At 41.7% G+C, this 71089-nt stretch overlaps 3 protein-coding genes across 10 annotated transcripts; 2 read left to right on the top strand and 1 right to left on the bottom strand.

The window, feature by feature from the left end:
* The first annotated feature begins 28608 nt into the window (after positions 1-28608).
* PRDX4 (peroxiredoxin 4) lies at positions 28609-36974 on the top strand. 3 transcript variants are annotated; one of them, XM_039714466.1, is made up of 8 exons: positions 29022-29337; positions 31059-31176; positions 32131-32247; positions 32793-32915; positions 33525-33655; positions 35176-35210; positions 36488-36534; positions 36851-36974. In XM_039714466.1, the coding sequence occupies exons 1-8, from the start codon at positions 29037-29039 to the stop codon at positions 36852-36854; spliced, it is 876 nt and encodes a 291-aa protein (XP_039570400.1). In that variant the 5' UTR covers positions 29022-29036; the 3' UTR covers positions 36855-36974. The 3 variants fall into 3 exon arrangements, with proteins under 3 accessions (XP_039570401.1, XP_039570400.1, XP_039570399.1); XM_039714467.1 differs by lacking the exons at positions 29022-29337; positions 36488-36534 and adding an exon at positions 28609-28743; XM_039714465.1 differs by lacking the exon at positions 36488-36534.
* Positions 36975-40559: 3585 nt separating this feature from the next.
* On the bottom strand, positions 40560-62503 carry ACOT9 (acyl-CoA thioesterase 9). 5 transcript variants are annotated; one of them, XM_039714226.1, is made up of 16 exons: positions 62114-62503; positions 60722-60813; positions 59135-59161; positions 56214-56259; positions 52339-52509; positions 52210-52247; positions 50135-50218; positions 49457-49560; positions 48608-48681; positions 47805-47872; positions 46718-46829; positions 45583-45673; positions 44732-44817; positions 43873-43960; positions 43541-43691; positions 40560-43286 (listed from the first exon to the last, which is right to left on the bottom strand). In XM_039714226.1, the coding sequence occupies exons 1-16, from the start codon at positions 62125-62127 to the stop codon at positions 43228-43230; spliced, it is 1305 nt and encodes a 434-aa protein (XP_039570160.1). In that variant the 5' UTR covers positions 62128-62503; the 3' UTR covers positions 40560-43227. The 5 variants fall into 5 exon arrangements, with proteins under 5 accessions (XP_039570160.1, XP_039570162.1, XP_039570161.1 ...); XM_039714228.1 differs by having other exon boundaries at positions 59135-59156; XM_039714227.1 differs by lacking the exon at positions 59135-59161.
* Positions 62504-67655: 5152 nt separating this feature from the next.
* On the top strand, positions 67656-70368 carry SAT1 (spermidine/spermine N1-acetyltransferase 1). Of its 2 annotated transcripts, XM_039714314.1 has the most exons (6): positions 67657-67927; positions 68035-68086; positions 68171-68254; positions 69422-69523; positions 69612-69652; positions 69857-70368. In XM_039714314.1, the coding sequence occupies exons 1-6, from the start codon at positions 67862-67864 to the stop codon at positions 70025-70027; spliced, it is 516 nt and encodes a 171-aa protein (XP_039570248.1). In that variant the 5' UTR covers positions 67657-67861; the 3' UTR covers positions 70028-70368. The 2 variants fall into 2 exon arrangements, with proteins under 2 accessions (XP_039570247.1, XP_039570248.1); XM_039714313.1 differs by having other exon boundaries at positions 67656-67927; positions 68035-68254.
* The last annotated feature ends 721 nt before the right edge of the window (positions 70369-71089 follow it).

Below are 71089 nucleotides of genomic sequence, written 5' to 3'. Positions count from 1 at the left end.
GGAGACCATGAACCAGCCCCAGCCTGAGCAACACTTGGCATTAACAAATGGACCAACCATAAAAAAATCTCAATAGATCATTTTCGTCCTAATAAATTTTGTTACTAATGATTTCACATCAGTCCAAAAGAGCCCTCCATAGCTCTTACCCTGTCAGGGCCTGAAGCAAGGCCAGCTCTGAGCAGACAGTGAATATATTCCCCTAATTTCCAAGACTAACTGTGTAATATGACTTTGTCATCACCAGCAACAGGGAGTCTCCCAAGAGGCAACCTTGGAGAGCCTGGAGTGGGGGGACTTTTAGAATCAGATTAAAATATGCCTGGTCTTTAGCACTGGCCAGAATTTCACTGTTTTTCCTGTGGTAAAGTAAACTGAAGACAGAGGGAAATCCACCATCTCTGAGTCACTTGAAATAAGCACCAGTTTAAACTGTAATGTCAGATGTACCAATTCTTACCTGGAGTGGAGATTCAGAAAATTAATATTTAAGAGGAATCTTAGGACTTTAGAAGTATGCTGCCCACTGCAGGCTTTTTTATAGTAAAGAGAAGAAACTAAATACCTGCTAAGGTTTCATTATGTGTTTGTACACCTACTTATAATGGGATATTTTTGGAGTGGTCTCTCATACCAAGGTCCTGCAGTGGTTTAGGCCAGGTAGGAGCAGGGATCCCAACACAGATGTGCTGCCTCCATCACACTAAATCTGCATCTCAGTTGTGGGAACACCACCTGGATCTGGATCCTGCAAGGCTCAGTGAGCTGAACCAGCTCATTTGGCCTGGGTACTGGGATGGTGTTTTGCAGCAGAAATTGCAGACAAATCCAGAAGGATTAGTGGCTGGAGAGCAGGAGTTGAACTGAGAAACCTGCTCCTCCTGCCAAATAAATGTAGCAAATGAGTCTTGGGTAATGGAAGTAGGGGTGTTATGTGAAGGAAATGCATATTGCTGTCTCCTGTAGTGAGGCCCACAAAGGACTGGTTGCACCAATTAAATTAAATCAATTTCATGGCCAGTATTGCACCATTGCACAACCATCCGTAGAAAGTGATATTTCAATTAAGAGCATTTCCTCTCATTTTAGATTAAGACAATTCATAGTAAATTTGTAAAAAAATCATATAAACCATTTCTGAAGTGAAATCTGAGCCTTGACAGAACACCATTAGCTGACTTCATGCAAGCCTAGAAAAAATAACTTCTCAGCAAGATACATAAAGTTATGAGAAAGATTTTTGGGTTTTGTGAGAACATTTATTATTGTCACTTCTTTTCTAAAATTAATTTCTAAAGCATTGTGAGATTTTACTTTATTGTGGCTGGCTTTGTGCTTGAATGCTGCAAAGCAGCTTGCACTGAAAAGGGTTTTTTTGCTGATAAAAATACTGAGAATCCTCTTGAGCTTAGATTATGAAAGGGCCAGTGAAGATCTATCAACTTCTAAACTATTTTTTTTAATTAATTTATGATTAATATGACAAATCATTACACAGCACTTCAAAAACTTTGGGAGTTTTTTGTTTGTTTTTATAGAAGAAATAAACTCTTGAATGGCAAAACAGGTGAATAGTGTTGGTAGGTAAGCCTGCCCATCAGAAGAAAGAACATTCAGAATTTAAGTGTTCAGTCAGACTGACACAGGTTTACTGCAAAAAGTGAAAGCATACAGACATTTGAGTTAAGCTGCCTTGTGGGAATACCTGTTGGAGTTGTCTAACCTGTTGGTGTTGTCTTCCCCTGCAGTGAGGTTTTACTGTCACCTCATCTCAGGCAAGGTCTGCTCTTGGAATATTTGCCAGTATAATAACCTTCTATGTATATATGGGAAGAAGGGAGCAAGGAAGGGAGAGAGGGAGAAAACAAGCGAGAGGAGAAATGAGACCATAGGACGTTTTTAGACTTGCCAGTATCTATATATTTCTGTTGGAAAATCACTTTAGCTAACCTCATTTGTTTTATTCCTTGTTTTATGATACAACTGGTATAAATAACAATGCCAAGTGTAATTTTTTGCTGTTAGAAGCTTACAAAGACTCCAACTGTATTAGACAAGTGTGAGAAATGAACATACTATGCATCTAGAGGTTATCTGAGATACAGTGAATGGCTTTTCATGCCTCCTCAGTTCAGTTTAATATAAAGGGCAGTGGCTTGGACTATTTCACCTCAGCTGGTCTGAGATAGCACAAAGTAGAAAACACCACACGATTCTGCAACAAACAACCTTCTGTCTGAGAGCAAAGCAAGCAGCCACAGCTCCTGCACTGAAAACCTTTTGAACCACTTCAAGGTCTTGCATGTTCCTGCTGATACCATGAGAGGGCTGGGCTGTACAGCTATTCCACCACACTAGACATGTTCTAGAGTAGCCTATGGCCACGACGCAAGAAGACACATCCCATGGCTACACTTGCATTGTTCTGTCACAATTCCTGGTCATTTCTCCATCCCTCTTATGAATAGGCAGAAATGTCAGCCCCCAAACCACAGATGAGCAAAGGTTTGATCCTGCCCCTCTGGCCCTTCCAGCCCTCAGCTCCCTGGCCATACATAAGGCTTCTCTAAAGCTACACTGGTACAACTTGTGTAAGGAGTTCCAGCCTATTAAACTATTCCCTGGGGAGTTTTTCTCACCTAAAAAAGTCGATAATGTCCTTATTTCAGTTAAGCATTCATTAGCTTTCTGTATGCAAGCCATTGAGTGGGCAGGGAAGAGCAGAAGGATGTGTATTGAGAAGACACAATGTTCTCCTCTGGCAATGTGGGAAGACTGGCACATCATAATGTTCAGGAATAATAATTGCACCTCTAGCACTTCCACTACCTACTTGATCAATGTTTAATAAAGATTTAACACGCTGATGTTTTTGAAAAGTAACCACCAGTCCAGATACACAGCTTGTGAGGGTCAGGATAAGGGCAATGGAGGAGAACTCTTTAAAATGGCTGAGTAAGAAATTTGATTGAAAACAAAAAGAGTTGAAAAGCAAGTTACTATTTCTGACTTCTGCTATGGAAAAGCAAACCTCAAATTTTAAAAAAAGAATATATTTTCACCAAAAATACTGGGAAAGCAGGAATAATAATTGTCATTTGAGTGACTTAGGTTGCCCTTCATGCAGGCCAAGCTTTGTAGCCCAGTTGTACATTCTGTCATGCCTGAAGAAATCATTCCCATTCACTCATGCAAACCATTGCTTCTGGGGAACCTGGCTTGCAGGGCAAAATGGGGACATGAGGAAAACAAATGGAAGCTTTACCAAGGATTTGGCATAGCACTCCCAAACCAAAGGCACAGGGCTTGGCTGTACTACCTCTGTTTTCAATGAAAAGCACCTATTTCTGCCAAAATGCTATTGAAGTTGAAGTGATTATTTTATTATATCTTAATTGATTGAAAATGTTACATCTCAATTTTTGTGAATTACCTTCCTTGGACCATTGGAGGCAATGATGGACTAATCTTTTTTCTTACATTAAAAAGGAGAAAATGTGGTGCTATAGTACTTGACTGATTTTGCTAGACTTTCAAATCTAATAATAGCATTCTTCATAATTGATTTAGTCTTTCTCAATTCCACTTAAATTGGCTTTCTGCTTTAATTAAATCACAACATATTTTATGCCAAGAGAGAATTGGTCATTTTTACCTGCTGGTATAATTACAAAATATCACCACAATGCACAAGAGAATCCTGAAGTCTATAGTTACAAATAAGCTTTAGAGTTAATTGTATGCTTCTGTTTTCCCTCCAATATTTACAGCATATTTGCATTTCTGATATATTTTTTGCTGCTATGTTTTACAGTGTTTTGCAGATGGTCTTGCAATTCTCAGCATGCAATAATCGGAATTAAATATTTAAGGTTGTGCATAACTTCAGTTCTCTCTGCAGCCTTCAGAGTTCCCTGTAGAAGTCAGCATTTGTCAGCTCGGAGCCTGCACTGGCACCAGCAATGACTGTGCTGGCACTGCCTCATACTACAGCAAAGACTCTCTCTAACCCCAGCTCATCCATAATTTCAGTGCATTTCATCCCATCCTCTTCACAGAAAAAACTTATCAAAGTCAAAAATGCTGCCCTACTTTTCCAGCCTGAGGAAGACACTGTCTGAGAGCTGAGATTTTGCTTTGGTTTCCATGCATCTCATGCACACCTTGGAGTGGCAGGTTTGACTCTGTGTGGGACATTTGTATCTCGTGCCTCCAATCAGACCAAGACCTCAGACTTCCCTCCACATAACAACAGGTCACACAAAACACACAAGGAAGAGTTGCACAACCTGTCTCCAGGGCTCTTGAGCCTTGCAGGGAGGCACTGAAGGAGCAGGTTTCCAGGGGCAGCTGCTCTTCTTCCCTCTAGAGCCACAACAGGACAGGAGCAGGAGAGCATCCAAGCTGTCAGCAGAACCAAACCTGCAGCTGACACACACAACAGCTGAGACAAGCCTCTGCCTGCTGCTGTCCTGGGTCCTACTCCCTCCTGGATCTGGGTCTCCTCCTTAAAACCAGTTCTGGTGCTGGTGCTGAAGTTTGTTCATAAACTTCAGGATCCTTTTCTAACTAGTAGACAGAAAAGCCCTGTGAATGGCAGGCCATCCCATGCATTTATTCTAGAAATTTCAAAATTAAGTAAGGATCAAAAATTAAAAGCACTGCTAGTGTCTGTTAGAAATGTCTAGACTTTTCATTTCTCTCTCTGTTCCCTTATCTGACCATCTGTGCTGCTTTGAGATCAGAACTCTAGTTGTTATCTCCACTGTACACAATGAAATGGACCCTGGTAAATCTGCACGTCCCTCCCCCAACTATTGCCCTCTGCTATGTAAATGAAATTCCTTTATAAAGTTATTTTAATTATTATATGGTACTCTTACATTAGGCCTAATTTCCTTTCAACAGAGCCTCAAAAGAGGGAGCTCATTTACAGTCTTCTAAAGCACTTGTACTTCCTTATTGCCTGAACTCTTCTAATATGAGCACAACATTAATTATGTGTATCTGTATTCACTCATAAGCCTATAAAAATTTGCATCTACTCCCTTCCTGTTTTTTCTCCTTGTTGGATTTGTTGTTTTCTTCTCAACACAATCTGTTAGGGAACTGGTAAATGGTTTTACATCAGTACATGTTGCTATTTTCAACCTCGAATGTAACCACCTAAAGGAAAAAAAAAGTCCAGAAAGTAAAATATTCCTTTGCTTTTTTTTTTTTTTGCCTTTTTTTTTTTTTGCTATACTTTTTTTTTCCTAAACATAATTTAAATTTTTATCTAGCAGAAGGTAGGAAGAGAGAGTAATAATTTCTCTTAAAATATGAGAAAAACTTAAAAACTTCTTAGACGGGATTTATGCCTCCAAAGGGTACTCACTCAAAATGCCCTATGTCTCAGTGTGAGCAGAGTTACTTGCCTTCCCATTTGAACATCATCTCTGATTTGCCCTGTCTGAAAGAACAGTCTGTAACTTGGACATTCATTAAATAGAAGTGAGGAAATGCTTTTTATAATGCTGTGCATAGACACAGAAAATTATCCCTTGTGCATAATTGCATATGAGAATTCAATTTTTTTACATGTCTTTGCGTACATATGTGTGTATATTGATATATAAATAATATAAATGTTATTCATGACTCCCAATAATAATACTACTACATATTCTGTATTCAGAAATCTCCAAGGGACGTTGTCATTGCAACAACATTGCTCCAATATGGTTGGAATAAGACAAGTGGAGTGGACAATTGCTAATGTCAATTCACTCTTCATGTGGAGATTTACTGACAATATAGCCTCTGGTAACTTTCCATGACACATCTCATGCACCTACAGCTGCACCAGGTCTCTACACAAAAATGTAACTAAAGTCTTCAAATCGTGTGAAGGCTCACAGCATGAAAGCTAAGATCTGAAAATATTTTATGGAAATATTAAGTACTTTAACGAAATATGGCTGTGCAGTAACTGGACTGGTTCAGTAACTGCTTGATGTAATCACATACATGTGGCAGTGTCTGTCTGGAGATCTCTGTCAGTCTAAAATTAACTTGAGTTTTAATGAAAGATTGCAAAATTAAAACAGATAATCAAAGTCAAATGCAAAAAAGTAGTAACTTCTTAACTTCTAGTTTCTATCACTATGACAAACTAGTGGCAGAATGCAATCACTGATCCTACATTTGAAGTCACTTAGATGTTACCCACAATCTGCTGATGTAGTAGCTGAAGGCAGAAGAAATGAGGTGAAGAATAATTAAGCAATTCACAATACATTGCTGCTATACATATACACAACATGGAACAAAAAGAAATCACATTAGCAAGAAGAACACATGGAGGAGACCTAGAGCTTTTCCAGAAAAATTGTCCAAACCTCTTCCTTTAAGTAATACTTGGGAGCACATTGGGTTTTAAGGCCTATTGTTCTCGCATATTGAAATTGTGGGAACATTGACTTTCTTCATTAAGTCAGAGCTATAATCCATAAGACTGACAATAAAAATATTCATGGTACTTTGTCCAATTTTCAGCTGATTATCATCCTCTGAGAGCAAAGCTGCAGGAAGCAAAAAATTGAGTAACTCATTGAAAAACAGACCAAGCTGCTTTTCTCTCACAAAATAAAATGTCCATCTTTGGGAACACACTGGCAAATTTAACTAAAAGAAAAGTATCTGTCCATTATCTGCTCTGCATATGACCTACTTCATTTATTATCATTTACTTGAAGTAAATTAACTTAAGCATTGCTAATTATCTATTTATGCCAATTTTATTTCCAATTATGTGTTTATTGAGCAGCACTCAATAAACTTGGGCTTGTACTCAAAAAATCCTAATTTAGTTTGAGAGTCACAACTCTTTTTAAAACTTTTGCAAGTCTGTCCTGTACTTCTTATGGAAGAACAAAGTTGTTCTTCTACAACTTTGCTATAACCATGTAGCATTATTAACTTGATAGGACTATTGGTGACCAGACCAAGCACTCATCTGCAGGGTGGCTCATGACATTTAACCTCTGGGCTCCTCTGCCCTGCAGCTCCAACTGGTCTATGACCAGCATTTCTCACAAAACTGGAGGGACCTTCCGTCCTGTGGGCCACAGAGGTCTCCAGGATCACCTGCAACACACTGGAGTGTTCCTCTCAGATTCCTTGGATTCATAGAATCAGCTAGATTGGAAAACACCTCTAAGGTCATTAAGTTCAACCATTAGGGTTCTTTCTGCAACAAGTCCAGACTTTTGGCCTGGGGGTACAAAACTTGCTTACAGATTTTGGTAGATTTGCAGTGAGGGAGACCCTAAGCCACAGATCCCAAGTATTTGGGAGAATGTTAAGGAAGTATCACTGTGTACTTTCTCTTATCTTCCTCTCTCACTCGAGTACCTGCAGCTCAACAAAAGGCAGGATAACTGGTCTGAAATGTATTTCTTTGCTTATGTTCATTAGGAATTACTGGCCAAAATCCGACATCTAGAATTCAGAAAAAGAATGAGGTGACATAAGTTTGCCTCACTCCCTTTTTCCGTTTTCTTTTTGATATTCCAAGGAATGTAAATAATTCACTGGTTTTAAGAAATCAATGAAGACTTTCACATCCCTGCAAGTAAATAAATGACATTTAGACTTTCCACTGTACAAGTTTGAATATCTGATTGATTTTATGCTGGACAATTTAGTTTAGGCAAGCAGTACTGCTAAAGTCTCATGCATCAAAACAAGAGAGACTTTCATTTGACATCTCCTGAAAAACAGAGTGAAACTGTCCAAACTCTTCAAGTGCACTTGGACTGCTTGACCTTGTAGGGGAGCTACTTGTATCACCCAGGGAAGTGCAGCATGAAGTGAGAGTGTGGCCTCCACTTTGCTATACCCTTCTACATGAATGATAAAAATTATCTCAGGAATGAAAGCACAGATTAAAAAACAAGTCCAAGATGTACCCAGAACAAGGGTGTTGGTAGTACATCAGCAGTTAAAGTTTACAAATTGTGCCAGCAGAAAAAAAGTAGTGCAGAGACACTAGTTTTCAGCTAAAAAACTTCCTGGGGAAATAAGGTTGGCAGTGGCTAAAAAATTTGTTCAGACCTTGTGCACATTAGAGCAAAACTGTCCCCAGCCATGTCAGTGACTCCAGGTCACTAAGAACTACAGCTCAATACCAAACTGATTGAATTCAGAGTTTTAAGATTAATTCTTTTTTTTCTGTCATTTGACTGGATTTTTTCACCTTCCTTTTTAAGGAGAAAGTTGGACATGAGTTTTATATTATGACAGCACCCTTCCTATGTGCTGATAAACAAGGTTTTGCAACTTCCATAACCATTTTTTCTTTTAGATACTAACCAAAGCAATAACAATTTTATCTGAAGAACATAAATACATTTGAGGTGACCAACAAAGAGAAAACAGCTTTTTATTACCTGAAATATTCTGCAAAGTTGTCAACAAAAGAAGAGTGGGTCGACTGAAATGCACATCAGTCAATAAAGCAACAATTATCATTTCAAATCACTCAGGGAAAAATACATTTATCAGTGTCTGCTTTTATGAGTGGAAATTAATTCAGCTAAATTTCAGAGAGGAATAAATGGCCTTTTGTCAGGGCCACCATAGCCAAATCATTATTAGTTTCTGACTTCTAGCACGATGTCAAAACCCAGAACCTCACATGACATGTGAGTGCAGAGTCCCCTCAAACAGAGACCAAGGAGAGGACACAACCACAGCCAGCCCCTTCCAGAGCTGCATGGGGGCTACCCTGGTTTGGGTGAAAAAAGAAAACAGTTCAGGGTGAATGTGCCAGCTGAAGTCCATGGCAAGGTGTGCTGCTGCCTTTCAAAGGAATGGCAAGTGGCAGATCAGTTTTACCAAACAAGAAGGGAGCCACAGGCATTATATCTCAGGAAAGCACGGGTTATGATCACCAGATCAATACAAGATAAATAGCAGCATACCCCACACAGCCTATCTTAAATCAGTGCTGCCAAACTATGCCTTCTGAAGGATAGCTAAAAATGACAGTGAAGGTTTTCATGTGGCTGTTGCTTCAGAGTGAATCCATTCAGCACAGGGTAGACACAAAGATCCTCTCAGAGAATCTGCTCTTATCTAGCAGCAGCACTCCTGCTTCTCCAGGGCTGAGGACACTTTGAATGCATCTGAACAGCAGGGTCATTCAGGCATCCCTTCCCACAGAACACAGCCCTAATTTGAGGAGTATGCAGAGCATAACACAAAAGAAAATCACGACAGATTTAGACCCTGTGCCCTGCTCATCTCCCCAGACAACTCCACTTCTTCGCTTTCAGTGACTGCTTCCCAAACTTTTCTGACAAATGAGTCATTACCTATCCACCCATAATTCTTTTGGCAGGGAAAAAAAAGCCTTGTACAATATCCATCACTCTAAGGGATAGCAGCAACAACTGAAAACAGCTGCTACCAACAGGGTGATGCTCACGGAGAGCAAGGGACCAGTGTACAAAGCCATGTGCCAGGCTCTCCCAGGCCACAGCATCTGCAGAACACCACCTAGAAACCCCCTCCTCTAACAGAGGGACAGGGCTGGCTCCCCAGGACCCCCCATGCCAGGTTTTTCCATGCTGGGAAAAGCTTGGCCACTGCAACTGAGTGCCAGCCAGAGCCAGATCTGCAGGAGAGCTGGTCCCAGCACTGCACCTGCACTGCTGCACACAAAACACTCACAGTTACCCTAATACCATTACTAACAACTACTTCAGACAGCAAAAAAGATTACTTTTATGCATTTTTCCTGAACATTTGAAGGAACCATCTCCTAAATACCACTTTTCCTTTGAAACTCTGAGTTTACCCAGGTAGCATCTCACTCCATGCCAACCTCACCCTGCCTGACCTCACTTTTCCCATCTCCATTCCCTCCCCCTTTTGTTTTCTCTTTCATCAATGTGCTTCTGCTTAGAATAATTTTAAAGTTAAGTTTTCATGTTAGTTCTTTATTAAGTATCTTGATCTAAGTTTGTTCTGTTGAAAAATAAGTAAATGGCATTTAGCAGGTCCGTTCCAACCCAGGCCATTCTATATTCCACTAAAATTCCCCTATATTTGCAATTTCTTGTGCAGAGTATAATCTGTGCTGCATCTTCCTGTCATACCATATTGATAGAGGCCCTAACAGCTAATTAAAGATTTTTATACTTTTTCTTTTCTCTGTTTTCTCAGACACAAAGTTCTGATGTTTTTAGTAGCACCTGATTTTTATGGAAGACATCTCTTCCAGAGAGACATTCTGGAAGCAGCAGCAATAATTTCTGACCTATTATGGGCAAATCAGCAGTATTAAGTGATCTTCAAAGCACTTCTGTAGATAGTACAAAATGTATATAAGCTGCTCCATTGGCAAAATTATCTACCTTCTGGTGCCATTACACAGAACAGCCTAATATGCATAATTACAGTAATTATGCAGAGTACAGCACAAACAAAAACAAAATTATATGCTGCTTCACACTGGCACTCTTTCAGACAGAAATTCATTTTCACATTTACAGTATTACAAATACGGACAACATTATTACAGCAGAATTTGAACATAATTATGCATACCAACTCCACAGTAAATTGGTGTTTTCCATCTCCAGTAAGTTGTAGGTAGCTGTTGTGATGTCTTTTTGATAGTACACTAAACCACCTAAACTTTAACAACACGTAAGTCCATCTCTGCTTTTCTTTCAACAGTATCACTGAAAGTATCACAGCATCTGTAACCACCTGCTGCCTTCAGGCTGACTCTGCTTTGCATAGCATACAGAACCAGTAGGAATTGCCAGCCGTGAAGTCTTGACTTTGGGACAAAATAGACCTAAAATCACATCTTCAGGTAATCTTAAAAAGAAACATCCTTCCTTGTTTAGAATTTAAAACATACTTTTTTAAGTTTCTCCACACACCAAAAAAAAAAAAAAAAAAAAAAAAAAAAAAAAAAGCAGTGTAATATTTTAAGCAGAATGGACTGTTTCATTTCAGTTCAATTATTTTTAAGTAAAATCAAAAGTTGGAGCCCAAGGTCTGAGACTTCCTACACTGCAGTAACAACCTGGATGAACACAGGTCTTTCCAAAACACACATCCCCTACAGCCTATGAAAAAATTTCAAGCTACTGTTATTTTATGCCTATGGTTACATAAAAGGAGAATCCCTGTTGGGACACAAGACTGCTCTGACTTTAATCCTGCTACTTTGGCTGGGAAATGTCCCAGACCTGCTCCTCTGGTCAGCCCCAGCAGTTGGGCAAGGCCCTGGGACAAGAACAGGAGAGAGATGAGTGAGTATGTAAGGGTTGAGGGTACCTGGAAAGGACTCATCAGGCACCAGAGATAAGACACTGCTGTGACTGAAAGAGCATCCAGAACCCATCTAGACAAGCAGAAAGTGCTTGTAGTGCTGGGGTGTGACTGCAGGCAGCAAGCTGCTGCTGGCACAGAAAACCTGCACTTGGAAACTCAGTAGCTGGCAGAGGAAGAATAATGAGTGGCCCAGTTTAAAGCCTCCAGGAGAAGAAGGTTGATGCCAGTGGCAGTTTTGGAAGTCTTTCCCACCTGTTTGGACACCAGCTCTTTCAAAATGGTTTCATCCATCCAGGCTTTTGATACTTAGGAGAGGGAAGATGGAGGAAGAAGGATCATGGCAAGCAAGCTGCTGAGGAAAGCAAAACTGAATAGTTTGTTAAAGGTCTGAATTAGAAGAACAGTTTTCCACATTGTCACATTATGATGACCACCTTCAGCTCAGAGTGGATTCACTGGCAGACACTAAAACCAAGACCAAGATCAGGAAAGGCAAAGATTGCTCAGGTGAGAGGAAAGCCATGAAGCCCTGCTGTGGGTCAGCAGGGGTGGGGATGCTCAGATTTGTCCAGACTGATCAAACAAGGGAGAGGCAACCAGGCAGGCTCCTTCAGCCCTGTCCTGAAAGTCCCTGAAGAACCATCTGAGCAGAAAAGCACTGTTTCTTTCCACATGTTCCTCTAGTCACTCTGAGTAAAAGCTAAAATGCTAACATTTCTGAAGGAAACAAGGCTCTTTGTGTCTGCATCCAGGACTGTTTGTCTTCTGTTGTGTCTCTTCCCTAACCTTTTGTGAGCCCTTTGGACAACTTACATCTAATAAGACAAGCCAGAAGTCTCACAGTCATTAAGTTCCTACACATTTCCTGAAAATAGGATGTGAGTGGAAGAGAAAGAGCTCATTAATGCTGCCTGTGGGGGACAGGCTGGTGAACAAACTCCCACCTCTTTAGAAACCAGATTGCACACAAGAGACAGAAAGCAAGTGGTTACGAAAATCCAAAGTGTGGGGAAAGCTTGAGGTCTGCAGAGTACCCAAACAAAAAGATCAAAACCACAGAAACAAACACAAACTTTCCTTCTCCATTTGTTTTGACATTCAGTCTTATCACTGAGGGTGATCCAATCTATTTTAGTTTCAGGACCTGAAAAGATAAGGGGACCAGATGTATTTGTGCTTGGACTCTAAGTGTGCACATCTGTGAGCCCACGTAAGCTTCATGGAGGAAGGAAACACTTCTCAAATAACATGAAGTTCTCATGTATTTTTAACTGCCCCGAGACTGGGGAATTGCCTTTTGTCATTTCTGGCAGTAGGTGACCATTGATAAAATTGATGGAGCCCTGGCTGTCAACTGGACTGCCCTGCACAGGCAGGGCAACAGCTGACAAGAAAGGAAAAGAAGGATTTGCTTACCACAAAACAACTAAAAACTAGGTGAAAGCTTTATAACCAAAGCTGTGGCTCATGTATTAGCTGAATATTCTGCTTCCATGTGAAGATGTATCCAGCTGAACAAATCAGTTTTGACTCTTTGACAAAGTTATCTATTTAACACATTTACAATCAAATAGCAGCCAACTTCTTCACTGTTAGTATGGTGGTGGGGCTTGCTTTTGTATGGCATGTTACATTCTGTATGGTCTCTGGATCTCCACCAAGTGCAAAGACTCAGGCCATCACTTTTCTTGGCAGAAAATATCCTAATTTTCCTAAAGTTCAAGGCTTAATTCCCATCCCTACAGTACTCTGGCTATATAATAATCTCAAAGTTGTCACTAAGGAGCTATGGCAATTACTTGAAGACAATGACCTAAAGCAGCTTCTCAAACATCTACTTTTTTATCTTATATTCTTTTAATCTTAATAATCACAGAAACAATATATAAAAATATTAAAAGAGTGTAATATGTTAAATAAGGCAAAGGATAATTTCATTTAATTTCTTTAATGAAAAGATTTTCCAAATGTGTCCATTTAAAAGAAACATTTCCACTGCAAAATAAAAATACTTGAAAAATAAAATGCATTACATAGAATGATTTCAGCCTCTGACATTTTATTTCCTTATCTGATTTATTTTATGGGAGTGTTCTCTTCATTTTGCTTTATTCTATGATGTTTTTAGAATGAATTAACTTTATTTCCAGATCAAACCACCTCCCTAATAAGTTCATTTATCCTTTTGGATGCAGCACTGAAGTAAGCACACCCAAGCCAGACACTGATGAAGATTGCTCTGAGTGGGACTCCCTTATGTCCATGAGGCAAACTTCTCACAGTTGATAAATCTGGAATCACAGACACTTCCCAGGAGGTAAGCTGTCTGAAAGTTGCATGGGATTTTGGTTTTTCAAAAGGACAAAAAGCAAAGCAACACAAGGAGCCTAGTTTGATTCATGAGAAAGAAACCCTTTCAGGAGCCTTCTTCCCCTGCAGGGGACCTGGGCTCTGTTCTCTGCACCAGTTGCCATGAGAAGATCCCAGCCACTCATTGAAAATGTATTCTAGGTCCACAAAGTCATAGATTGGCTGAGTTTGGAAGGCAGATCATCCAGTGCTCAGAGCAGAGTCAAAAAAGACAGATGCTCAGGGCTGTGTCCAGTCAGGCTTTGCACATCTCCAAGGGGTTTTGCCTCAGGGCACTTTTTCCTTTATATTCAACAACAGAAGAATTGGTGCACTCTACAACCTGTATCAACAAATTTGATAAAAGCAACCATCTCTCCCTAAAACATCACATCTCTTATTACATCAGAATGGTCTTTTCTACTACTGCTGCTATTGCTACCATAAAATTTCAATTTTCTTTTTTTGGACTTTAAGAGTAGGTTTTACAGATTCTTCACAAGTAATTAAAATCCCCTGACTCTTACATCTACATATTTGAACAGATTGCCTCATATATTCTCTAAAACTACTATTAATCACATCTATTACCTGAAGATTTAAGCCTTCATTTGAGAGATCTATGTAGAGAGTAAGGAGGTACTTTTGGAGAGGAACATTTCTGAGCTGTGTACTTCTTCCATTAATCAAGGCACCAAAGGAAGAATCTCCACCAATACAGCTACACCAGTTCTCAGCAGGCAACAATCTCTCTTTAACGTCTATAAAGCATTTCTTATTTAATAATACCAGCTAATAAAATAATCAGAGCAGCATATGTCTATGGAGAATCAGAGAAGTACATGCCTATAAAGACTGTTCAGTCCCAGGCACAAGTGTGAGAATGTTTTTTTTATTCTGATAAGTATTGAAGCTAAATTCTTCCTTAGCTCTTCATCTTACTGCTCATTTGAATTTCTCAGAAGTATTCATTTTGACTCTAAGAAAAGCTGTGATTCAAATCCTTGCAGCTTTGCTGATGCTCAGATTAGATCTCCTCATGGAGCAAAGTGTTCCCCAGGACAGCTCTGCTTAGCAGGGTTCGGTATTTGTGTGAATCAATCCAGACCATTTCAGGGTCACTTTTAGCAAAGGAAAGCCTGCCTGTTAAGACCAGATAAGAGTGAGGTCATTGATTTATTTTTCCCTCATTATCTGGCAAGGTTTCAGTTGAAGCCTAAACTCATTATCTCTGTGGAAATACAAACACAACTTGGTCCCTTGAAGCAAGTTAATTTAGTTTGAAAACAGTTAGGGAGTTACCTTCTGAATTCAATTAGCTAATAACTCCTGATGGGTAAAGGTCACAGAAGAGCAAGGCACTGTGCTGGTTCAAGTTAAATGCAATTCTAGGTAATATCAGAGCAGCACTTTTCCCCTTCTTACTGAGTCATGGCTGCAGCTTCTGGCCACCATCTCCAAATTCTCTGTCAATAAGGGAGACAAATTTATGCCAGAATGGATCACCTTCAGGGATGAGAACAGCAGCAGTACCTTGGAGCCACAGCTCCTTCAGTCTCTTCTCTTTATATTGGAAATAAATCAGCAGGGGAAGACATTCCGCCTTTCAACCACACTGAATAAAGCCCCTCTACTCACCCATGTTAATCAAAATAATCTGTACATTAAAATCCAAATTCCTCTCTGCAGCAAGATGCAGGATTCACCTTCTATTCCCAGCTGTAGAGATGGTTCCTGTAAGGACTGATGCTGCAGGTGAGCCTGTGTTCCTGCTAAAGACATGACACTTGAGGATCACTCATAGACCACCAGCTGCAAGAGGCTGCTTCAGGCTGGGCTGGGAAAACATTTCCAGCTTAACATCCAAGTTAGAAAATAATGCTAGGATAGAAACCCTGACAGGCTTGATCACAGTATAATAACTGTTGGTATTACTACTATAATGGAGGGGAAGTGAATGGTGGAAGGGCGGCACATTTTAATTGTTCTCGCAAGGAAACACCGGGCTCTGAACTACCGCAGGCAATCACCAGCTACAAGCAGTTCCCTCTTAGAGAAACAATTTTTCATTTTATAATGTGAAAGCAAATTTCTTGCCAGTATTACCTCAGGTCATTAGCTATATTGTAATTCTTGTGTTTTTCCAAACTGATTTCCCCCTTAATTTGATTTTGAGCAGCTGATTAAATTTACCCTCCTTGAAGAAACAGACATTCAATTTAACTCTAGTTCAACATTCTCCTGGTATCAAAATGCAGTTCTCATGGTCACACTTCTAGCTACAGAGTAATTTTGTCACTGCTTTAAAGGGGCATTCTGTAACCAATGACAATATGTTGGCTTCCTCCTGCACATCCGTGTTATACACAAGCTCAGAAAGCAGAACAATAAACTGTACAATGCAAAAGGTACTCTTCAGGCAACTAGAAATTATTGAATTGCAGAATGAAGGAAAATGCAGCACTGGTATTCATTTTACTTACTTATCCCACAAGGAACCAAATTCCATACCCAGAGGCACGGGTGCCTCTGGTTCACTACTGTAGTCCCCAGGGCTCTCACCTTCTCAGGTGGCTGGGTTAATGAGACCTTCCACACACATTCTCTTTCAAGATTCCAAGTGGACATCCAGGCTGGGTCAAAATTATTTAAGCAGGGATCAAACCGTGGGATCCTGTGGGTCTCTGTGCTATTTTATGTGCAAAACACAAAAAAACATTAAACAGAAACATTATGCAGAAGAATTCTACTGGATCAGATGAAAGGTCCACTTAGTCCAGTATTCCATCACTAATAGGAACCAGCAACAGATACCAAGGCAAAGAATTTTAAAAGGGGTAACCATGCAGTCCTTTTCTCTGCTCTCTCCTCCCCACATCCAGAGCCTGCCACACAGGCACCTCCTCAGGCACAAATGTCATCTTCTCGCCTATTAGTCCCTGATAGATTTTCTATTTCTGTTAATTTGCCTCATTGGTTTTGAGCCCATCTAACCTCTTGACACCCAGCAGATACTGTAAGACTGGGTCCACTTTAATAACACACCACAAGGACCAAGTTTGCTGTTGTTTGCTTAAGCCACTACCCAGTAATTCCACCTGATGTCCCTTGTTCTTGTTCTGAGAGAAACACAAACAATCATTTGCTACTTATTTTCTCTGTGCCACTCATGATTTTAAACACCGCTATCGCATGCCTTTCCACCTTCCCTTTCCCCATCTAAAGAGTCTATCTAATCAATCTCAATTCAGAAGCTGTTCTTTCTTTGTGAAAACACTTGTCAGCTTTCTCTGTCCCCTTTGAACACTGGCATGCCTTTTCTTAGACGTGGAGACCAGAACAGCACACAGTAATCAAGAGGTGAATAGACAGCAAAATAATTATTTTGTTTGCTGTGTCTTCCCTAGCAATTTCTGACAATCTATTTGCTTTTGAGCATTGCTCTGCCCTCAGCCAACATTTCTTAGAATTACTGACAGCTAATTTGAGCTCTGTTCCCTGAGTCACAATAGGTAGTTTAAAGCCCATTTCAGCATGGTACAGTCAGGTTTATTTTTTCCCCATGTGCGTTATCTTGTGGTTATTGGCACCAAATGCAGGCTGCCATTTTACTGCAATGCCACTCACCACGTTTTTAAAAGTAGATTTTTATTTCTCCTACCCTGAATAACTCCATCAAAGAAGCATCCAGCACTATTTAGGGCATTTTCCAGACCATTTATGAATATGCCAGACATCACAGAACTCAGTGCAGATCCCTGTGGGATTCCACTTGTTATCTCCCACTAAAATACCTGGCTGTTTATTCCTACTCCTCACATCATTTCCAGCAGGGAACTTTCCTTTCATCCTGCTACTGTTTTGCTTCTTTAGGATCTTCCGACTGAGGAGCTTATCAAAAGCTTTAGGAAAATCTGAGCACACTGTACCAACCAAATCACCCTAATCCACACTCATGTCAGTGCTTCAGACAAAGAGCAGTGGATTTCTCAGACACGATTTCTCTTGACAAAAGCCACACTGACATGTTTCCAAAGTCCTTTTTAAACAGAGGTGACAAATTGCTATTTTCCCTTTCTGTGGTGCAGTAGATGTGTGGGGCAGAGCTGCAGGAGTTCCTGCTCCACTACTGAAAGCTGGCTGAATCTGAGTGTGCAGTGGCTGCAATGACCCAAAGTCCCTAAGCATGCAAACAAGGCCCTGCTTGCCCTTCTGAACCATGCCCAGCGCTGCTTCTTCCCCAGGGATTCCCCTCCAGTGCCTTCAGCACGCACTCACTCGTGCTGCTCCGCAGCCGCAGGATCCCTCTCATTGTGACTCTTTTCCACTGACACTCCTGGCTTTTTCTGCAGCTGCTCGGTTCTAGGAATTACTTCCACACCTTTAGTGCCCAAAACACCCCCACAGAACCACCTTTCCCTCAGCAGCCAGGCCTCTCCTGCAGCCAGGCTGCACCTTCCCTGTGAGCTCACAGGGGGCTGGGATCTGCTCTCACAGGGGAGAGGCCCCTGCCTTCCTCCCCCACCTTCAGCCACCCTGAAGAACATGACATGATAGGAACTATCTTTTAAGAAGGTTTAACTAAACTCTGAATTAAAATTCATGTGGGTTGCCCAGTGAGGAAAATTCTGAAGCCACAGAACTATACTGGCACTTCCTTTTACAATCAGAGATTAATCATCTTAGTGTTATGGCTACTCATGTAAAGCCTGAGGCATTAATTAAATAAATGTAAGTGAGTTTCCCTAATAACATTCAGCTATTTGACAACATATCTGGTAGTTATTTCAAATTGTTGTGGTTATTCCAAATAAAATTTAACTATGCAAACACACTTGGTTTCTAATTTTACCTGATTTTATGTTAATAGGTTTATTCTAGCCTATTCTTATCCCTTTTCAGATTTTTAATTTAATACCTTGGAAAACATAAGTGTGCACATTTCAGTGGCAGCTTAGCTTTTCAGAATATATCACAAGTTCTTAGAGATGTATACATAAAATCAGTAAAAAATCCACCAGGATCTTAGGCACTGATTTGCATGTATGAGGTGCTATCCGTAAAAGAATTCAATCAGAAAATTCATTACAAAATGTGAGAAATGGCCCAGAACCTTCAGTCTAGTCTATGCTGAAATTTATGAAGTGGTGTTAAGGGAAAATTGTTTCCAGAAGGCATCAGATAAGATAGCAAAGATAAAAACTTCCAAATAAGGAATTGGAAAACAGACACACAGAGTGATGCCCAAAATATGCCATTTTAATTCCAGGTACCAATGCTCTAGTTAACAGGTAGATCTGTATTCACTCATGTGAAGCGAAACCAGGCATTAAAAATGTTCCTGTCCCTGAAAACAGGTATTATGAAGTATATTAATAGTAATGGAGTATTCTCAGCTGAGTAGGGGAAACTTTTCAGTGGAAGAAAAAGACTTAATTTGAGTTTTTTCACTGACACACTTAGCTGTCTGTGTGCATACTGCACATACAGAGGCCACGTGAGCTCATGAGCACCGTGAAAACACAAGCCCTAAGTTTCTCAGTCCTTTTAATATTGAAAGATGAAATAGCTAAGGTGATACTACTTTCCTGCTGTGAAACACCCTCAAATGTTTCCTTTCACATGAAATGTCTTTTGAGCTGGACCATTTAAGTCTCTGGGGCTACAACAAGTACCACTAGGCAGTAAATGGTATCATTTACTGCAAAATTTGTGTACAAAAAATCTCCCTCCACAGCACCCCAGAAGCCAAAAGGACACATGCACAAGGAATATTTCAGGACTTAGAACTCATAAAGAAAGGAAAATTCAGAAACTATAGATCCCAAACCCAACCACATTAGGACAATCACTGCACAGAAATCAAGCTTGAATGAACAGTTTCCAACTAATTAAAACGTAATAACCATAGCAATGTTTCCAGCTCTGCATGCTTCACTAAACATTTCATTTTTTCTAGTAACTTTCATTTCATATATTTTAGCAATATTTGTGTCTCTTGATGCATTGCTGATGCTCAGATTCATTTCAGTTTTCCCAAGCCGTTTTTCCACACTAATTTCCTCTGGTGCCTGAGTCAACCTTTCAGAGGTGATGTTCCTCAAAACCCAAGCCTGGTCCAGCAGTTTTGAGATATTTAAGCAGGGCAGCAGCTTCTCTGGGCTGAGTGGGAGTAGGGTAATGCCAGACTCCTCCTGGTGATGCCTGTAACCTCTTCTCCAACCAGGCTCTGAAAGCAGCCCTGCCCCTGCTGCATCTCTCAGCAGCAGTGCTCTGCCAGGGAAGGGAGGATGGAAGGAGCTGCCGGTCTCTCCCTCAGCCAGGAGAAGTCTGCAGGCATGGCAGGGCAGCTCTTCAGACTCCACACACTCTGTCCTTGCACAAACCTCATGTAAGAACCACAACCAAATCTGACCCATGGCAAAAGGCTCCTCCTCGCTCTTCTTCTTTCAGCCAACCAAAGGCTGGGCACAGTTGTTCAGGAGCATCACAGCATTTGCTTGTTTCCCCAAAATCTTGTCTTCAAATGTCTCACACTTACACAGAAGCTCATCTTTCATTTAAAACAAGGCCTCCATGGAAACCCAGACACGTGAATCCTACATGCACACCAGGAACCAGACAGGTCCAAAGATCTCCAAGCCTTTTACTGCTACTGCTTTCCAACCCCTCAGCATCTGGATTTAGCAACACTGCACAAAGCTCAAGGCACAGGACTCACCATTTCTTCCTTCCAGGCTCGGGGCTGTTATCTGGCTCACTGTGGGGAGTGAGGAAAGAGGGAGCATTTTGGCTGGTGTGCTGGGAAGCAATCACTGCTGCCCAGCAGAGCTCACACTCTTCCATTGTGGAAGCACTGCCGCCACCAACAGCAGGCTTCACACCACAAATGTTCAGGAAAAAAGCAAAACCTTTACAGCTTCTGAAAAACAGACAGCCCTTGTAGCTCCAGGCAGGACAGACTTTTGTTTTCTTTGAGTGGGTGCAGAAGGATTTAGTACATTTAGTGACCAGGCTATACCTTCTGTCATCTGGAGCCTTCTGCCTGCTCTTTATTTGCAATTTTTCAAAGAAAGCCCTCTGTGAGGCAGGACATACTGGTGACAGTCTGTCCCTCCCTCCACAGTAACAACCCTGCAGCAGCTCTTCTGCCTTTATCAGAAGCACCCAGGAGGAGCAAGACGGGAGCGGGAATCCCGCTTGGGATTATAATGAACTACTGACCCTTAACAAACAATTTGGTAAATATAAACAGTGGATGCTGTGTGACCTACTCAAGTACATACAGGCACAGCAAGCAGGTGACTCTCAAGGAGTACTGCTGCTGCCTGGGGAGGAGCAGAGCACAAAGCTCATGGCCCAGCCAAGCCTTTCAGTACCAATGCCAACTTGCCACAACAGTTTCTAGATGGCTTTTTAGTAAGAAAATCGAACAAATGGGTAACAAAAATGAAATTTCCAAAGAGATTATGTCAGGTATTTTTAATGAGGTATTTTTTAAATGAATTATGTCTTTCTAAACACTAAGAGGCTCCAGTCTGTTGGCAATGTGGCTGCAGACTCACTAGGACAAAAAGCATCATGTCAGGCTCTGAGAAATGGCAGCAAATGTTGCAAACAACCTTGAAGACTGCTTTCCTATAGGATACAGATACAGAAATCTGACTTCTTTGGTTGGTTTTGTTTTTTGGTTTTTTTTTTTAATGCTGCTTGTTTCATTTCCATTAAAAATACCATCTGGCAGAAAACTTATCTCAGAAATCAACACCCAGGTCTAAGAGAGGAACTCTGCTCCATGAACTATTCTGTGTTATCAGCTTTCTTAACTGGCAACTTCAGTTCACTCAATAGTTGCTCACAGCAACTATTTTAAAGCGTAGGCTTGAGGAATAATCCCTTGCAACAGCTCTTTGTACAGAAGGTCAACACATCATTTTATATATCTCAGCAACATTTACCATCTTCAAAATCTTAGAAAGTTTTAAAATGTTTTTTAAAATAGGGGGAATCGTTCGGCAGCACCTCCCACACAGTGAATGACACAGATGACACAAATTTTGACAAGACAGCTGCAGTTGTAGAGTGGTTCAGATATAGCCATCCCTGTGTCCAGGGACAGGCTTTGGGTCATGCCTGGAGTGGCACAGGGAGCATTAACTGTGCTCATGCAGAAGTGTTATTTTATTTTCTGATTACACGATGGTGTGAACCAACCCATTCCCCTTTTCATCACTTTAGACCCCATACTGAGGGAAACAATCAGAGTATACTGGTCCTCATTCTTGTCTTATGATTTAAGTGTGCAAGCTGCACACTGTGCTTTATTTTAGGCTTCAAGGGCAGCAGAAAACAGAAAAGCAGCTGCACCCAACTGTAGCAAGTATCAGTATTTTCTAAACATTTTTGTCCATATTTTGATTATGTAATGGTGAATATGATTGTAGGGTATAATGCTCTTCACACAGAGCATTACTTCAAGTGTATTACCTATAGTATCTTGAAATCCCTATGCTTTCACTTAAGAATTTGTAAACTTCCAAACTTCTAAAAATAATGCCTTTCTTAAAAATAAGTAAACATATTTATATTTAAACATAAATAAACTAATATCTATATACCACGGGCTTTTTTTTTTCTTTAATCATGGGGAAAAACAGCACTAGATTTCAAGTTTAGTTGTGGTTGATCAAATATTTACTCTTGCACAGAGGCATGGCTTCCCAAGGCTACTTGGAAAGTTGACAAACCAAAGCAGAGAAAGAGCTTTGACTCTAACAGAGTTATTTTAGTATTAACTCAAAGTAATTTACAGTTTACTACACAGCTTATATGCTAAATTAGACTACTGGATTTATCTGAAGGAGGCTTAAGTCATATACCTATGGTCCAAGGAACACAAATATTGGGTTCATTTCACTTCCAATTACTAAGAAATTTTGATTTGTAAGGAAATATTTAGGTCCTTGCATTAGGCCAAGCAGGCAAGCTGAAATAGTTGAACCTCTGAAATATTTGCAAAACTGAACTGGGATAGGTGAGGATGTTACTATAAAAAAGGTAAAGTCTTCATTTATTTACAGCAATTCTAAATGGAGCACAGAGATTTCTGAAAGAGCAGAGATGAACCAGGGCCTGTGCACTCCACTCCAATTAAAGTAGAGATGATAGCTTCCTGGACTGCTTCCTAATCTCCCAGAAACTGTGCATAGCTAGCAAAAAAAGGAAGCAGAAACAAAAACAAGTATTGATTTCAGCACTCCATAGTGAGCAGGTTAAAACTAATTTTCTCTTACACATCTTCACCTCTTTCACCAGAACTTTTAAGGGGGGTTTTCTGAAATTTTTTTCTTCCTTTTTAAGAGATTTCAGTAGCATCATCAGCATCTTCACTCTCAGAGTTTATTCAACAGAGTAAACTTTTTACTGAAAAATTATATAAGCTTGATTGTTGTAACAAGTTCACAGGAACTGGGATTGTTTATGAGGACTGAATATAGATTTCAATTTGCATTTCCTACACCTGTGGACCTCGTATTTTAGAGAAGAAAATACCGCATCCCAGATTTTAGGGAATTTCAGACTCTTGGAGAACAGCAGTTTTTTCCACCGGTATAACAAGCATTGTACTGCCATCTAGTGAGCAATGTAAAAGCAACTGACACATCCAGGTGCATAAATATTTCTCATTACAAGCCATTTTTCTCTTTCATAAGTACAAATAGAAAAGAAAAGCAAATTTAGGTATGGAACACTGCTAGAAAATAGATAACAGAAAAAGCTTTGCAAGATAAAAGTGAAGAGGCACAGGCAGGCCAGCATAACAAGAAGAGTTGGGAGTTCTTTATGACCACGTTATCCCACCATCCTGGGAATGCAGCCTTCTCTCCTACACAGATCAAGGGATCACCCATGCTTCAGACAGTAGGGTCCATTTTTTGACAATAGCTAAATATTCAATTTTCTTCACTGCTCAAATGCAAGGCATGTAGCACACCCATAAGCTTGAGCAAGGCTTTAGTGGCTACCCACAGAAGAGGCATCCCCCAGGTGCCACCAATAAACATTAGCAACATGTGTCCCCATTCTGGTTTAAGAGAACAGGAAATTAGGCTGCCACAGGGCTTCCCTCCATCCATGAGGCTGTGGGTCAGGCACCTGCAAGGACAAGACAGCTTTGCTTTGTCTGAGCAGAGAGGTGACAAATTTTCCACCTTTTCCCAAAGGAAAAGCTCAGCTGACTGAGCTGAAGGCTTGGACCAGAGTGCTCTAGGCTCAGTTCAGATCTGAGAAGGCAGAGCCAAGGGTGGGACAGCGAGGGCAGGAGCCTGAACCCCTGTGAATGTCACTGATGGGATCAGCACCCTTGCCACAGTGGGGTTACTGCTCTGTGGGTGAAGGTCTCTCTTGGTCAGCACCACCAGAAAAGCTAGCAAGGTGATTCTGGCTAGCAAGCTCCAGGCTGTGGTGGCCTCAGGGCACAGCAGCAGCACACTGCCAACAGCAGGTCCAGACATCCAGCATTGGCTTCCCAGTGCAATTCCTCAACCGTCCTTTACGGTTCACTGACTTGCAGGGAACAGCACACGTCTAACAGGTGCTGTTCAGTGCTGACTTTCCCTGTCCTCATCACCAGAGCTGGCCAAAAATTGTGCACAGAGGTGTTTTGGGCACTTTCTTTGAATACAGACTTGTTAAAGGGAGAAAAACCCAGGTGACAGCCAAAGGAAAACTGATGAGGTCCTGCAAGGACTACATGATTTGTCAACTCAAGAAGGCAGTTTCACAATGTGTGTTTTTATTCACAAACTTGCAGATTCTGTCAGCACTTACAGAGGCAGAAGAAAGCTTGGAACAGAGGTGCTTTAGAAACCATACTCCCCCCTCACCCCGTGAGTGGCAGCACCAACCACCCTTTGTTGCCACGCTCAGTCAAACACATCAGTACCCTGCTCTGCCCTGCTCCTATCCCACAGGCCCTGCAGGGTTTCTGACACCAATGACACCGGAAGCAGAGCTGGCTGGAGGAGAGAGAAATGAAGCAGAACTTTTCTATGGCAGGTGTGTTTGCAGAGGAAACACATAAATTCATCTCCAAACACTAATGCATTCCCCAAAGGTAGGTTGCAAGAATAAACACATCTATGATGCTTCTATAGTACAAAGTGGCAGATTTTACAAAGTCTATGTTTATGTTTACTCAGCCACACTGCTTCCACTAGCTGACAACACAAACAGCAGTCAGAAGTCAGCAGGATGCAGCTCTGTTAAAGCAAATGGCAGCACCCAACATTTGTATCTTGATACAGTTTTTCTTCAAGGCCCCTTTGCAGCCAGCACACACACAGCTGACCCCACCAGTCTGGCCTCAGCAAGAGCCAAAGAGAAGTCTTCTCTAATTGTTAATTTTAATTATGGTCATTCTGTTCCAATCCCTCTCACAAAACAGATGTTTTCTACCCTCCTTTCTCCAGCAAAGTTTCCTATGCTGTGGATTTTTTGTCATGAATGATGAGCAATGCAATATATTTGTTAAAATGTCCCTGTAAACCATGAGGAGGATAAAACCAACTGCTAGTTTCACCACTACAATATTGAACATCTGCTCCATCTGTTCCAGGAAATGGTGATGGGTATCTTGCTACAATATATTACACTAATTTTTCCAAGATATTTTTATGTTTGGTTATTTAAATTGCAGTGAGGTATTTTACTATCACACAGAACTTCCATAACCACTTCTAAACTGCTTCAGTAACCTAAATCACTCCCTGCTTACACAACTTTAGTGCCACTGTGGCAATGACATCCTGCCACTATCAAGCCCTTTGCCAAAACTGAACCTTCCTCATGGGCCTGGATAGAGCATGACAGGAGGAACACTGCCTGAGTGCAGAGGGAGAAAGGAAGGATTTAAGAGATTTCCCTTAACACGTGCTGAGCCTTCCCAGCTTCAGAAGAGCTGTGTAACTGCATGAAGGTAGCAGTGTTTCTCTTACCACATTTTAACAGCATCGCTTAACATCACCAATTCAAACACAACAATCAGCATTCAGCCAAGTATTTAATCACTGGGGAAAGAAAGACTGCTGCCCATCTTCTCCATTTAGACTCTGAAGAGTGATGTTATTTGCATTTCATCGTGGATTCCATTTATGAATTGTTTTCATTTTTTAATCACTTGCAGAAGTCTTGAGAGTATAGCATCAACCAGAAAGTCTTCCTTGTTGCTCTTTTGAACTGTGTTCCATACCCATATATACTTAATCGCATATAAACCTCAAATTAGTCCTACTAAACTAACATTATATTCTGCAGATAAAACCCATTTTTGTCCTTCAGCATTTTCTCCACCCACCAGAGGTCTGCTTTTTTCCTATTTTTACTGCATTGATTTCCCTGGTTTTCTCTCACATTTAGAAATGCATGGCAATATCTTTCAACTGAAGGATTTTAATATTATGCAAAGCCCATACCTTGCAACTGCTCTTTATTTTTCAACCTTACTGTATGTCTACCTTTCAAAATCACTGCCATTTCCTGCAGCTCAAAACACCAGCACAAAGAAAAGAGCAGGGCCAACCTCTGGGAACTCACAGAGGTCATGAGTGTCACTTTTCTTATAAGCACTGAGATTGATGGAAGCTGGATATTAAATTCAGAGCTACTAGAGTTAGATCATGTAAGATAGTAATCTATCAACACATTTTAGCAGGCTTAAATGCAAAGCTCATCTGATTCTGAGGTCAGTGGAAATACACAGATTGTTTAAATGCCTTTTTCCACCACAGCCAGAGTGCTTAACACGAGCAAAAAGGTTTTCTTCACCCTCCTCTTAATGGCATGATCTTGATAGGGGAGGGGTGTCAAACTCAAACAGCAGCACTGAAAAGAATTGTTTTTATTCTGCTTTCAACACTTGGGGAAGTATAAACAGAGAATGGCTACCACCAACTCCCTGTGAAAAAAACAGGACAAGGGGATCTCGTGTGCCACAAAGTCCATTTCCCCTCTAGGCAGACATTTAATAATTATTTTTTTTATAATTCCACACATGCTGATCAAGCCTGGTAATTATGCAAGTGTTTTTGCTCCTGTACTCATGAGAGGGCTGTTCCAGAGCCTTACACTTCTGACCCTCAGAAATCTTCAATTCCTTCAACCCACTGCCTTCAGGTGGGCCCAAGGAAGATTATTACTGTGGCAGTAAGGACATGAGTGGCATGACACTAACTTGTAGAACCTAGACTGGAACTTAAAGGCAAATACCACAAGAGATGGGAAGGAAAAGGAGACCTTTCTGGAGAGAAGTCCAAGCTTTGGGAGAAAGGAACACCAAAATCATAGGTAAGAAGTCCAAGCATGCCTGCAAGATCTTGTTTCTCCCACTCCTGTGAATTTAATTTTGTGAAGTATCCTTCTAAAGAGAGAAATCTGTTACAGGAAACCACAAAAATATTGGGATTTTTTTCGAGACACAATATATAATCATAGGTGCCTTGCTAATTCTTTTCTTCTTTTACAGAGCCTTTATTCTTTGAAAATGGCCCTCATTCTGGCACAGGTACCACAGCATCCTGAAGCATTTATCATAAATCATCTGCAGAAACAGGCTGCAATGCAGACATTCCTGACATCGTCAGTCTGGAGAACTTCTACTGGACCACCAGTTTTCCCAGAGGATGGCATCCACAGTGCTCAAAGCACAAAAGGTCAAGACTTTTGATAAGGGATAGCTCCAGCTCTTTCACACCCTCATTTTTAAGGGCCCTGGGTACAATTTAATTGATACACTTGATAGATGACCTGACCTGTCCCTGTCCAATAGGTATGCCTAGTTCAACCAGAAATTGTGCTGCAAAGCCTTACCAACTGCTTGGCAAAGCCTACTTACTGTCTTAAAAATCTTGTTATTAAGTGCACTGTGGAATTACATTCTGTCTATGCTTATCTGTGACATATGTGATCATTTTGTGATATGAACCACAATCCACTCAGCACTGAGAAAAATTACTGTCACAGACATATTTTATGAAAAATCCTTTTGCCAGGATCTTTTCTCCATGTTTTGCTGCTTTGGAATGTGATTTGGAGAACTGTTTACCCAGTATGTGAAATTGTTTTTACGTGATGACCACTGACAGCCACCTGTGTCGAGGCTGTGAGCAGTCACAAGATTTTGTTATTCACTCCATTCCTTTCTTTTCCAGCTTTCTGATGGATCCTTTATTCTTTTTTGTATAGTTTTAGTATAGCATTTTAATATAATATCATAATATAATAAATCAGCCTTCTGAAACATGGAGTCAAGATTCTCATCTCTTCCCTCGCCCTGGGACCCTCAAACACAACCATAAATGACCTCTCACAAGGCAAACCTGAACCAAGGCATCTGAGTCACAGAGATGATCACAGTGCTGGAGCATCTCTTCTGCAAACGTTGAGGTTGTTCAGCCTGGAGAAGAGAAAGCTCTCTCCGGGCTTAGAGCAGCCTTCCAGTACCTAAAGGGGGTTTATAAGAAAGATGGGGACAGACCTTTTAGCAGGGCCTATTGTGATAGGACAAGGAGCAATGGTTTCAAATTCCAAAACACTGGCACAGGTTGAGCAGAGGTGGATGCCCCAGCCGTGGAAACATTCAAAGTCAGGCTGGACAGGCTCTGAGCAACCTGAATTAGCTGAAAATGACCCTGCCATTGGAGGGGGTATTAGAACAGATTATCTTTAAAGGTCCCTTCCAACCCAAACCATTTCGTGATTCTGTGAATTAAGGCACTTAGTGTTTAGTTTCTGTCTAGCGACACTCCTGCAGTCACCACGAGCACTACACGGTGCCCATTCACGCGTCGCTGCCCAGCTGGCCACAATTCAAGCTTCGGGGCCTGAGGCAATACTCCTTTTCTGCATTTCCTGAATTCATGAGGCCGGAATGCACAATCTGCATTTGGCACAGCTGGGTACGACCGCGAGTGCTGCCGTGCCCACAGAACCCACGCTGCCACAGATGAGAGATGATGACAGCCGATGGGGAGCCTCTCACAACCACTGCGGTCACTCCCGGTACGTGCTCTCTGCTGCGCTCTCTGCACACACAGGCGTTTCCCCCTCTCTCTACACACGCACATCAGTCCCCGTTCCTCCGAGGCCGGAGCACGAGGCCGCAGCCCGGCCCCACGGACGGGGCAGGCCCCGGGGCGGCTGTGGATGGGGCTCCTGTGCCGGGATGGGGCTCCTGTGATCTGTGATGGGGGGGCCGTGATCTGCCCCGGGGTGGCAGTGCAGAGCTCGGGGCTGGCACACCCCCAGCCCCTCAGGCTCCCGCCCGCCTCCCTCAGCCCCATCCCGGCCAGGCCATGCGGCATGAGGGTGTGCGGCCAAGCTCCTCCCCGCCGCCGCCGCCCCTCGCCGCGCCGCGGGGACGTGCAGTCGCTCGGCGGGACATGGAGGCGGGCGGCGGGGCCCGGCGCCCCGCGCTGCTGCTGCTGCTGCTGCTGGCGGCGGCGCTGGGAGGCGAGGCGGAGGCGGAGGAGCCGCGCCCGGCGCGGCAGCGCGGGGACGAGCAGTGCCATTACTACGCGGGCGGGCAGGTGTACCCCGGCGAGGCGGCCCGGCTGCCCGTCTCCGACCACTCGCTGCACCTCAGCCAGGCCAAGAGTAGGTGCCGGGCGCGGCCGGGGCTGCGAGCGGCGGGGCCGGGGCGGGGAGGTGCCCGCAGTGCGGCTCGGCGCTGCGGAGCGGGGCGGCGGCAGCGCCACGTCAGGCGAGCGCGGGGCTCCCGAGCCCTTCCCGGCCCCGCGGCAGCCCTGCCTGCGGCCTCCGGGACGGACGGGAGGGCGGCCCGGCTCCTTGCAGAGCTGCGTTCCCATCGTGGTCACCGCCGCCGTCTCACCGGCGTCCAGCGAGGTCCGTGGTTCCGGAAATGGCGAAGGAGCGCAGGGAAGCGCTCCGGGGGATCCCCAGGAATGTTTCGTGCTCGCGCTGGATCAGAACAATGAGCGGGCCCTGTCGTGAGCCGCCGCCGCCGCGCCGGCTTTGGCGCTGCCTTGGTGCCCGTGCTCGGATGGTTTAAATGCGGTACGGCACAGACCGGGGCACAAGCACCGGCAATGGCATCGCTGTGAGGTGTGCAGGGACATCCGCTCAAAGCCCCGTCCTGCGGGGCACGGAGTACAGAGGGATCACACAGATAGTACCTTCCATTTGAAATCCTTTTCCTTCACCGAGCCAGGGTCTGCGTTCGGTTTTAAACGTCTGCAAGCAGATGCTACCAAAAAAAAACCAAAAAAAAGGAGAAGCAGCCAAGATATTTGTAACCGATACCGTTTGGGTTTTTCTCCCTTTGCAGTTTAAGTTATTACCAACAGATGTTTATAACTGCAAAAACAACTACCTTAATTTAGAAAGGGGTCAAGATATGCAGTATTTCATTTAATATCTTTTACTTCTCCTTCCTAATCTGAAGGTCCTTGTTATACATCCTTGGTAACTATATTCTGCAGCTGTGGCTTGTCCTAAGGAAAGGAGAGCCAAACAATTCAGGCACTGTCCAGATAATATTTAATATTCCATATCTTTTTCTCAGAAGCTTTTCCCTAATTTGTTGGATATGTATGTCAATGTCCTTGACATGGCAAGTGTATTCAGACCACCTTGTAATTCCAGCACACCCTATCCTTTGTCTCAGAATTCACAGTTGTATGAAAATAGTACCTGGCAGATTAATTTTTAATATTTTAAATTCAAGGTTAATCCCTTCTGATAGGAACAGTAAATATATTTCATGCTTTTCAACTGGATATTTTTAAAAAGCACAGCTGTCTTCAAGTTAAAATTTGCTTAGGAGTTGTAATTCAATAAACATATGTTACATTTTTAGGCGTTTGTCTTTGACCATGCTGTGGCATACTTTTTTTGAGGACCAGAATTCCAGACAGGTTTCCATGGCTAAAAAGTAGCAAAGTGAATTTGAACTGTTTTGTGCTTCTGGCTCCCACCAGCTATTTTTTAACAGAATAGTGAGAGTACCTGAAGTATTAAAGAGCTTTCCCCTTCAGTCCAGCAGGTGCCTTGCTGGCAGTGCACACAGCGTTTGTTCAGTCAGTCCAGATAAGGTTTGTGTGGCCTTGATTATCAGTGATCAGCAGCGCTCATGTATGAGCACAGGTTGGTCAAATTATTTACTTTGTATGTGTACTGAAGCCTTCATTTCTTCATCATGCTGTACCCCCCTGTTTAGAGCTGGAAAGCAGTTTCATCTTGGAACTGTGCTGCAGGTTGTTTTTCAAGCAAAAGGAAGAACAGCTGTCCTTGGACAGCTTGGTTTGAACACAGGTGTTATACTCTGACTTTTAATTCAACATTTCTTTGCATTTCAGTCTCCAAGCCAGCACCTTACTGGGAGGGAACAGCAGTCATTAATGGAGAGTTTAAAGAGCTGAAGCTAACAGATTATGAAGGAAAATATCTTGTCTTCTTCTTCTATCCTCTTGACTTGTAAGTAAGAACACTGTAGGCATACCACTGATTGCAGCTACACTAGATTCATATTTCATTCACCTCTTTTTTTGAGGTCTTGTATTTTTTGTTTGGTAAGAATTTGGGAGAGAAGAAAGGAGCGACAGAAGAAAATATATTCTTTGCATTTGTTTTCTCATCAGGCATTGGTAATATTGCAACAGTCTTTGTCCTAGAACCATGTCCACTAATTTGTGTCTCCACACAAAACAAACAACTTTGTAGTTACCCAGTTAGGCAGACTCTGTGTTCTGTTTCATGCTGTAAATCAGTGCTGCAAGTAGAAGAAAGCATCCTTGCTAGAGTGTATATAATATATCCAAGAGGTGGCATTTTCCCTTTAAGCTCATCCCATAGCATCCTGTGAGCACTTAGCATTGACATCCTTTACTGAGAATGCAGTAACTTCACTGATTGAGTGAAAACATCTCTGCTTTTTAAAGGACAATCCCATTCTTTTCCACTAAATGAAGATAACAGGACAGAGATGCATAACTGCTTTTAGTATTATATCATCATTAGCTTTACTACTTTAGTTCTTTTGTAATAGAAAAAGTTGAAGATAAATTAGTTAAAACACGCAGATTTGCACAGTAACAACAAATGATAGTATGATCCTCTGGAAAAATTGGCTTATAGTGCTTAAAATCAGCCATATTTGTAAAGTCTAAAAGAAAGTAACTGTACAAGCTCTGAATACAGATTGTAAAATAACTATGGATTTATAGTCTTCAGAAATAATCCATTTGTAACTAAGCTGGAGTCTAGGGGTGGAGAATTTGTCAGGCAGCATTTTGGTTAAATACTTGAAAGAACAATAAAAATAAGCAAAAGCTAAAATAATTTATGATAAATACACCATTTTGAGTTAGGCAGAGAATTTACTGGCTTTCCAATGAAATTTTGACTTTTATCTTGTCTTCAATCATCTAGTACGTTTGTCTGTCCAACTGAGATAATTGCCTTCAGTGACCGAATTGAAGAATTCAGAGCAATAAATACTGAAGTAGTAGCATGTTCTGTGGACTCAAAATTCACTCACTTAGCATGGTATGTATCTTTCTCTTGTCTTTCACTAAACATTATTCATAGTTGAGCTTAGCAAAAGAACAGTACTCCCCAGGTTTTTAGCCTGTGGAGGTATATCATAATATGTGAAAGTGTGATGCTATTGACACAAATGTTTAAAGTAAATTTTAACCTTAGTGTGTGAAAGTACCTTTATTTTTAAGCTTGTTTAATGTGTATTGCTTGCAATATATCGTGTCTCAGTCCAAAAAATACTACTAATACAAAAAGAAAATATTAATGAAACTATGGTAAATGCTTGACTTGTTCCAGGTCACGAGCACATTGGTATAAAGCAAATGCAACTGATAAGAAAAAGGTCATCATTAAGAGATGGCCAAAACTGCAAAAGATGTGAACATTTTGTTCAAGCCACAAATACTGTTCATCTCCTTTGTGTGCAGAACAGAAAAGATGTCACTTGCACTAAATCCTTCTGTCCGTGCTGATGTAGTTTATGATTTCTGACTTGTGTAGGGAATATAAATGTGTATGAGACATACATCTATATTTCCTTTCCTTCCAAGGATTAATACTCCTCGTAAACAAGGAGGACTTGGACCAATGAAGATCCCCCTTCTTTCTGATCTGACACACCAGATTTCAAAGGATTATGGAGTGTATCTGGAAGATCAAGGACATACACTTAGGTATTTCACTGCGTTGCAGTTTGGTTGGGTTTTTGCTGGGGTAATACTTACTGCTTTATATTTAAAGAAGCATTTGAAATTTTTCTTTTAGAGCAGCTTTTGCTTGGGGATTCATGGCAAGTAGCAAATACTGAAGAACACCAAAAATGTAGTCATAATGAGTCAGAAGAGGGGTGAAGGTTAATATCCTGTTTAACAGCAGGCATCAGTAGGTACCTAGGGCAGTGCAGATGTGCAGGATTCCCCAGAACTGCAGTTGCTCAGGGACCTCCCAAGTCCAGGTGGAGTCAAGACTAAGGTTACCTGAAGAGATAGATTTGCCTAAAACTGAATAGTTTCTTTTGGGATCCCTGTAATGCCCTAGCATCTGCAGCATCCCCTGGCATGGCCTGTCAGAGCTTTGTTCTGCAAAGTATATTTTTTTGGTTTTAACTGGAGCTCAGCTCAAGTCCTCCGATACCCAGGTAAAGAGTAGTAGGTTACTGGTGGTGAGTATTACATGGTGTTTGCAAAGACCAAATTCTCCCATCCAGCAGACATAAAATAGTGCATGAAAACACCACTATTATTAATTCTGTTTCCTAACACACAGTTTTTCTTTACCCACAGAGGCCTTTTCATTATTGACAATAAGAGAATCCTTCGACAGATCACCATGAATGACCTTCCTGTTGGGAGATCAGTGGATGAAACACTTCGTTTAGTACAAGCATTCCAGTACACAGACAAACATGGAGAAGGTGCTCTTTTAAGTATTGCCATATTGAAGATTGTTTTACTTAGCCTGGAACCTGTATTAGCTTTTTGGAGGAAAGATGCTCAGTAGCATTAAGAACTGGCCTCATACAGTGACTGAAGTGGTTTGATTGCCCTGCTTGATTCCGTGGTCCCAGGTCCTCAGGTTGTTTCTAGAATAGTAATTTACATTTTGCTTCACATCCATGAGAATGAGAGCATAAAGCATTCCTCTAGTCTGAATTTGGCATGAAGTACCATGTGTCACAAGCATAGCACAAATTGTACTAAATATGAGGCTGTGAAAAATGAGGCCTAATATTTCAGTACATTTTTGCATACTAAAATAATGGAGATGCAGGCCATCCTTGTCCTGTGTCATTCAGTGAGGACCTGTGACAAGTAATGAGTGTTTCCTGTCAAGATACATAGTGATACTGTGGAAATTACAGCACCTTTACTTATGTTTTCTGTATAAGTGCTGTGTGATCATCTTTCCCCAACAAAGCAATTTTACTGTCTTCAGATCATCACTTTATATCAAGAATTCTTATTCCTCCATTTCAAGCATGGGGTGAACTATTTCACATTTCTTTAAATTACTTAATTTGAAGATTTGTTTAGATATGAATGCACATTTAGCAACTTCCAGTTCAAGTCAATGTCTCCAAGCATTTGAAAGTACCTTTATATGAAGGTGCAAATCATTATTCTGCTGTGCTGTACAGACTTGAAACAATAGATGCTGATACTTAGGCTATGCACATCTGACTAAGGAAATTTCCCCACATTTAGTGCAAAGCCAGCTTACAGAATGTTGATTTGCAGTGTTTACAGAATACCACTTTTTTTCCCAGCTTTTACATGAATATTGAGGAGAGCTTCCGTAGACACCTCATTGGTTTTTTTGCACAGAATAACAGTTCTCCACGATTCCTGCTAGCATGTGGGGCATTTTTTCTGCCAGCCTGTCTTAAAGCAGTGTAATGTGACATAACTGCTTGGGCTGAAGCCTCAGAGGGAGAGTTCTGAATAGATTAGAGCTTTACTCCAGAATATGCAGCTGTTCAGATGGTCCCAGCCACACCGTGGTAAGCACATGCTGCAATCCCTTTGTACCTAAGCAAGGTTACAAATAAAATTAGTCTCTTGTGAAATCTTTGAACTGATCTCTTTGCTAAAAAATGCTCCTAGTTTTGGTTTCAAAGAAAGAAGGGGAGGTCTCTATGTAGTCACCTGAATTTTATTGCAAAACTTCTGTTTTACTAGAATAGGTGTTCATTCCCAGATACCACTTTGCCAGTACTTATTGTAGAAGGGCACAAGAATTACACTAAAGATAGGCATCCATCCAGAGATCTGCAGTTTTCAGGTAACTGAAGTGGTGGTGGGTGGTGTCAGGTGTAAACTGCTAGGTCACCATCCCATGTGTAAAGAAAACTGCACATTTAATAGTTTCAGATATTGACATGTGACACTGTGTGTAAAAATACTTGAGCTAACTTTGTCCCTTTTTTTTTTTCAGTTTGCCCTGCTGGTTGGAAACCTGGCAGTGAAACAGTAAGTCACTGTTTATATTAATATGCATGTAGTACTAACAAGCACTCAGTTACCATTTCTGCTAGAGCCAAATCCTAAATCTCAGCAACTTTCAGTGAGAAGGTATGAGTAATGTCACATTATTAAACTTACACCATTTGGATTACTATTGATTTAATTAGGGGATTGTTTCCCTCCCACTAGACATCTCCCAGTTGTTTCAAACTCCTGCTGGAGTTTGGAAACAACATTCACTTGATCAGCAGTGAGTTTGTGATCAAGAACTTTTTCCTGTTAACACCTGATGAGGGAAAGTTCAAAACTCTTGAATTTGTTGTATTTTCTTGGTTGTTTGTCCATATAAATTCTTGATGGTTCTTACTGCACATCCTGGGCACTACCTAAAAAAACAGAAGTTCCCAGGCTGCTGTGGTATGTGCCAGAGCCAGTGCATAAATTCTTGATGGTTCTTACTGCACATCCTGGGCACTACCTAAAAAAACAGACAGAAGTTCCCAGGCTGCTGCGGTATGTGCCAGAGCCAGTGTCACTGTCAGCACTCCAGCAGGGAGCACTGCTTTGCAGTGCAATTGCCCTCCCTTCTTTGCTACTCCTGGGCTCCATGTGACTGGAGGCAGAGGAGCCAGAGTTCACATAAACACTCACTGAACTTGTTTGTGTTCCCTGGCCCAGAGCGAGCCTCAGCAGAATAATGAAACTTTCACTGAGCTGCCTCGTTCAGATGAGATCACTGTCACTTACTTGAGCATGTGGCTTCCTTCTGAACCATCTGGTGATGACAGAGCACTGTTGTTAAAGTGCTGGCTCAGCAAAAACCACGTCCCAGCAGCCTCTAAGCAGAGTTAGTGAGCACTGTACTTGTTAGTAAAACCAGTGGAATGTTAAACCGTGTTTCTTTGCTGGATGGGAAAGTTTCCTAGGATGATTTGAGGCTGGGAGTCAACTTTTTCAAGCTAGCAGAGGAGTGTCATAATGGGGGAAGCTGGATATCAAGACTGTAAAATGAAAGAGGGCTGGCTGGCCCAACATTCATATTTTGGTACTGAAAACTTCTGCCCTCCATAACTAGGATCACCTAGATAACATGACATTGATATTTTTTCTAACAAACAGTCTTACAATGCTGATACTAACAGCATTGCCAATTTAGTAATGTGAAACAGTACATAAGCATTCTCCACCTGCTCTGTACAAAAGATAGAGACAATAGCAGAGTAGTAGAAAAAGCCTTTCTCAAAGATGTAGTCATGCCTTCTAAATGTGTTTGATTTAATTAGATCAAACCAGAGGAAGCCATGAGAGTGTGGTGGCCAAGGGAAGAACTGTAAGTAAATTCTGAGCCTCTGGATTACAGATACTAATTTACCAAAATATCTTGCTTTTGGGGCAAGCTGTCAAAATCCTTCCTTTGGTAGGCTGCACTCTCTCATGCCTCAATTGGTTGAATCTCTCTGCTACTGCTGTTAGGTACCTTTAGAGATGAACAGTAATTAGTAGCATATCAAGTGATAAATTACTCTTCAGTGTTGCAAGTGAGTTGGCAGTAGCATCTTACTGTGAAAGCTGTTCTAGCTTTACAGTTTGCTATGTTTTTGTGGCTTTGGTTTTTGACTAATATTTTCATTTTCTTTCTTGCACAGATAATTCCAGATCCAGCTGGAAAACTGAAGTATTTTGATAAACTAAACTGAGGCTCGCTTCTGTTGAATTCAATAGGTCACATTCAACTTGATTTTTGCCAATAAAATTTCATTAATTTTGGTACTTTTGTGAGTTTGATTAATGTGTAATGGTAGTAAAACATTGAAGGGCTCATTGTTTAAACAGAAGCCTAACCTGTGTGAAGCAGAGGTACATCATTAGTCATCAGAGAATATTCTTATGAAATACATGTTTTCTCTTTAGGTGGTATTTTAATGCTCAGTCTTCCCCAACTCCACTTAGCATCTTGGGCTTAGATTCATGACTTTTGCTATAAATAGATTTCTTAATTTCTGCAAAAATCTTGTGTGTTTGGTCACATTCTAGAAACTACAGCTGGAAAAGAGCCACTTGGTTATGGTACATATGTCTGTAGTCCAGTGGCAATAACTTAAAAGCCAGGAATAAGTTACAGTTGCTGAATTAAATTTTGAGTTTGTGTAAAGCCTGAAAAGATTTTTCAACTACTAAGAACATACCCGACACTATATATAAACCATTACATCTGCACTGAAAAAAACACACCTGTACCAGTTCATGTGATTCAAGGGCTGAACCAGTAAATTTTTCTATGCTTAAATTTGTAGTGCATTTGCTGATCAGATTGATTCCGTTTCACATTTTCTGAGTTCTGTCCCTGTCCCTGCACTGTAAACAGATGGATGTGGGGGGTAGTGTCCTGTGCCAATCCACTCTCTAACTGTGGCTCCTAGGTTTAAGGGAGTAGTTGTAGTCTTTCCAAGAGAAGTACTGACATGTGATCATCAGAAACTCTTGTGGCTGATGGACAAGAATTTCTTCTTTCAAGTGAAAAGAACATATCCATGTAAGACATACTTGTGTGCACTGGAGAACCTTTTCCTGAGGATGTCATCTTGCTTCTTCCCACCTCTTCCTGTTTTTTATATAGTATTCTAAAGTCTGTGCAACTGGAAAAACAGCAACTGAAATGTGTGTCAGCTTTGCACCACAGTCATCCTTGAAAAGTCAACAGGCATCTTCCATCTCTAATCTGCACCATTACATTATTACTCTTGGTTGGATCCCACATGTCTGAGAACTCATTTCCCCTTCCCTCACCAGACCACACAATTCCCTGCCCTAGACAAAGACTCTTCACTACATTTCTGCAGAACCACCCAGAACTTGCATTTGTCCTGTGAAGTTACATGATTTTGTGGACTTGGGTGAGTATTGAGCAGCTCTCCATGTTAGTCACTGCAGACACAGAGCAGGAACAGCTGCTTCCTTCACTTCAGCTCTGATACAAATAACACCTACACACATGCCATGGGCAGAGGGAACCACAGCCAGGGCAAGCAGAGCTTCACTGAGCCTCAGCCTCCCTGTTCCTGGGAGGTCTGGGGAAAGGAGTCCCTCATCCCATCTGGAGGGTAATGGGATCAATGCTGAACCCCAAAGGCTCCTAATGTGCTGCTCCAGCCCGTGATAGCAAAAACCAGAGGGCTGCTTCTAGAGAGACGTGCCTTCTCACGTGACTAGGATGTAAATCACCTTGAATTTCACTCTGGATTCTGTTTACATCAACCCTGAAGCACCAAGAACAACACAGTGTTCAAATAACTCCAAGCCACTGCAGCGTGAGAAATGCAGGCCCAGCTATCACATGGATATTCAGCAGCAGCCCAAGGCACAAAATGAACACAGTTCTTGTGGCCCCTTTAGAGCTGGTGCCCTGCTCCTGAGAGGCCTTGCCCACCTCTCCAGCCAGCTGGCTCTGTCACACCTAATGCTCTCCCAGCTGCAGGAACCTCTGGCACTGAGCTGGCCAGTGACACCTGATAAAGACAGAGATGAGTTATCTGCCATGTGTTGAACACTCTCCACCCAGCTCATGGCTCTGCAGAGCCCAGTGAGCAGTTACAGCAGCACAGCCACAGGGTGTATCTCTGTAGCAGTCAGCACCAGCACATGTCAAAAGCTGTACACAGCCTGAGTCAAGAACAGAAAATTGTGCTGAGAACACTTAGTGACTGAAGAAAACTGGGGCCATACACATGCTTTGACCATTGCAAATTTAAGTCACAGCAGCATAGCTGAGTAAATGTTCAAGGTTTTTATAAATGCACATTTATATTTTAAACATGGTATGGGATGGCATAGGGTTGTTTGGTTTTTTTAAATGCAGTTCAATGGGAATAAAAAGTATTGGGGAAATAGGGACGTCCTTGAGCAAAGACTTGAGTTGCCATGTGATCATACATATTTGAAATGAACAAATGACCAAGCAGTCTGTTCTTCCAGTACTCCAACTGAGGTTTGAAATAGTGGAAAACTTAAATTTCATACATCTCTGCTTTCCCAAACCCCAGAATATATTCAGGGGCCTCTCTTGGAAGTGCATAAAATGCAGATACCATTGTGAGCATGTCTTCTACAGAAAAAGCAAAAATGCTCCTGCAAGGCAAGTAGTGACTAATAATGAAACAGTCTTCAATTTCCTCTGCTATTTTGGGCAAGCATCCCACACCCCTCTACTGCCCCCTCAGCTGTTAAACCATATATGATGGTGAGGTCTGCAGATGAAAGCCACCTCTCCAAGCAGGATGGATCTAGCTGAGACCTGGATGTCACTTCCAGAAGTATCGAAGAAGCACCAATTCAGATAATGGCACAGATTTTTGATGTTATTAGCTGACGTAGCCCTCTGCAGCCTGCCTGGGTTATGCCCATTCCTTGCCCACAGAAACCTCTTCCTCTGCAAACTCAAGTACATCTAAAAAATAAACACCACGTTGCTGGGAGCCTGTACTCAATGAGCTGGACTCAATGATCTTACAGGTATTTTCCAACCTGCCAATGCCCAGCAGTGCCTCCAGCCTCGTGGACAGGAGCCCTGCAGGGATGAGGATCTCTGCTGGCAGAGTAGTGCTCCAGTGTATTTTCTGTGCAGCTCTGGTCATCCAACACCTTCCACAAAAGGAGTCCCCAGTTTCTCTTTCATGAAAGCTGAGTATTTACCCTTTTATTTTCCTGTTAGCCTGTGACTAGCCCATGAAGCAATGATCTCTCCCATGCCTAGTTAAAAATGTATTCAGAGCAGGATCAGCAATCAAACCAGTGTCACCAAAGGCTGGACTGGACGTGCAGTAAAACCAATTGAGCATGCAGTGAGTTTGGAGCAGGTTTCTGAACTAAAACCTGATCTATGGCCCACATTACACCAGCTCCTGCAAAATTCTTTCCAGAGTGCTGTACAATGTGACAGGGCTGCAAAATCTGACAGGGCTGCAAAGGAATGGTCCTATTTAAAAAAGGGCTATCAGAAGCTGTTACATGAAGTTTGAGTCATTGTAGTACTTTTTTAACCACAGAAAAATAAAAACATTTGAAACAAGGCATTCCTTTGGGCACTGAGTTCAGCCAATCCCACAGAAGTCTCCTTTTATATCACTATTAAGTGAAAGGGTAAGGGGAGGCAATCCTGCTCCTCCTCACTGTATTCCACAATGCTTCACAATTCCAGACATTGCTTCCTGCTAGAAAGCCAGTCAATTAATTATATGTAGTTAAGCTTACTATAAATAAAAAGATTTTCTAGCAATTCCTTTAGGCTTCTGTGGTATTGGTTAGTCATCTACAGCAGTGATAGGCTGGATATAAGTTGCAACATAAACACAACATGAATTACTACGTTGAAATATTTTAATTCTAAATGTGAGAGATGAGAACATTTTTGTCACATACACACAAAGGCACAAAGCAGCATGCACACCCTTGAACAAAGATACCAGAGAGGTTGACAGCTCAGAGGTACCATCTCAGAGTAAAAAAATACATGAGTACATATATATAGCAATAAACAGAAAAGCATGTATCTTTTACATATGTGCATATACACACACACATTCTGTATGGCTGCACGTACATTCTGAAACTATTGTCATTGTGGTATATGATTAAGTTATCATGAACTTTGAGAACACATCAATTCTTCTATGCATCTTCATTTGTGGCATTCATTTTCTTCACTGTGTCCAGAGGTTCTGATGTCACATCTTCCTCCCTACTCTATTACCTCTTCTTCTCTCCAACCCCTTCCCAAAGGCTGAATTTAGAAATTATGATAAATTCATCTTTAAATACAGCTGAAAAGTCAGTAGAGGATGGATTTGGTATCCCCTTAACTTATATGTGTTATAAAAAAGTGATCCAGGTAGGATCACTGAGTCAGTGATAAAAACTGGTAGTCAGGAGTAAAACAGCTCTGAAATAGATCCTTTCACTTCCTGCCTTCCTATGTATTTTTTAACAGTCAACATTGATCCCTGCAACAAGGGGGAAGAAGCTGAGACACAATTTCAGTTCTTTATCTGTGTGGTCAGTCTAACAGAGTCAGTTTTAAAAAGGAAAAACCCAGAAAATACAATTTATCTCCACAGCATCATAACCATTAAAATTTTAATGTCATAGAGCTGAGTCAGGAATGGAGTGTGGCTGAAGAAACTCTATGGAAGGAACCAAGAGCTTACCATCAGAGCAATGCAAGAATCTGTTCTGGATCAGGCCACACCCCTGTACCTACTCTGGAAAGCAATCTAACTTACCCAATGCAGCAGCTGAATCTGAAGAAGGAAAGGCTGATGTGTAACATACTGATTATTACAATGCTCAATTACAATTCTTCACAGGAATAGCAAAGAGCTGCTAGGGGTCATGAACTTCATGCCATCCTAGCACCAAAGGAAACTGCTCCTAACTGTGACTGTCTCAGGCTTTCTTATTCAGAAAGAAAAGCTCAACATAGTACTTTATTTTATCAACGTGGTTCATGCATCTGTGCTGATTGACATAATTACTATTTGCTGCATCCTCTTTTCAAAAGATCTTAAACCTCATGGGGAAGCCAGAATCCATTCTTGTGTATGGTAAGACATCACATTTCATCTGTTTAACCCCTGAGCCCAGCTCCCCTTTGGGTGTCCTGATCAGTTAGGATATCAATCTTGATGTGAATGTACCAGAGAACCAGTTTCATGCTTGTGACATACTCACTGCTAAAAGTTGATGCCTTCCATCCACTCAGCTTCCTGATTTCAAGAAATTGGGCTTTATGTGCCAGAAATTGGAAACTTTCTCCATTACATCAGAAGCACTTCAGTACCAAGTACTCTGTTCCTATTATTTATTTGCCATAGTTATGACCACCATGGTGTCCCCTCTGTGCTGGGGAAGTTCTCTATCCACCACAGGTAAACTTGACAACTTTTAGAGCTGTGCAATACTCATACTGCACTACAGTCCACCAAGGGAACAGATAAATAATCCACCTCAGGAGGAGACTCCTCTAGCTGTACCACCCCTCAGTGGGATAAAGATCCCATCATTCAGCAGCTGACCTGGGAGCTGCTGCTCAACACAGATTCTCAGGACCCCTAACTGCAGCACCAAACATCACCATTTGGGCAGCATTTTACCTTTTTTGTTCCCAGTCCTTAATAAACCAAAATGTTCTGTTCTGCAACGCCACTTCCCAGTCCCACTCAGTCTCACCAGTCAGACCTCTAGTCTCCAAGCCATGAGAAAAAATTCACTAAGGAACTCACAGTTATATATTAAAACAAACAAACAAAAAATTAGAAGAGCCTGGCAGGGACACAAACAGAGTGCCAAAAAATACCATCTAGCCACCTAATTTCATTGCAAAAATCAGTTTCCTCCCAAGGGAACATGAAAACCATCCAAACAGAAGCTACAATAACCTTGTAAAATCCCCAGTGATGGGAAACACCTGCTTTCCATTGCACACACACTACTGACTCCTGAGCCTCTGCTGCTGCTTAGATGCATGTGTCCTTGTTCAAAAAAGAATTATGACCTAATTTAGACAAGAATGGAGGTCAAATTGCCTCACCTGTGTGCATCTACTTATTACACACCTCTTTCTGACAGAACTTCCATCCCTTATCAGGGAAACACAAAGGAGAGCTACCAAGGAAAAGGCAGCAGATGGTGACAAGACGGCAAAGATTGAAATGAGCTCTCTCAAAGTATACAAAGAAAGTCTATCCAAAGCCTAAGACTGCACTTTTTCAGCCTCTTTTCCTAGCACTGGCATGTAAAAGATTTCAAGAAATTCTAGCAATAAAGAATAAAAAATCCAAATATATGCAAATACATGAAGAGTACTGAAAATGCAGGTTTTGGTGTGGAGTTTAGGTTTGGTTGGTTTGGATTTGGGTGGTTGTTGGGTTTGTCTTTTAGTATCACAAGCACCTGTCCATTAGCCACCTCTGGTGACAGCTCTCGCCAAGACAGCATGCTGCTGCACTGCTGCTGCAGCACCCAGTGCCTGTCAGATTTCTTTCATGACTGCAGTAAAGTGTCGCTTCCCATCTAAGTACAACATGGACTCTGAAATAAAGTGGAGAAAAGAGAGAACTACATTAGTACCTTAGTATCAATACTGGGCAACTACAACTAAACAGACTGGCAAAAGAAGTAATCCACACTGTCATCAAAGCATAAAATCTATGTGGTTTGCCATGAAATCCTGTTGGATTATTTAAATGCCAATAGTTAAGTTATTAAAATGACCAATGTTCCAAGAGAAACAAATTCATCTTTTCTACAGAATTATGATGACAACATATTAATGGGATACTTGCCTCCATACGTCTTAGGTACAACTTGTGGGACCTCATTTTCTGATATAAATGTAAAATGGAAAATATTGGTAGTATGGTGCTCCCTGGTATTTGCATTGTAAACTTCACTGTGTACTCGAATTTGGATGTAGTTTTTTTCTGTGTAACAGACCTACACAGTTAAAACAAGAGTTAGAGCTTGTAATTTATCACCAGTGCTGAAAACAGATTTCATTACACTGTTAAACAAGACAAGTTACACACTCTCACAACACATTGTTCATTATCAGTGAGTAACACTGGTGACAGCAAAGACAAGGTCTGCTCCTTTTCAAAAGGAAATCAACTCCTACCTGTCCAGAAAGCAGCAGTAAGGATCCAACTTCTACTGGCTTCTGAAACATGATATCATCAACAGATACGATAAACGGTCTGGAACCCCTGAGGAAGCAAAAGAGAAATTTCTTCTCAAGAATAAAAGGGATGTTTGCAAAAATTTAAAATATCTACTTGTCAGCATTTTAATGAAGGTTACTAGAGAATAAATCTCTTCTTAAACAGAGGCTACAGGAAGTGTAAGGAGTTATGTCAGCACTGGAGGAAATCTCTCACACCAATGAAGTACACACTTTCTAAGGATACATTATTGCACCATTATTGTATCTTATGACTTACACTTGCTAGACAATCTTCATGGCAACATTGCTCAGGCATAAGTTTTTCAAGCACTGACACAAAACACTTTATATCAGGCTTTGCATACCCCATATTAAACTTATACATAGACCTTTGCTGGGTGATGACTTCAGTCACACTTCCTAAGCTCAAGCAGTTAAAGAAGAAGTTTACAACCCATTCCTCTTGTGTACTGAATGCAAAGATGTAATTTTTTTGATATAATGAATATGTTATATGGTTAAAAAGTCCATCTCAATAGCTTGGTCAGATAAAAGAAAACAGAAAATGGATGTATTTTCTATCTTGACAAGTAATGCTTAAAACCCAAGCTCCAAGGAGCAAGATGCCAATCTCTTTGTAAATATGATAGATGCTCCAAGTAAAGCAGCACTGCACACTAATAGTGCACGATTCCACCAGACACCTATGTTTTTTCATCTCAGATTGTCATTAGGTTGGTTAGCTTGGGTTCCCACTCTCTGTGTATGAGCAAAATGCTCTGCATTATATAAACATTGCAGGTCCACAACTCACCCATAGCTGCAAGCAGTTGCCCATCCCAGTTCAAATGCCTTTCTCATGAGAAAACCCCCAAAGATCCTGTTGAAGATGTTCCGTTCCTGTAAACAGAAACAAATACCAAATTCTTTTCAAAGAATTTGTGTTGCACTTCAGTTCACACTATTTAACAGAAGTCCCAACACGTGAATATATGAAAAGCACTACTGAAATATGTATGTAAAATTCAAAATGCCCAAGGCAACTTTACTTAATAGAAGCTCATATGACTAATTTGACAGCATAAGGTAACAATTCAAAATTGTATCAGCAACCAAAGGCCAAACTTTTTGCAAACACTTTGCAAAGGAATTTCTTTACACAGAATGAACAGTCTGATAAGAAAACAAGGTCATTAAAAATCATCCATTTTGCAGTGGTAATCCAAACAAATAACAAAAAACTGGCAAAAGAAACTAGGCGCTAAATTGCAAGGACTGCAGAAGCCAAACAAAATAATGGTTTGATTAATCTTAGGCAAAAATTCGTAGTCGTGGAATGGTTTGGGTTGGAAGGGATCTTAAAGACATCCAGCTCCAGCCTCCCTGCAGGGACACCTTGCACTACACCAGGTTGCTCAGAGCCCCACCCAGTCTGGCTCTGGACGTTTCCAGAGATGGGGCATCCACAAATTCTCTGGGCAATCGATTCCAGAGCCTTACCACAAACACAGTAAAAAATTTCTTCCTAACACCTATTCTAAACCTCTCCTCTTTCAGTTTAAAGCCATTACCCCTTGTTCTGTCACTATGTGTCCCTGAAAAAATTCTCTCTCAAAGTTACTTCTTAGGGACCTTTCTGTAATTCATTAATATTTTTCCAAATACCTCAGGATGGCAAATCTGCAGGCCTTTTAGCTTTGCATCTTCCATCCACACTGAATTGGGTGGTAATTTACGACTCCGGAAACTCACTGTCCTTTGGAAGAGACAATAAACTTTACAGTCCACAGAATTGGCAAAATTCAGCACACCAAAAAAGCAGAAATAGAAAATGCAGACACATACTGAAAAAAAGCCTTAAAAATATAGAACACCAAAATAAACCCAAACAGAAATGGTATCACTAAATACTGTTCCAGCTGGCCTTGAAGCCATATCTAAAGCTGTCCTTTGATTTGTTACTGCAATAAACTTATGCTCTTGATCTTTCAAAAACTTCTGCTAATGTGCAAGGTTATGTGAATGAAGAGACTTGAGAAAGGTACATGAAAGAAAAGATTAATCACAACCACAAAGTGCACACTTTGTCAGAAAGCCTTGCTCTGTTTTTTAAGTCATAATAGGAAATAAAAGCACATATGAGCTAATAGAATAATTCAATATCAAACACACAGACAGTTTTTTAAGTTTTTAAACCCAGACACAAGTACAACAACTAATTTTAAGAGAAAGCAGCCTTTGGTAAACAGCTTTAAAAATAACAATTTTATAGGCTAATAAGTTAAAGAAATTATAAATTATCATAAATATAACACTGTACTAATGTAATTAAACATTGTTCAATCACTGTTGGCATCAGATGACTCCACATGAATCTCAAGTATAAGAAAAGCATGCTAACAACTACCTCAAATAATGTTGTCAGGTACTGTATTTAAAACACATTGCAAGATATTTGGTTAAAAGGTGACCAGTTCCTGCCCTCACAGTTTTTTTAATTAGATATCATGACAGAAAACTGATTGTACAAGTCATGAGTCCAAAACCATTCCTTTCTCTTATCTGGTTAAACATTATTAACATTTTTCCTCAAAATTATTCCTAACAGCTTGTTTAGAACAACAGAAGACTGTTGTAAGAGCTGCAGGTATCATATTAAAGCTCGTACCTGCATTTCAAATAAACTGCCACAGAATTTAAATGTGTATTTATTCCAGACTACTCTGTTATGAGCATGCACTCAAAAGGCAATTTTCTCTTTCACAAGATGTCAGTTCTCCTTCACCCCTCCCCTTCTTGCCTTGTGTCCAGTGTATTAAGGAATATGTCATGGACAATGTTTCTTTCTTCTGCAGTGGGAGCCATTTTCAGTAAGGAAGCAGTGCTGAATTCAATCCTCTTTGACTTGTTCACTGAATATTATTTTAAAAAAAAACCAAAAACAAAAACATAGTATTAAAGTTCAAAGAAAAAACAAATAATGGCTCTGAAGATTTTAACCAGAAATCAACTATCTTTCCATTTATTTTTCCTTTTCCCCCATAAGTTAAAAGTTAAAAACTGTAATTTCATGGTGCTATAGATCCAAAGAGAAATTTGGCTTTTATAATTGACTGCAGTGAAATAAAAATAAAGCAGAAGTTCACTAGTACCTCACCAATGTGATGAAGAACTTCTACACATATTTTATGACACCCACACACTGTTCCTACAGAAAACTTGAGTACTGCCCTCAAAGTACAGAACATATCTTACAAGAAACCTTACAGAACAACCAGCTTCAGGTTTTGCCAATGGCACAAAATGAAAGTTTATGACAGAACCCATTAGCATAGGTTTCAGTGACTGAAATTTTAGCTTAAAAGATCTTCTGTCTGGTTTATTCAGTCTTGAGTGTTTTTCTAATTCTCCACTTTAAAACTCCAGGTTGAAACAAATGAGGATGGAGCTACATGCTCCTTCCCCTGCTCTCCCACTTTTCCTGAGTTTCTTTCTAAAAGGAACACAGGGACCCAGACAGGTCCCCATCACAGACAGAGCTGTGATGTCCTGCAGGCCCACCACGGGGTAATCAGTTGGCCAGAGTACTCAGAGCCCCTGTGCTGCACTCAGATCCAAAGCAGAGGGAGCATCCTGCCAAGGGAGAAGTCCAGAGTGTGTGCAAAGCACATCAGGAGTGTCTGTCAGTTTAGCCAAGGAGTTTCCAAGGATGTGGCAGTAGGCTTTTCAACTCTCTTATTCTACTGACACAAATGAGACAGAACAAAAATCTGATTTTAAACAAATTAGGAACATTTCTAAGTAGTCGAACTCCCTAACTTTGCTTCCTCACAGCTATTAAGTTGAAACTGAGGCAGATGTGCATACTACCAGGAAATATGACATACATTCCCCTTGCTTGAAGATTTCCTCCTCCTCAGGGCTCTCAGGAATGAGTGGATTAACAAATGCTGGCCTATGGACAGGAAGGTTTTTTAAGTTTAAATTTTACAAGAATTTGTCCCATAAATACATTGTAACTGTCTTCCATTTCTGCTTGCATACACAGTACGAAATTACATACTTCAGGTTATAGGATAAAAATAAATATGTCTGCCAACAGAATATCACATTAGCTTTAACTCTGAAGAGGCAGTTGAGTGATCCAATCACTACCTAGTGCAATCAGGAAAGAGAAAGTGACGCCTCTATGGTTCTTAAGAAGCTAAAATTGTATTCATAAATTATACTGAAAATTGTTCAAGAAGAAAGGTGTTCAGAAACTCAGCAAATGAAAACATGATGATCTAGGACAGTCTAAACCATAACTTGACTGGTACCATTCCTCCTGAAACAGAAGAAGCACAGTGCTGTAGCCAGCAAGTGTTTTCATAATCCACATGCTCCCTTGACAGCCTTATCAACAGCCAAAAGCTCTTTACCACGTGTACCACTTATCAAAGATTATGACATGCCTTGAGCACAACATTTCTATGTTTATTCTACTGCACAAATAAGTTTACTTTAACCTATTTATATAATATTAAATTATTTGCACAAGTAAAGACAAACACTTATTTTCAAGAGCTGTTCTTCCCCATAGTTTCTAATTATTATATTTTAACTTTCAACATTTATACAAATGCTGAGAACAACATACATACACATATATGCCCACACACACAGAAACTTTTCCTGTCCTACAAATTACCGTTTATTCTCTGGGTCCCGGGCCACCATGACAAAGGTTGCATCTAACACAGGGCTGTAATCACCATCATGTAGCTAAAAGAGACAGGAAAAAAACACACTACTGAACTCTAAAATTGGAAATGTGCTTAGCAAGCTATTTACTTGACATAAACTATTCAATCATACTGTTAATTCTGCTTACTTTCACATTCTGTCATTCCTTCCAACACCTCTCACAATTGGTCAAAGATAAAGAAAAATTAAAACTTTCATTTCAGGAATTCTGCAATGTAAACATTTACCAGGGGATGCTTATTAAAAACTTTGAGCAGGGAGGGGAGAAAATCAACACAGTCATTGTAAAAGGACCCACTCTGAGAAGTGCCATAGGTTGTTTTTTTTCATTTATACCACTAATTGCCACTAATGCCAGCACTGTAAGGAGTTCAGAACAAAAAGGTGTAACATTAGCTTCTACATCAGAGAATTTACTTAAGGAGAACAACTGAATTTTCAAAAAGTACCTGTTTACCTGACTTATCATAGAATTACAGAATGATTTGGGTTTGAAGGAACCTTAAGGACATCCTCTTCCAATCCCCCTGCCATGGGCAGGGACACCTTCCAAGATCAGGTGGCTCAAAGCCCCATCCAACCCAGCCTTGAACTCCAGGCATGGGGCATCTCTACTTCTCTGGGCAACCTGTTCCAATACTGTCCTCACAGTAAATAATTTCTTCCCACTATCTCATCTAAACCCCTCAGCTTGAACCCCTCAGCCCCTTGTCCTGTCACCATGTGGTCTTGTAAATTCCCCCTGAAGCACCTCATGCCTGTCGTCAGATGGAGAGAAGTCACAGGAACTGACCTGCAACATGTGCATCCTCACTTCCATGGAGGTCTTCCCAACCCAAGAAACATTGCCTGTGAATTTGATGTCACAGTCTGGCTGTATAATCTTCTGGCACAAATCTACAAGACAAACATTAGGGGTTACTGGAGACAGCTCACTCACAACTAATACTAGACAGGCCAAGGACCTTTATGTGATCTGAAAGTGGCAACACAGACAGAGACAACCCAGAAGAGTTGTTGTTGCAAGGGACCATCCTGCTTGTCTGCAGTTTCTGCCTCTGCAGACTTTTGAAGCCAGAGCAGGAGTAGGAGCAGGCACAGAGGTGGACAGCAGACCCAAGGGAGTGTTCAGCAGAACAGGCAACACAAGCAAGGTCCAACTCACCAGAACAAATACTGTTCAATAATAAAGCTAAGAATCTGTATGCCAAAATAAAACTAAACACAAAAGTGCAGGAACCATGTAAGTTGCATTTTGAAGGGAAATTACATGAAATGCTGAAAAGCATCTACAGAAGCCTCTTCCCACCTCTTGTCAACAAAAGCCAGAAAACTTCAAAGCTAAAACAAGATGAAGAGAACTAAACAGGAGTGAAAAAGGTATGCTCAATAACAACCATGGGAAGGCAGTAGCTGATGGAAGAGTAAAACAAGCAGATGAAACTACTTTATTTACTAAATTGCCACTTACTGATTTTATCCACCAGAGCTGTAACTATGGATAAAGGAGACCTTTGCTGCTTTTCCTGCTTGGTGTGAGTGTAGCAAATAAGAACTGTGAAGAGATCAAAAATGGAACCAGCTCTTTAACAAAAACATAAGTGGAGCAGATCAAAGTCATCTTTGCAAAGCATAAGAGGTACCTGGAAAACACAAACTAAAGTGTCATACTATAGGAGAGCAGAGCTTCCACATCTTCATGTATGTAACACATGGGACTGCTATAAAGAAAACAGCAGCAGCTATCTCAGTTTTATGCATATTTACTTACTACAAAGACAAATTTAACAAAGCATTTTAAACCAGCTCATCACCTGACTTCCAATCCCACATAATCTCTTCACTCTACCTCTGCAGCTCCCTGTCTCAGACTCCCCTAGCTTCTATTTTGACTTCATGAAGGCTGTCCAAGGACACATGCTAGCTGAGGACTTTTTAAATACTGATTCCTTTAAAGAGGTGGAGATTAAATAAACTGTGCCTTACAGGCACAAAACCATAGTACGAGGTATTTATCACACCACAGTTACTACTAGCCAAATCACTATTTAAACTAATTAGCTTTGTTCATAAGAGCACATCCAAGTAAACAGACTCCTTGGAGTAATTCAAGGCTGAAAAGATATGGTTTTTTTCTAGTCTTCATGTAATCTTCACTCAACACAGATCTTCATTATCTAAAGTATCTGTCTTGTACTTACTGAGATAAGGGAGAAGGAATCCCCATATGGACCATACACTTCAAAGTTGGACTTCACAATCTTGTGGGGCCCTTCCAAGCCAGAATATTCTGTGATCTGTGCTCTGGAAGATCTTTATCCTTCCAAGTAATATAAGATTATTTTTCCCTATGTTTACTGAAGTCGCAATTCTAAAACCTGATAAGCCTATCAACTTATTGTATCAATATGACCACCCTGAACATTATTAAATTGGGACAGAGTCTTGATTAACCCAAAACAATACATCCCCAGTGGAACTGACTGAAGCCCGTATGACTGCAAAGTAAAGACATTCTGCACTGTCACAGGAAAAAAAAAATTATTTTCACACATTTCTGGGGAAATTAAACAAGGCACAGAATGAAAAACAGGCTCATCTCATCTAACAATGCAAGGTAGCCAACATTTTGAAGTCTCCTTTTCTAACTCAGGACAGATATTGAAACCAGTATCTTCCACCTTCCTGGAATAAATATCATTCATGCAGCTATTTCTTCTATCTTCAATATACATGCATTCATCCATTAATTTCTTTCTCTGCCTTCCTCAATTTTGTCCATCTGGACTCTCAGAAGGAAGAGAAAAAAGATGTCTATTCACAACTTCCCCTTAGTAAATACTTAATTCTTTGTCAAAAACCTCCATCAAAAAGTTCCAAACCAGCTATGGAACTAGGATGAAGGAGGAAGTCACCTGGTGATGTTTTAAGAAAAAGTATCTCCCAGTTCCATTAACAACCTCACACTTATTATACAAAAGAAAATGATGGTGAACTTCTCAAGACCACAAATAAATAAAAAGGAGGAAAAAAAAAAAGAATGCTAACTCATTAAATAACTGAGTTTGTTTACCCTTAACAATTTGCAGAACCCAAGAACATACACCAATTGTTTTTAATTTGTTCTCAATGGATACATTACATGCTTTCCAGATTATGCTCTCTTCTCCCCAAAAGGAACACAAAGATATTTGCATCTCATTAACTGTTGGTGTTTGTGGCAGTTTTGGTTGAGATTTTTACAATTAAAAAAATCTTATGTTTTCATTTTCAATATGCACCCTGCAAATTTTCTCTGAGTTCACACTCAATGCAAATTCATAATCTAGGATCACTTTTCAGTAAATTGTTTTTGTAGCTGGTCCTTTAAAAATCTGACAGAGGCAGGAAGCTGAACAATTTTGTTTCCATCTGTTCTTTATCATCCTTCCTTCTCTTTCAGGCAGAATTATGGGTTTCCTTTCAAGGCCCTACTCAGTCACACCACAGTGCTCAGCAGTAATCAAACTCACTTTGTGCAGCCTTTACAAGGGCATAGGTACATACCTCCTAAACTGTCAAGATCTTCAAGTATCCTTCCAAATCTGCAATATAAGAGGTGACAAATAAATACTTACATACATGGCAAACAGAAGTTAACAGTTTCCTGTAGGTGTAACATGGTTGCTTTGTTACCTTACGCTGTTGTGTACATTCAGGTATTTTTCTCTTATTTCAGGCTGACTTCCTAGAGGCAGAATCACTTCCAAGTAGCTATCCTTCATTCTCCTCGGAGGGAGATCTTCCTGCCGTTTTGCCAGTAAAGTATGGAGAGCTTTTCTTTCTTGCATTGCTTGTACATGATCCCTGGTAAGAAAAAAACCCCTTATTCAGAAGTACAGTAAGAGAACTGAAACCCTAACCCTAAAGAAGTCACATCAACGATTATTGAAGTTAAAACCAAAAAGTAGAAGATATAGCAAGACACAGTGAGAGTGCCTTGAAAAGAAAGTGAAATGCACAAAATGAGGCACACTGAGCAAGACTACTACAGAAATCTTTTAAACAGTTTGTGTACAAGTGGCAAGCACATACTTCACACTAATGAGATTAACAAAATGCATCTAATTCTGAATGCTACCAAAATCATTCCCCTTGAAAAGAACAGATCACACATAATTTAACCTATGAGGTTGTGTGCATATTCATGTCTTCTAGAGCTACAGTACCACACATCTTCCACACTGCCAATTTTAAAGGACTGACCATCAACTGACAATCTCTCCAAAGAAGTAAGGTAGATGCAGTGTTGGCTAGTGCTAATGACAAATGAACTAATCTGCTAAGACTTGCCATCATCCACAGGTGAGTTCCCCCTTTGCAGTATCAGTTCTAAGAGCAAAAACTAACCTACTTTTCTTTCTCTCTTCCTACACAGACATCCTAAAATTATAGAGAGTTACAGAAAAAAAGTAACAACACAGAAAAGGGAGAACAATTCCATCAGAGTTGCTTTTCCAACACCACCAAATCAGAGGGGCTGCAACTCTCATAATGGAGAAGGGGCCAGCTTACTGTTCTTTCTTTGCAATCTACCACATTGATTCCTTGCACAGGTATCTACAAGATGTAACAGCCTTGCCCAACATGCTCTCTTACCTATTCCAAAGTTCCCTCCCCTTAAAAGTGCAACCTGACTGAATAAAGCAAATAATTCATAACATCCCTAGAATCAATACTCATCTATTACAAACCTAAGGGTTAAACATGCAACAGTTCTGGTATAAAGCCAAGCAGTAAGCAAAAATGTGGATCCATTTCATAGAGCAAGGGAATGCACAAAACACTAAGCAACCAAACTTAAAGGTAAATTTCTGGATGCGTGCCATTCCTTCAACTTGTGCTTGCTGCATTGCTGAGATTTCAGTGACATTGTGTTTAACAAAACCAATTAAAAAAAGAAAAGAAGAAGAAGAAGAAATCAAGAAAACAACAAAAAACCTTTTCACCACAAAGAAATTTTGTCTTAAGTTTTGACTTTGGATGAATTCTGGGTATTAATATGAAGGCTTACTTGGCTGAGTATTACTTCAGAAAGTCAAGCTTCAACATATTTATATTACCTCTTTTCTGTTTAATAAGCTTCGGGGAAATGCAAATGATCCATGATCAAAGAAAGTGAAAGTCAAGCAGAAAACTTCAGTTAGTTTCATTTGTTTGTTTGTTTTAAACATGAGATGTGGTTTACCTCATCTGGGAAACATGATTACCATGCAGTTTAGAGGAAACAGAAAGATAACAGCCTTCTGCAGAGGGTTAATGTTTAAAGTTATGCCACTAATAGAAATGGAATATTACTGGATGACTAAAGAAAATGCAAGGTCCAATATGATGCATCTTAATATTTTTCAAGAAAGATTTTTCCAAGTTCTTTCAGTGAAAGGCTTAAAAGAAATTAATCAGAAAGTAAATCAGAAATTTGTCTACAAACATAAAGAAACCTAACAGTAAAAATTTAACTATATTCTGTTTTCACCAGCTCTATCCTGGCTCCTCTGAGGTCAGCAGCAGAATTCTTCTTGACTTCCACTTCAGAATGTGCTCTTTAATATGCAGAAGTATTAGGCTCAAAGCAGTAACATTTTTCAACAGACAAATACACTGCAGTACTACTCATAGAGTAACAATAATTCATGTAAATATTAACTAGCATCTACCCTAAACACCCTGAGTAATGTTTATATGTTTCTGAAATAGCCACAACTCCATCTAGACTATATTTAACAATGAACAGATTCATAGTTTTAACTACAAGCACAAAAACAGAATAAACACATAAGCAAGATATTTCTTTTTCATAACAAATACAAAATGCCACTGGCCTTTACAAGAGAAATCACAAACTAAAATCTCCTTTTAGCAAAACCAATGGTTAAAGATGTTCCTCCAACATACATGCCAGATATGTGTACAGCAGTGCTTCCCCAGCTCCCTTTTCAGGACCCCTGTCAAGCTGTTCCTCAGATTTGTCCTCTTTAGCAATTCTGTGGCCTAACTCAGTTAAATTCCCAGCTGTTCAGTCTCCACATGTATCAACTCTTTGTCACTCTATTTTTAAAGTGGGCTCTCAAAGGCTAACAATCCATGTCCACCAAACCTCTCTGAATTTAACCTGTCATTCCCAAGCACACCCATCTGTGTCTCCCTGGCTTTACTTCTTCATGGTAGCTAAAGGATTCATTAATTTGCAAACCATTTCTGCTGCATTTTGTACAGCACAAGAGAAGTACCTGTCTAAGAACAATACTGCTGTGGTGATCCTGGCCTCACTCTGCTCTCCCTCCAGGATGGGAGCAGAGGGGAAAAAAATAGATGGAAGATCAGACTTGACCAGAGCCCTCTAAAATCTCAATTTTCAAATGGCATTTCCATATGGCATTATGGTGATCCTGGCCTCACTCTGCTCTCCCTCCAGGATGAGAGCAGAGGGGAAAAAAAATAGATGGAAGATTAGACTTGACCAGAGCCCTCTAAAATTTCAATTTTCAAACTGCATTTCCATATGGCATCGTTCCTCCTCAGCCATTCAGGGATGTGGGAAAGGCTTTTTCATAAACAATTTCTAGGGTCCTTTCTAGCTGACTTGATGAAAAGTTCAAGCCCCCTCATGCTTAGATACTACTCTTACTCAGCAAAAATCAGGTTCCCAGATTCAGGCATTTTTGTTAGAATGACTGAAGTTGGGTTTAGATAAACTGAGTCAGAGGGCCTGGATACCTCAGACACTTCCCCCAGGCACACCACTCTTCGTTTCCCTATCACTGCACAAAGTGGGAAAAAAGAGCTCAGCAAACACAGCCAAAATTAACAAAAATCATGGGACCAACCAAACTGCAATGCAAACTCCAGAATGCTAAATTGACTTTTCCAGACTGTAACAGAAAGGCTTACAGTCAACTCTGGCTTATTCAATGTAATGGAGAGGAAGGAAATTAACTTGAATAAAGCCAAACCAGCAATTATTTAAAGTATATGTAAATAAATAAAAAATTAAGTTAGGGCAGACAAAGAAATGCTCAAGATGCTCATGATTAAGGAGACCTGGATCTCAAGCTGACAATTTTCCAAAGAGACACAGGTGCCATTCAGAACACAGCCTGTACACAGAACACTGTGTGCTGTTCAGTACACAGTGAACAAGCTCAGCTACCTCTGAATCCAGTGCAGAATAAATCCACCATGTAGGCAATCCACCTAGAGATAACTCAGGAGGTAACAGCAACACAGCATTGACAGCCAGACTCTACAGCTCCTAACTCCCACTGGATTTAAAGCTAGTAGGACAATCTTGTAAGCACCAAGATCAGATATTTTGTTTCTACCAGAGAAATCTTAGAAATTTGTGATCCACAAAGTATCAATTCAGAAGCTTTGTTTGTTTCAATTACCTTTTAGTGGGATCTTTGACTTCCCCAGACAGCAAGCTAACTATTGCTAACTTCCACTACCACAATCCTGAGCTCCACCTTGGTTTCACAAATGAAGTAAAATACATGTAATGCACACTGTACCTCCAGTTGGTAGATGCTCCCACTATATCCCTCAATTTGCTCCGCACTGGAAAAAAAAAAATCAAAGCAAATCAAGCTTAGTTTGCAAATGATAAACAGGAGGTTGCCTGGTGTTAAAGGCATAACCCTCATCCCAGAACAGGAAAATTAAATTCATGCAAATAGCAGCCCAGAAATGAAAGTTTGGCCAAATTCACTGCTGCTGTTAGTAGGCATATCACAGTAATGGGCTGAGTAACATGCCATAGCAGATTATTGCATATAGTCAACAAAGAGTGTTTGTTAGTGCAATCAGTCACCTCCAGTGCTAATTAACAGCTGAAAGACAGCATGGATCAAGATTAGATTGGGGAATTTTGATGTGAAAATATTAAGCCTAAACACAAACTGTGGCGATAACAGAAATCAGAAAGTCATAAAAGAACATAAAAGGGAACAGTGCAGCTGGGAAATGGAATGAGGAGAATACCAATTAAATAATCCCACCCACAAAGACAGGCAGTATCAGGAGACTGGTTCTTGCCAGCAGGGTTTCATAGCCCAAATCTTTAGCAGTCTGAAAGAACACAGTGTTAAGACACTGAAGACAGACCTGTACAATTTATTCTCGCCCTGTTTGCAGTTTCAGAGTTAACAGCAGTTCTGGACAAGTTTTTCCTAAATGTCAAGAATAATCATCAAAAGCCTCTTCTCTTTCTCAGATGAGATTATTAAGTGTGCTAAGGTCCAATCAAATTTACCAAACTACTCCATGGCTGGTGAATGTTGGCTATTTGGAAACATCTGAAAACAAGCAGCAACAATTCCCAAACTCAGAATAGAAGCTGAGAATTGTACAGAAGGGATCCCTTACTTATATACAAAGATCTTTTATAACAGGAGGTTCAAATGTTAGGGACACATCAAGAAAGAGTAATCCAATAATATCTAGAATTCCATGGTGAAATTGAAAGGGGCTGCTGGTGAGTCACAAACTGATTCTTTATCAGGCTTGGCATTTCTCAAACTAAATGCCTGGTCAGAGTATTCACAGTGATCAGCAAGCTGGCCTATAAACCCTGGAGGAGCCTAGCTGAATTCCTAGGATTTAAATCACATTCCACTCTCTCAGCCAGATCTGCTCAGCTCTGCTCCCCTCCTCCTCAGTCATTCAGCTTCTGCCCAAGTCCTCCCACACCACCACTACTGCTGTACCCCAAACCTCCCCTTCCCTGCTCCTTCCCCTGCAGCACCCTCAGCCCCTGTCCCTACACTCCCAGCCTGTTTCTGCTCTGCCTGCCTGCTAGAGAAGCCCCAGCCTGAGCTACAGGCAGGCAAGGGAATGACTGCAGCCAGCACATGGATCCAGTGACTCACCAAGGGCCAGCAAACACCAGCGGCCACGCCTGACCCCAGCACCAGCTCTGGCACTCTAACAAATCTCTGATTTGGACGCCAATTTTCACCAAATTTGCGGAAATATGTTTCTCTTTCAGACTGGTGGCTCATCTATTTTAGCTGACATCAACAAAAGGTTCTGGAATATGAGGAAGACAAGAAGATAGGCAGAAAAAGACAAAAATAGATTGCTTTGGCCTGATTTCTTTACAAAATTAGGCTAAAAACATGTTTTGAAATTAGAAGACTTCTACTACTAATTCTAAGAACAAAAAAATTTCAAGGAAAGAACCTGATTGAAAATCTTGAGAGTTGATTTCTTTTAGAAAAGGGAAGGTCTGATTCCTTTTTCCTTAAGCAGCAGCAGGCTTGCTTACAGAACAGGTGTTACTTTCTTGTTACTCATACACCACCGGTGAAGCTGCCATAGCATGCATTTGATCAATACAGCATCAGCAGAAACACTGTTACAGCTTCTAGAGCACAAAACCTCAATTTTTCAAAAGTGTGCAGACTGTGCTGGGATGAACAGGGAATAAACAGCACTTTCTCTTTGTTTAAACTAAATTCATCTTCCTTTTCATCTTTAAAGAGGTAAAAAGCTCTGAAAAAAAATCTCAGGTCCAAACCCGCAAAAATGTGTACAAGCTGTACACATTGTTATGTTAGTCCCATTTCATACATCTTACTTCAGTTTTAGACATAAAAATAAATATTTTCCAGGCTGAGAACACATTAATTTTTTTATCTTAGCATTAAAAGGGACAAAGTGTAAAGCATTTCTAAATGTTGTCAAGCCAAAACTAGTCCATTTTACTGCTCATAAGTACAAGGTTTTTAACTTTTTCCTCCTGGGAAGACTATCCTGCTCTTCTAGATATTAGAAATTTAAGTAAGTAACAACAGAATTTAAGTAAGAAAATCAAGCACAAAAATCTATAAGCTATTTCTTTTCTTATCTGCCAAATGTCTTAAGTGTGTACAACAGTTATAGCAAATGGGACCTCTCCATCATGCTCCCAGTATCTCCTAAACTGGCATCACTGGATCATCAATGCCAGAGCAGCAGGGTCTGAGTTTATTTGCACCGTGCTGTGGAAAAGGACACGAGGAGGGCAGCTGGACAAGACCACTGCAGTCATCTCCACCAGTGAGATCCATGCTCCTCAGCTGCATCCAGGTTCAGGAAGACCACCAGCTTTGGTACAGAGCTTGCTCTGGACTTAGGGGAAGAACGCAGATTCAAATGTCTAAAAGGAAGCCAAGTACTGCAGGAGCTGCTGCTGTGAGGGATTTTGTATCCCAAGCCTCTTAGAAATGTTTTATCCAGCACTGCAGACAGAGTGTGCTGACAGAGATTTAGTGCAACACTGCCACAATTAAGACCAGGACCATTCAACAAAGGCAAAGGGGCTTCAAGCAAGGCAACAGGGAAGAATAATGGCACTTCATTTTTCATCAGTGCTAAAGGAAGGAAAAACAGTAGCTGAGGAAGTTTAGTGTTATAGCAAATATTTTAATATGTACAAATTACCACAACACACCATTATTCACATGAATGGGTGACTGTCCTGTGGAGTACAAAACAAAGGTTAGATTAACAATGAAAAGAAAGAATGCAATTTACATCTACTAAAGAGTCACTTCATTATTCTACCTGCTTCAGCTCTGTCTAGGCAGATGTTTCTTAATTTTAGTAACTGCAGGCAATCTATCCTTGCCTGGTTTACAGTCAGTGTCCTTTTGTTTTCAACTCAATTTGTTCTTTCCTTTCAAGCCAGCTTTCCCGTTCTCTGTCCACTGACTCTGTGTGGTATCTGCTTGCAGTGTAATCCCAAACAATTCTTCAAACTCGGGGCTACCATTTACTGCTGACAAACAGTGTTAACTTTGGAAAGATTATCTGTAGCATTTTTCAGGAAGTGGGATGAGCATTTTTTCAGAGGAAGATTCCAAAGCCCTGCTTTGTGTAGCCTTTGGGAGAGCCATGGAAGAAGTGAGGGCATTCACAACGGGAACCCAAAATTGTGAAAAGGAAGCATGTGAAAAACTAGTAAGAAAAAGTATTTGGTGTTTTGTGAAGCATGGATACCAAATTGAAGGTATTGTTTACATAACAGTAGAATAGTTTACATATCAGCAAAACTTTGAATTTGAACAATTTTGAAACAGAATCTCAAATGTTTACAGTTATTGCAGTCCACAAAATATGAGTACCCCTTGGAGTACCAGGATGACCTTACTGTTTCACTGTTTTTACTGGCCTTCTAGATGGCATCATTTTCAAATATTCAAATAAACAATCAGGGCAAGCTGCAAGGATGCAACATCATATATCCTTGCTTCACTCCTTTAACCACCTAAATTACCATTTATTAACAACAACGAAAATAAGTTCTCTAAGAACAAACAACCCTCATTTTCTCTTTTATTGGATAACCAGTAACTGTTAGTGTCTTCTGTTTAGAAAACAAAGGAAAAAATAAGATCTCAGAAATAAGCAGAACTCCATGAAGGAATTACTTGTACCTGGCTCCAGCTTTTTTTCTCCTGCCCTTTTCTCAGCACAAGGGATTAGAAAGCAATAAAACCTTTCTAAAAGGTTCTGAAACAGGAGCATTATGGTTCATTACAATTAGAGCACTGAAACAAACTTTCAACACAAAGCTCTATTGACAAGAGCAATTTCACGAGGCAATGCTGCTGATCCGATTAAAAGATTTCTACAAGTTTGCGAAATTAATAGGATCGACAAATTAAAAGTTCTGTACAACATTATTTCCACTCAATTCCCCACTTCTTGGCCATTCTCTCTGGTCTCATTGTACCTGTCTGCACTACATGGACTTTCTATCAAGACCCGAGCTGAGCAGCAGTTATCCTGCCAGAAAAGAACCAAGCTCTGCCAAGGCTGAAGAACCAGAGGAGCCTCTAAATCTGCAGTTTCAATGATGATGAATATTTGTGCCATTCACCTCTAAACATTCAGTGATTTTCTGCTGCTTCCTGAACACTTCTACCATGAGCTACCAGACGTTCATGACCCAAACTATACTAATACATGGAGGGACACCACCTGAAAAAATAAACTCCTCGGTAACATCATTCCAGGGCACAGCCATCTGCCTTACCTTCAGACAGGTCAGGAAGTCCTGGGGACGCATTGGTCCCAGAAGTGAGTGTCCTAGCCAGAACAGAAGGAAGCTTCCTCATGATGTACAACCTATAGGCAAAGCAGAAGAATTAAAGTCATTAAAAATAATCCCATGAAAATAATTTAGGATTTAATTTTGGAATTATGCTGGTGACTTCAGAAACACCAGTCCTTATTTTCAGCTCGATTTTCAGAACTAGATACTATCAGTACAACAGTTCCGACAGTTGAAATTCCAACTGACACCTTTTGTTATCTAAAAACAAGAAAGAAGAATGCTTCACTGGCAGTAATTGTTCTCTTCACTGACTATTCAGATGCCCCAAGACAACCAACTTAGACTCCACACCAGCATCTACCCTGTAGCATCTTAACACAGATGGGGCCCATGTGCCTCCAGGAAATCATCCATGACCCTAACCATGCACTCCTCCTGCACTTGGCTGGTGTGCATAGCAGTGGAAGGAGGAATATACCAAAAAGGATTTCACAAGGTCTCACAAGCAGTCCCATTCAGCTAAGCCTGGTTTTCTCCTCCATGGCTTAGTGCTGCAGCAGCTCTGTAAAAAAAAAGCCTAAAGTGCAGGATATAAACCTCTTAGCCATTAAGCAAGAAGGAACAACCGTGAAACCCTTCAGAGAATGTAATCCACCCACAATTCACAAAGTGTTCTACAAGGTAAATAGCCAGCACTACTCCTCTAGGCAAGCATAACTATGGTAACAAAAAAACACACAGAGGGTCTAATAAACCCCCTTGTAATAGTTCACAGCATCATCCTGACAAGGAATATGAATTGCTGGTCCTTTAATTTCCTTCCCTTGGGACTGAGGTTCCACCTCAAAAAAGGAGAGGTGTCCTCAGGCACCAACAGAAAAGCAAGGCCATTTACACATCTCTCTCTCTATCCCCTTCATGTATATCGACACATATGTATCGTGTACACACAAGTCTCCACTGTCTGCAGATACTCATGAAGGACTTAAAAGAGTAAACGGGAACACAAACACACACACATAAAATTAAAAAAAAAAAAAACAGCTCTGAAGGCAGCGGAGTCCCGTATGCAGCAGGAATGACGTGAATGGCGATGGTGACACGCCTCTGCGAGTGCTGCAGCCTCTGGGCTCGGTGTGTCACGGCACGGCCAGCAGACGCCGTCCCGGCACACCGCGCAGGGCCCCTCACGCCCGGTGCCCCGCCGCTCAAGTCTCGGGGTGCCCCGCCCCGGCCGCGCCCGCGCCCCTCATGGCGGAGCGTGGTCCGGCCGCGGAGCGAGGACCGGGGCACGGTACGGCCTCCCTGCCCAGACCCGGGCCGGCCGGGGGCACCGTCTCCCCCGGCCGCCATTCCCCACCCGCGCCTTACCGGGTGGGCAGCATGGTGCCCGCCGGGGCTGTCACCGCGGGGCCGCGCCTGCCCAGCCACACCGTCCTCCCGCACCGGCGACTGGCGGCTCGCCGCGCACAGAAAGGGCTCCGGGCCGCCCGCAGCTGGAAGCCCTCGCTCCACCGGGATCCCCGGGTGGCACCGCCCGGCCCCGGCCTGCCCCGTGTCCCTGCGGCAGCGCGGCCGCTCCCCGGGGCGGAGGCTGGGGCAGGACACCGTTAGTCGTCGGGCGGGCCCGGCAGAGCGGGCGGGCCCTGCCGGGACTTGCTCTTAATAAACATCGTTATTTTTTCTTTTTAGTGCTCCGTTTTTTCACTGTGCCGTGAGGAAGGCGGGCTGGCGGCGCTCAGCTGGGCGCTGTGCCCGGAGCCCAAAGGCGTCACACGGCCGCCTGCCCCGGCCCGTCACTTGGTGGCACTGCTAGGGAAGGTAACTGAGAGCATCGGAATTTTCTAAGGGGAAGAGGCTTAAAATCTTGAAGAGTGACGTTATCACCCTGTACCATTCCCTGAAAGGAGGATGTAGCCAGGTGGGGGTCAGCCTCTTCTCCCAGGCAACCAGCGACAGGACGAGAGGACACAGTTTAACACTGTGGCAGGCGAGGTTTAGGTTGGACATTAGGTAGAGCGATTTCTTCACGGAAAGGGCGTTTGGACATTGAAATGGACTGCCCAGGGAGGTTGCTGGAGTCACCGTCCCTAGAAGTGCTTAAGGAAAAACTGGGTGTGGCACTCAGTGCCGTGGTCTGGTTGACACGTTGGTGTTCAGTCACAGGTTGGACTCGATAATCTTGGGTCTTTTCCAACCTAATTGATTTTGTGAAAATACACCTGTGTTAAATAAGCTGTGTGGTTTGCACAGGCGAATAATCAACAAGTTCAATTAATCAGAATTCTTTTTATTCCTGGGAGCTGAAGAAACTTAGAGCAGCGGTGACATGGGGCCTGCACTGGGGTGTGTGGCAGGGGAGCAGCCCTGGCTCTGCACCAAGACACCAGAGAGCCCACAAGGAGCAGAGCACTTGCCAAAATCGTGTCTGCACCTCCCGGGGACTGGGATATATCCACGTGTCCAGGTGCAGCCCGTGGCTTCCACGCCAACCACAATGTTTGTGGCTCTCTCTGGCCATTTCAGCTTGCCAGCAAAACAGTGTATACAGGAGGTACAAGTTAGCAAGGAAGATGCTAACCACGCCTTGATGAAGTCTGAGCAAGTGACCAGTGAGATTGGATGAGGATATGAGAAAACATGTTCTGGCAAACACAAAGTACAGAGTATTCATTACATGTAAGGGTAACACCTGAAAACTAGATGGTCCTTAAAGTCCCTTCCAACTGAAACCATTCTGTGATTCCGTGAAAAAGCTGAGGGCGCTGTTGCAAAGCTTCTCGCTCATCTGGTTGTGGGGAAAAAAATGTGGAAGCCTGGTATGCATGCCTGCTGAAAGTTCAAAAATCAAGGGGCCATGAAAAGAATCACCTCTAGGCCGAGCAGAAGACTGTGCAAAAGACAAAACTGTGACTGTGATACATAATAAAAACACCTACTCATTGTGCAAACCCCCCTTAGTTATAAGGAAAAATTTCAATTTCATAGGTTTCTTTTTAAGGCCTGAGATATTTCCCCCTGATTTAAGTACACTGCAGCATCAGAGCCACAGGGACTTCTATTGTAACCAGATCCAATACTTCCACTCTATCCAAAACTGAGGCCTGGCTGGATTCTTTCCCAACATTTATTTTTATAACTTTTATACCCCAAATCATTTGCACACATGATATAGATGAGTTTTGGATTCAGGCAGATAATTAGTTATGTCTAAATCCCAAATTCATGAAACTGCCTCATTACAAACTGCAGATAAGATGTATTAGCCTACAGGAATAGGGTTCTAATGATCTAAAATATGTTTTCAAAGACAATACAGGAAAATTATGGTACTTTTGTTGCCAGCATATGGCAATTCATGTAGTTTTATCACATGAAACTGTTCATTTTGCATTTGCCCTGAATTCTGAGCATTGCTCATGCAGTATTTATTAGTATTTGTACTATTCTGACAGAGATTAATATTTTTTTCTATGTACAGCCTAGTGCTGATAAACTGCAATTTTAAGTGACTTAAATAAAACATCAGAAGCAACTGTGAACTCATAAATATCAACACAAGGTCTAAGGACTAGAAGAAAACAGTTGAAAACTATAAGAAAATCCCAAATGTCCAAAATCATGAAAAATTACAGGTCAATACTGAATATTAATTGCATTTTCCATATTTTGCTCCAGAGATTTGACAGGACATACAACTTGGATTCAAATACTTGGAAAAATTTATTAGCACAATCAAAAATCATTAACTCACTACATTTTAATGTGGGATAAGGAGTTTTCTCCTTCTCTTATTAATTACAAACAGAGAACCTCTGAGGCACGAGAGAGGCATTCATATAGGAATGCAAGGAATCTTCCTAGCAAAGGAGGAAATCAAAAATCAAAACAGGAGAAGAGACTTTGATTAGTTGAACAGTAAAGAAAGAAAGTTGGTGCCCACTTTCAGCCTTTCTGTCCATCCTCCAAGGAAAGAGAACATTAAAAAAATTTAGATGCAAATAAAAACATGCTTTTGATACAAGCACAGATGGGGTCCCATAACTCTCTGAATAAATTGTTCAGTTTCACTGCCATGAAAGGATCTGGGGGAACTGGCTTGGCTGTTTCCTGTATCTTCAGAGCAGAAAAGCCCTCCATCTCTGGGCAGGATGTGGGGAAAACTTGCCTCAGTCACTACATAATGCTCCATGTGCTTTTATTAACAGCTGTTCATAAAAGTTCCTGTTGCATGCTAAAAAAGAAAGTGCCACTTGCTATTTTGCACCAATGTTTCTGTTTCTCTTATGAGTAATATTTAGTGAAAAGATACAGTAAAAATAATAGGAGTTATGCACATTATAGATAGTTCTAACCATTTTACCTTCTCAAACACCAAAGTCCAACCCTCTTGGAAATGCAGATGGATTCACAGTCAGCAGGTTCTGCATGGAAGAAGCTGCGGGCTGGTACAGAAGAGCTAATCCAGACTTCAGTGCATATTTCATTATAGCAGATTATTTCAACACTGGTTTACCTTAAACACGTTTGCTAGCCACCCAACAGCACACATATTTGCACAATTTAAAAAAAAATGTTGATCCTTTTCAGGAGACTTGCCACTACTCATTGCTTGGAGAGAAGGGCAGATCAACAGGCTGTGATCACTGAAGGATAAAATCCAAGCCCTCTGCAGGTCATTAAAGATTTCATCATTGGCCTCAGCTATGTCAAGATGACATGAAACCTGCTCAAAGACAAACAGACCAGGGAGAAAAGGAAGAAGTTGTAAAACACATGCCAAATCAGTCTGGTTAATTCACAAACTGAGTTTGTTTGGAACCTTTTTGTAAAATATTCTTACCATTCTTATTAACTTTACTTATTCTGGGAAAATTCCCCTAATAATGCATAACTAAGTAATTGTACTATAGTCTCTGAGATCTAGATATCTTAATTAGCTATTTTTAATTTTCCTTTTTTTCACTAAATTCTATGCATTTCCTATTGTTTCATTAAACTTTTTGACACATCATGAAAATTTTAAAATATTTTTTTCTTCTGCCTTGTGAATTTGAAAGCTAAATCAAATTAAAAGTATAATCTTGAGCAACAAAATATCAGCATATTAGCAAACTAAAGCAGGACTTTCAAAAACAGTCAAGGGAGAAAATGTTTAGGTCTTTTTTTGCTGAGACTTCAACTTGTAAATCATGTGACTTTTCTGACTTGAGAAGAAAGAAACCAGGCGCTTTGTGATCTTACACAGCAGTAGGTTTCCTGACAGTGTGACTTCCTCATTGTGAAATGCAAAACAAAGAGAGTTCAGACAACACAAAGGCTGTTGTCTCTCACAGAGACAGTATTTCCCATTTCTGATCCCAGTCTAATCATTTCTAGGGAATTAAGATATCTGTATTCATTAAAGCTATTTTGTTAAGCTGAGTCTGTCTTTGGTAGATTATTCAGATTCAGTCTCTCTACTAAACACCCTGTCCTGAGGGATTTCCAGACTCACAACCCATGAAATAATTTTTTAACTTTTCTACTACTAGCCACTGGTGGTTGCTTAGTGATATGGAAATGCTTCTGTTCTTTGGGCATCTCTGTTCTTGCTCCAGTAGAGGGTAAAGTGAGCCAGTTAGGGTGTTTGCATAAATCCTAAATTACTCTCCCAGGCCTTCAGGCACTTTCCACTGTGTGCTAACCCCAGCCACCCAAACACACACTTTATACACTCTTCTTTATACAATCCTCTTGTTCTGCGCTGGTCCCTCTGTCTGAGTGAAGGCCAACCTTGTAGCTTGTTGGACACATGAAAAAATGGGGGTGTGTTGTGAGAGTCAGCAGCAAGACTTAGTGTCTTCCCATATCCCAAATTCAGCTAAATGGAAGATAAAGAGCTGCTTTACAATATCTAAGAATGTACATGACAGTGCCACAGAAGAAGAGGGTGAAAAGAAAACCACATATATGGCAAAGAGTTGCACTTCTCTGGTGGTCCAGCTGTAGGTCCGTGGACCACACAGCCACTGAGATCATGATCCAGCTCATTCCTCAGCATCCAGCAGTATCTCTAGGTGCTGAGGATAATTCCTTCATCCTTTCATCCTCCAAAGTCCTGTTGTTGAGTCTCCTGAGATGGAATTTTCCTCATCACGCCCACCTCTCTCCTCAGTGACATCCATAGCTCCATCGGGATGGCGGCGGAGCCTCCCTTACGGCAGAATACCGGCAGATCCCCCTGCTTTAAACCCACTCCTTCGTGCTTCTCCCAGCACAACCCCTTCCCCTCCAGTCGGGCGGGTTACGTTGCGTGTGCCAGCCTGGGAAACGTCCCATTCCCGAGGTTAAACTTCAGTGGTTTGAGCCTTTCTCGGTAAGGACGCTCCTTCCGGGGCGTACCTGGGTGCTGGACACGCTCCCCGCGCCCCGGGTGCATAGGGATCACTGCTCCGCGTCTCCCGCAAACACCGAGGCTCCTTTCCCTCTGTGCCCACAGCGCTGCACGATCTGCCCAACACCGCCCCGCACCCTGCGGCCAGGGCACGGCCCCAGCACGGCGCCCGCGCAGGGACAGCCCCGAGCTGAGCGCAACGTCGGGCTCGGTTCTCGGGGTCCCGCGGCAGCCGGTGCCGGGAGAGGCAGGGCCGGCGGTGCCGGGGGTCGGTCCCTGAGGGCCGCTCCCGCCGCCCGGGCAGAGCCGCCGGGGGTCTCGCCCTGCAGCGCCGCCCAGCCCCGCCAGGGGGCGCCGCGCGCGGATGGGGTGGGGAGGAAGGGCGAGTCACGAGACGGCCGCAGCTGTTGCCGGCAGGCCCGGGCAGCATTCCGGGGAGGGGCGCGGCCATTGGCTGAGGGCGAGCACGGCGGGCGCTTCTATTGGCTGTTGGGCGGGGAAGGCGGGGCGAGCACGTCTTTAAATGTGGCGGCCGAGCGCACGGTCGGCACTCTCCGAGCCGTGGAAGCAGCGGTAGAGGACCGGGACCGCCAGCAGCCGAACGCCGCCGGGACATGCTCGCAGCCTGACTGACCGCAGGTGGCCGCCGCGCCCGGGACACGAATGAAGAAACAGCTGCTCCTCCTGTTCACACACCGGGGACTCGTCAGCCGAGGGGGCCGCAGGGGGAAGCGTCGCCGAAAATGGCCTCGTTCAGCATCCGCGCCGCGCGTCCCGAGGACTGTCCCGACCTGCTGCGACTGATCAAGGTGCGGGCGGGGCGGGGGGGCAGCGCTGCCCGGTGCCGCACCAAAACAAGCTGTTGCGCAAGGCGGGGGGGCGGGGAGAGGCCGCTCACATCCTCCTTCTCTTCCAGGAACTGGCGAAATACGAGGACATGGAGGACCAGGTGGTGCTAACTGAGAAAGGTACGGAGAATGCAAGAGCTCACTCGGTTGGTGGCCGAGTGACAGCGCCTGTGGCTCAGCTGCCTGTGTATTCCGCTTTTCTAGAGCTGCTTGAGGATGGTTTTGGCGAGCACCCTTTCTACCACTGTCTGGTTGCAGAAGTGCCGAAAGACCAGTGGTCGTCTGAAGGTGAGGCTTCCTGATACTTCTTTTTGGACGCTAAATACACAGAAGCATCTTTGCTTAATGTTAATGATTGTAGATGAGGTTCCACCTGTGGACTGGGGTAGGAGGACTAGGTTAACTGGTGAAATTCAATAATGTGTAGTGATACTCTGCTGAAGTGGTTGCTAATCCTGGAAGCATGGGAGATCAGGTGTAACATAATGTGCTTGACTCCAATTATTAAATGGCTTTTCTTGTTTGACCCTGACTTACCTTTATATAATTCTGTTGAATCACATTTTTTTCTTTAATTTGTCCCCAATCTTCAGGTTACAGTCTCTAGCTTCGCCATGTACATGGCCCTTCTGTGTACATGGATGGGCGGGGAGGTAACTAAAAGATCCGTTACACAATAAAGTAGATGATCATAATATGAGGTAAGGCCTACAGGGACAAGTGCTATTCCCAAACCTTTACCAAAGACACAGTAGATGGCAGAAACCTCTTTTGCACGCTTCTCTTGCAGTATGTGCAGAGTGTTATGGCAGATGTGGTTAAAATACTCAGGGTTTATGTTCAAGTGGGCTGTTGTTGGAAGAGTTGGTTTATCTTGTGAGCCACAGAGTTAACGATTGAAGCTGCACCTTTACTTATCTTGACTTCCTGGTGCTGAAGGTAAAGAAAACAGCATGATGCTCAGTAGAAGTGTAGGTGCCTGAGCCTGAAATGCTGTTGTGAAGGTGGCCTGTAAATAGGCCTTCTGGCACAGTACTTACTGAGGAATATACATGGAAAGATCAGGGTTTGACAGATTATTCCTAAGGAAGCAGAGCTGGGGCAATCATCTAGATTGTGAGCTGCTGTGTAAAGTACTTACTTGTCTTCCAGACTGAAAATGAATCAGCAGGGTGTGCATTATTTTGTAGAAAAAGACCATGTTTGCCCTTACAATGACAGTACTTTTGAGGATTTCAGGGTATGAACAGAGCAATCTTTTTTTATTAGGCTGATACAAATTTGTCAGAACACGTGTTTTCAATTGTGTGCCTATTTGCAAACTTCATTTTTAATTGTAACCTAATATTAAATATCTGCATGTGTCACAAGATCTGTATGTTTAAACATGTATGTAAAACTTAGTATTTCTACCTTGTAAATTCTGACTAGCTGAAGTTACGCCCTTTGTTTCAGAAACATGCATTGTGGGCTTTGCCATGTATTACTTCACTTACGATCCGTGGATTGGGAAACTGCTGTACCTTGAAGATTTTTATGTGATGGCTGAGTACAGAGGTACTTATTGCAGAATTAGATGAGTTACTACCCCTAGGGCTCCTGTAGATTTAAAAAACTTAAGCTTCTGGTTTTTTTGGTTTTTCAGGACTTGGTATTGGATCAGAAATTCTGAAGAACTTGAGTCAGGTATGTCTAAGTGCTTAAGCCTAAACAAGCATTAAAGGAGGTGGCAGGACTCTAGACAGCTTAAAACATTGCCTAGAGTCTGGTAACATGAGAGATGCTGCAGTGGCTGCTGGAATGAACTCAGCGACTTGTGGTGGCGTGCATTTGCTGAGTAATGTGGCTGGATGTCACTGGGGCTGTGACCGTGTGGCATTGGCTTTGCAGGTGGCTGTGAAGTGCCGCTGCAGCAGCATGCACTTCCTCGTCGCCGAGTGGAACGAGCCCTCCATCAGGTTCTACAAGAGAAGGGGCGCCTCGGATCTGTCCACTGAGGAGGGCTGGAGGCTCTTCAAGATTGACAAGAAGTATCTCTTGAAGATGGCAGCAGAAGAGTGAGAGATTATTCCAGCAAATAAATGTTTTCTGCGAATATATGTGCTCTCTGAATAAACTTCTTGCTTTCTATGTATGTACAGTTTGTAGTGGAATAAAGTAGTGTGGATGCTAATAATGGCAGTGCAGGTGTGGTTATAGAGTATTGGTACTGTGATCTGGAGCTGAGGCAGCTGTGAAGTTCAGTATGTGCTTGTGTGCATCCTTTACCAGTGTGGGCTTGTAATCCCTGTATATGGAGACTTCATTCTTGTAAGTGTCATTCAAATGTGTACAATGTACACACTGGTAGGGTTTGTTTTAATTCTTGCCTTTTATAAAAATAAAATAGTGTTTTCACTTCATGGCAGTAGTTTTGACTTCAATTCTCACATAAAGTTTTCCATCAAATAACATGCAGGTTAATAAAACACCGGATTGACGTCAGCCTTCTCACAAATTAAATTATTTACCAGGGTCCCAGTGGGATAAAAGGGCACTTGTGTGCCTATGGGATCTGGTGGCAAGGTTCTGAGCACCTGATTCAAAGGGTTTGAGATCAGCCTGTGGTGGTGCAGGGCATCCTGCCTTGTGACCCATCTTTTTAGGTGCAGTTGGAGTCCCTAAATTAGGTTGCTGCTCTCTGGACAGCTGATCCAGAAAGTCCAGAGCTTGGAACTTCCACTTGCAGAGCACCTCAGCTGGAAGGGCATAGTCTTGAAGGGAAAGATCCTGGTGTGGTTTCAAGGCCTGAGTAACAAAAAACTGACTGGTCACATGAAAGTATATTTACAAACCACACAAAAAGCTCAAGTGTGTGATTCCTAAACCACCAAACTCCAATGCTTCAGGTGGCATGTGTTTCTGATCATGATTTCAGATCAGGTTCAGCATTTCTGCTGAGCCTCAGTGGCTGTGCTGAGCTGTAAGTGCTGTGTTAGTGGTAGGAAATCAGCCCTGTGTTTTTTAGCCTGTGTACAGTAGCAGGTGAAAACAGTGCTGCTCATCAATTTTTTAATTGTCTTTGAAACAAATTAACAACTTTGCAGTCCTCTGTTTGCACTTCTTGCAAGCCAATGGTGAAAG

This window comes from Passer montanus, unplaced genomic scaffold (genome assembly GCF_014805655.1).
Source record: "Passer montanus isolate IOZ18808 unplaced genomic scaffold, ASM1480565v1 scaffold3, whole genome shotgun sequence".
NCBI classification, from domain to species: domain Eukaryota; kingdom Metazoa; phylum Chordata; class Aves; order Passeriformes; family Passeridae; genus Passer; species Passer montanus.
This window is presented reverse-complemented; position numbering and strand designations above follow the sequence as displayed.

What these genes read in the sequence shown, in the direction of transcription:
- PRDX4 (XM_039714465.1), top strand. Translation starts at nt 29,037, where the DNA reads ATGCGGCATGAGGGTGTGCGGCCAAGCTCCTCCCCGCCGCCGCCGCCC. An exon ending in AAATTCACTCACTTAGCATG is followed by an intron (nt 32,248 to 32,792) that starts GTATGTATCTTT and finishes TTTCCTTCCAAG; the next exon opens with GATTAATACTCCTCGTAAAC. An exon ending in GGAAACCTGGCAGTGAAACA is followed by an intron (nt 35,211 to 36,850) that starts GTAAGTCACTGT and finishes TTTCTTGCACAG; the next exon opens with ATAATTCCAGATCCAGCTGG.
- SAT1 (XM_039714313.1), top strand. Translation starts at nt 67,862, where the DNA reads ATGGCCTCGTTCAGCATCCGCGCCGCGCGTCCCGAGGACTGTCCCGAC. An exon ending in ACCTGCTGCGACTGATCAAG is followed by an intron (nt 67,928 to 68,034) that starts GTGCGGGCGGGG and finishes CTTCTCTTCCAG; the next exon opens with GAACTGGCGAAATACGAGGA. An exon ending in TTCTGAAGAACTTGAGTCAG is followed by an intron (nt 69,653 to 69,856) that starts GTATGTCTAAGT and finishes TTGGCTTTGCAG; the next exon opens with GTGGCTGTGAAGTGCCGCTG.
- ACOT9 (XM_039714226.1), bottom strand. An exon ending in ACTTCCTGACCTGTCTGAAG is followed by an intron (nt 59,162 to 60,721) that starts GTAAGGCAGATG and finishes TGTACTCCACAG; the next exon opens with GACAGTCACCCATTCATGTG. An exon ending in CGGGACCCAGAGAATAAACG is followed by an intron (nt 47,873 to 48,607) that starts GTAATTTGTAGG and finishes TCCTGTCCATAG; the next exon opens with GCCAGCATTTGTTAATCCAC.